The sequence below is a fragment of the Neurospora hispaniola genome (assembly GCF_033458365.1).
Source record: "Neurospora hispaniola strain FGSC 10403 chromosome Unknown B0T23scaffold_1, whole genome shotgun sequence".
Taxonomy (NCBI): domain Eukaryota; kingdom Fungi; phylum Ascomycota; class Sordariomycetes; order Sordariales; family Sordariaceae; genus Neurospora; species Neurospora hispaniola.
This window is the reverse complement of record NW_026944406.1, coordinates 1,133,287-1,205,375: the sequence shown is the minus strand read 5'-3', so window position 1 is coordinate 1,205,375 and position 72,089 is coordinate 1,133,287. Positions and strand designations below refer to the sequence as shown.

At 29.5% G+C, this 72,089-nt stretch overlaps 3 protein-coding genes and 2 pseudogenes across 5 annotated transcripts; 3 read left to right on the top strand and 2 right to left on the bottom strand.

Moving 5' to 3' along the window:
• Positions 1-12,255: 12,255 nt before the first annotated feature.
• On the bottom strand, positions 12,256-12,429 carry B0T23DRAFT_306374 (uncharacterized protein; the record flags this gene model as incomplete). The annotated part of the gene is made up of 1 exon (XM_062834374.1): positions 12,256-12,429. One exon carries the CDS (start codon positions 12,427-12,429, stop codon positions 12,256-12,258), a length of 174 nt encoding a protein of 57 aa, XP_062696612.1.
• Positions 12,430-45,635: 33,206 nt separating this feature from the next.
• Positions 45,636-45,929, top strand: B0T23DRAFT_309290 (uncharacterized protein; the record flags this gene model as incomplete). Its single annotated transcript, XM_062834511.1, has 1 exon — positions 45,636-45,929. A coding segment is annotated over one exon (294 nt), but the record flags the coding sequence as incomplete, so codon positions are not given.
• A 3,092-nt stretch (positions 45,930-49,021) lies between these two features.
• On the top strand, positions 49,022-49,312 carry B0T23DRAFT_301094 (uncharacterized protein; the record flags this gene model as incomplete). The annotated part of the gene is made up of 1 exon (XM_062834309.1): positions 49,022-49,312. A coding segment is annotated over one exon (291 nt), but the record flags the coding sequence as incomplete, so codon positions are not given.
• Positions 49,313-52,054: 2,742 nt separating this feature from the next.
• On the top strand, positions 52,055-52,141 carry B0T23DRAFT_t67 (annotated as a pseudogene). The gene has a single exon. The product of its transcript is annotated as a tRNA-OTHER (tRNA).
• A 19,585-nt stretch (positions 52,142-71,726) lies between these two features.
• B0T23DRAFT_t13 lies at positions 71,727-71,813 on the bottom strand (annotated as a pseudogene). Its single transcript has one exon. The product of its transcript is annotated as a tRNA-OTHER (tRNA).
• Between the last annotated feature and the right edge of the window lie 276 nt (positions 71,814-72,089).

Sequence of the window (72,089 nt, the reverse complement as noted above, 5' to 3'; positions counted from 1 at the left end):
GCCGGTATTATACTAGTATTTAATATAATTACTAATATTGAAAGTATAGCGCCGGAGGGTTCTATATAAATATAGACCAAATATCGGCTCGTATTAATAATTTTTCTAATTTCGGTTAATAGCAGTACTCGAACGTATTCTTAATAGATTTGTAACTATATTATACTATTAATATTTACCGACTTTATACCAACTTTATATAAACTGTATATATATATTACATTGAATAAAGTGGTTAGACTTTTATAGTAATATCCTAGCGTAAATCCCGCTAATATTTAATCCCAGAATTTAGTAATTAACGTTCGGGGAGTTCGGTATCTCGGTATAGACATCAGGTATAAGTATAGGTATAGGTATAAGTATAGGTATAAATATAAGTTAAGGAATTAAGGATTTAGGCAATAGAGGAAATATATATACCTATCTATAAATAACACCCTATTACTATACTAAATATTACTAGCAATAAACCTTAGAATACTAGGAATATTGTAATTTAGATTATATATTCTAAATAAAGTATAATGGAATAGATTAAATATTAAAGTAACGGATAATAGTAAATAAAATTTAGTAATAGGGTAGTAAATTCGCTATATATCCTTTAATTTACTAATAATACTAGGCCGGATATACGTATTATTAACGGAGTTTAGGATATTAAATTCAGATTCTTCGATTAACTTCATTTTTTACGTACTAGGTTAATTTTTATTTTAGTAGATTAAATTCTTAAATAGATTAGGGGCTTCCCTAATAATATAGTTAATTTAATCTATTAATTCGGTATTATTAGTAAACGAATTGAATAAAGTAAATTAAATAGTATAAATAATATACTTTTATTCGAAGATCTATTTTTTAACGTCTCTACTATTGGTCGTTTCTATTATTATTTTGAGGCGCTTATTAGTATTATTATTAGTATTTATTTAATTAATAATAGCTATTATTTTAATACCGGTTTTGTATATTAAATCTATAGTCTAAATCATGTGGCTCAATCTACCCTAGAATATAGTTAGGTACTTATACCTATACCTATATTGTACTTATACCTATGCCTATACTATACCTATGCCTGTGCCTATACCTATACCTAGCGGGCGCTAAGATTTTAATTTAGGGGTAACTATTATAGGGATTTAACTTATTTATAATACTTTTCTTCCGCTAATACATTTAATAAACTAGGCGGACTATATTGCTCGTAAAGGTCGGTATAATATATACCTAAATAGACGTTTAATTGGAAAGCCTTCTTAATATATTTCTTAGTTCGTTTAGGGAAGGTAATTACTTCTACCGCCGTTATAGCTATTATACCGCCTTCTTTATTTTCCGTTATAATATTTTTTATATCTTCTTTTCTATTTCCATTATTATTATTATTATTAAGACTATTTATAATTATAGTACTAGTAGTACTTAATATTAATAATCGGCGAGAAGATAGTTATAATAGTAATTAATTTAGCCGCGTACGAAATCTAAATATATTCCTTACCCTCGGGTTATTAATAGTAGCTTCTACTACAGTATAGCATAATTTAATATACTAATTCCTAGCAGCCAGAATATAATAGTCTATCTTATTATATTTTAAAAGGGTATTCCTAGTATTTATTAATATATAATTACTTTAAGCTATAGCAATTAATACCCTAGCGAAACCAAGGAGTAATTAAATATTTACTTCCTCATCCTCGTTATTTCCATAGTCTGGCTAGATTATAGACTTCCAAACTTCCTATATATACTGCTCAATATAATCTTTGCGAAGTTATATTATAAAAAGAGGGGGTACTATAATAGACTATTTTATATAGTCCGTTAAAATATAATTTAGAAGGTATAATATTAGCGATAGTAGTAAAGTCCAACCGGCTGGGAATAGCTAATATTAAATTGTACGGCTATATTTAATACGTACTTTTATTATTAAAAATATATTTAATAATATTTCGTATATCTCGGCTATAATACCTTTATATTTAGAATAGGTTGGATTAGGGGGGTGTATTAAAATAGTATTTAGTACTGGGGTTAAATCGAATAATATTAGTCGAATTAGACTAATCCCCTATTAAGTTCTATATATTACTTAATAGCCTTTTATACTTATATTAATATCGACCTTATATTATATTTATATATATTAGTAATAATACCGGTTAATTTCGGACTGGAAACTTTCTAAAATATTTTACTAATTAATAATGTAATTTAGGCTAATGAAATAGAACCGACAAAATTTATAGCTAGTTATACTAATTATTCCGGTATTCTAATTCTATTGAGGCATATTATTAGTATAATATATGGTAAATATTAATACTAGCGTTGGCCGGCCTTAGATTTATATTACTACTATACTCCGATCTAAAGGTATAAGATAGTCTAATACTTTTATAATATTGTTAAAATTCGAAGCGTATAGACTTAGGACGATTGGAAAGATATTAGTATTGCGAATTCGAATATTATATAGTAGATTAACAGGCGATTAATATACCCCTATTATTAACCGGTAGGTATTACAGTAAATGTTAAAACTATTAATAAATATTAATATAGGACAATTAAGAATATCGAGGCTAAAATTATTAATTTTATCCTAGTATTATTCGAATATTACACGGCCAAATTCTTTAATTTCGAATTAAATTCGAAATTAATATATAAATATAAGGGGAAATAGCTTTATTTTAGTAACTTTACTAAAATCCTATAATGATTCTACTTAGTATTTATTTAAATTAATTTAACTAATTATATTTAAGATACAATATATAAAATAATACTTACTTTTCTATTTAATATTAGGTTTAATCGTATATTTCTTAAACCTCCTTTTCTCCCTCTATTTCCCTATTTATATTAATAAATTGGGATTATCCAAAATATTGCTATTAAAATAATCAATAACAACAGGTACAAATTGATCTACCTATTTTTATAAAATCCAATATTCCTAATCGAAGCGTATAATTAACTTATATTATTCGAAATATATCTATCGGTTAAATTAGAAATAAATTAAGAGATTGGAGAATTCATTATCTAATAAAAGTAAATTAATATTAATATACTTATTAACAACTAAAGTAATTTCGCTAATATATTATTCGACTTAAGTAATATAATTCTTACCAACCGCTTTTATATAATTAATATATATTTAGTAGTTGGAATAGTTATTTAGTAAGCGGTAAACATATTTACTAGTCTTATTATAATAGTAAAAATAAATGAAATCCGATAGAAAAATTACTTTACCTATATTTTTAAAATTTAACCCCCTGCTAAAGTATATATATTCGCTAGAAGTTATTCAAATTAATAATAACTAATAGAATATATAAAATAATTCCGTTGGATTATTTACGAAGTACGCTATACCCTTATATATTATAATAGTAATATCCGAATTAAAGAAAATTTAGTAAAAGGAGTGTAGGTCTATAAAATATAGGGGTCCTAGGACTATTAATAGGTTTTAATCGCTATTATATTCGTATTACTATTATTATTTTTTTCAATTCGCCGATTCTATTTTTATTCTAGAAGTTTATAATAGGACTTTAGTTATATATATATTTAGTAATAGTAATCGTTATATTATACGATTTTTTAGTATCTCTAACTATTTTAGTAGGCTTTGAATATCGATTATAGGTCTACCGTCTTAACTATATAAAATACCCAGGATTTCCACCTATACCTTATACTATTTCTATAAGCGCTAATTAACAATAATATATAAACTAACAACTATTTAGAAGTCTAATAAATATTTATATTAATTATAATAATAATAGATTAATTCTAATATATTAGAAATTAGGCTACGGCTTATAGTACTTTAGGGAATTTCTAGTTCTTATTCGATTTATTCCACCTATTCATTTATAAAATCCTCCTCAAATACAATTATCTCTAGTTCTTTTTAATTAAATTCGCGCTTATTGTATTTAAAATTAAACCGTAACTATTCCTTATCGAAATTAGTAAGTAAAATATTATTTATATTAGCGTTTATTAGATTTTCGAATTAGCGCTATATATTTATAAAGTTTATACCTTCGAAAATATTATCTTAATTAATAATACCTTAGAAATTATTAATATTATATTAAATTAAAGAGGGGGAGATTAAATCCAATTTACTTTTACTATTAATTTTATTATTAATATTTTTCTAATTATTATTATTATTATTATTATATACCGCGCCCGTATTAAATATAACTGTATTATTATTACTATCGATTAGCGGAATAAAATTTAGTAATTTTAAACGCTTAGGTTAATTACTAATAAATTAATATAAGTAGATCCTAAGGAGGGGTATATATCTATTATAACCAATCCTAAATAGTAGTAGTTTATTAATAATATAATTTACTTATAAAGGAATATTATTATCGTTTTTACCTACTTTAATCCTCCGACGAAGTATAACGGAGTCGAGAAGATTGGAGGTATTATATAATTTTAAAATATACAATTGAATACGTAAATAAAAGAAATAATTAAAAATAGGCAATATAACTAAATCCGAAGATAATAGATAGGAGTTAGATATAAAGGGAAGAATTAGAATTAATACCGCAAATTAAATTATAAGACTATTTACAAATTTAATAAAAGTATATTTTAAAAACTATAATCCTATTTCACTTTATAGATTAGACAGGTCTCTACTCAATATAATATAAGGTATAAATTATAAATTATAATAAATAACTAATTGTATACTATTTATATAATGTATTAAAATCTAAATAAACCCTTTCCTATATTAAATAACCCCTATTAATCCCTTATTAAAATAGGGTACGTACATTATATTTACTAGATTCCGCTAACTATTCGGACAAACCCCTACAGTTAACCGCCTTCTAAACCCACACACAAACGCAAGGAAGTCAATACCAAACCTTCATTACTATATTTACTATCTATACCCGCTATTTTATTTAATTTTTTAAAACTATTAATTAATAGAGAAAGTACTATAATAGTATTATTATTAATAATACCCCGCTATTAAAATTATTTACCGGCCGATTATAGTAAATAAAATATAGTTACTTATATAGTACTCTACTATTAGTTTATTTACGCCGGTTAGAATTACTTAGAAGGTAGTTATTAAGTAAATAAATTAATAATTACCTATCGATTATTACTACTATACTCCGCTATTTTATTTTAATTATTTAGTAGATTAGAAGGTAATAGAACTATTATAGTTATATTCACTTACCTATTAAAATACTACGCAATCTAGAATTAAGTAATTAGGTAAATAACTATAAATATCGAGCCGTTATTTCTCCCTCTTAAACTTCCTCCTCTTTCAAACTTCTTTATTAATTCTCCCTTCTTTAATTTCAACCAACAAATAAAATACTACTATCTCTACCCTCGTTACACCACTAACAATATTAATAATAATATTTCGATTAATTTACAATTATTATAATACTATTAAATCCCTCTTTACTAATTATTATAAGTATTACCCTAATATAACTATATACGATTATAACTAATAATTATTTAAATAGAAGGCTCAAATTCTATAAAGAAGAAGCGGAAACCCGCCTCTTTAACGAAGAGGACTATTAATTTTAAGGGTTACTAAAATAATAATACCTATAACAACTTTTATAAAAATGAATATTACAACTACGAATATAAGTAAAATATAGAATAGCCTACTAATAGTACGCCTATATTATTTACCGATATAAACTATACCCAACCTACACAAACACTTAATTACGTACGAGCGCTTAATTATACCTAATAGTATTTAAATATTGCCGGTACCCGTAAATATACTTTTATATAAGTATAAATATAAGTAAGTTCCTATCTATATATATAGAATCTAATATATATAATATTAATACTTCTATTAGGGCTATCGTAATATTAATTTATTAATTAGCCTAAACCTACGTACTATAATTAAAAAGACTTTAAAAAAGATTTATATTAAATTGAATATAATTATATTAACCGATCCCTTAATTAAGGATTCCTAAGCAGCAATCCGTTAATTACCCTATTAACCTATTCCTACTCTAAATATAATATTATATAGCTATTATAAATAATAATATAAATATCTAGCTTAAAATACCGTACTTCGCCTAAATTTTTTATAAAATTTATTAAACTTCTTATCTAGCAATATAAATAGTAATATACCAAGTAATAGTAACTTTTAGAAATACTAAATTTAATTACTAAACTACCAGCCATTCCCCCCCTAATATTCTTAATAATAATCTTTTAATCGTAGTTAATTTCCCCCTCCGCCTCCTAATTATAATTATAATTGTGGCCAATTTCCCCCACCTCCTAAACGAAGCTAATTTCCCCCTCTACCTCCTAGCTAAAGCTAATTCCCTCCTCTACCTCTCAATCGTAGTTATAATTAAGGTTAATTTCCCCTTCCGCCTCCTAATTATAATTAATAAAATCAATAGGACTAGTAAAGTCGGTTAACCCCGCTGTAATAAAGTAAAAAGAAAATTATACCCCTTTAGAAAAGGAAATAACTATCATTTTTATAAATATATAATAACTAAAGTATAATTACTGGAAGCGAATTCAATATATAATAATTTATATTTATTAAAAAGATTAATAAATAAATTTATTAATAGGAAGAAAAGGCTCGCTAAGAAGCTAAACGTATTCGTTTAATTAAAGAAGTAGAGTAACGTCGCCTTTAAACCGAATAATATTACTAAAATATTAAACGTCTTTATTTAATTAATAAAGCTAAATAATACCGCTAAATTAAATAACACTACTAAATTAAAGAAGAGAAAGCTTAATTAAATTATAAAAATTATTTTAATAAATTATTCGAAGAAGTTAAAAATAAAGTGAAATAAAAGAGGTAGTACAAAGAAGTTAAGCGGAAGAAAGTTACTTAGGATAAAGGTAAACTAATTAATTTTAATAATAATAATAATAATAATAAATTAAACGAATTCTTTAATTTAAATAAGGAACGAAAAGTAGGAGAACGCTTAGTTAAAAAGATTTGTACTTTATAAGGGAGTAAGAATAAAAATAATAGGGCGCTACTCCTATTATTATTTTTTAATAAATTAAAATCTAGTACTACGCTTAGTATTTAGAAGCCGCTTACTATAGTTACCGGAAGCTAAATTATTAAGTATTTAGTAATAGGTATTAAAAGTATGTTTCTAATTACTACGGCCGGGGAATAAGAAGAAGATAATAATAATCTTAGTAATATTAATACTCCTAGTCTTTCTAATATATTTAATCCTTCTAATATATTTAATACCTTTAATAACGAAGAGTTTGGTCCTTTCAATATTCTTAATCCTTCTAATATATTTAGTACTTTTAATAATTAGGAATTTAACAATTTTATTCCTAATTCCTTCGATAATAAAGAATTTTATTCTAATATTTATAATCTATTTAATTTATTTAATTATAGTTATAGTAGCTATAATAGCCGATAATTAAAAACGTTTATTTATAATAATAGTAGTAGCAGTTTAAATATTAAGAATTGCCGAAGGTATAACGGTATTAGTCGGTTAGAAAATATATATCCTAAGTATTTTTATAAGCCGACTTAGGTTAATTTTTAGAATTTTTAAAAAATTAATATACCTTCCCGCTTACAATATAACCCTATTACCAATAATTACTATTATAGTCCCAACCGAAATTTACTATCTATTCCTTTATATATTAATATTCTTCGAAGTATTAATATACTAAAAGATAATCTAATTGTAATTAATAAAATTAATAAGGAAGTCCGATGGTTATTATTCTTATTCTATTATAATTAGTTCGTTAGTTCTATTGTTAAATGGGTTTGCAATTTCTAAATCGACCTTTAAAAGAGTAGGTTTAAAAACCTTTATTAATATATTTTAAATATTTATCAGACTTTAAAATCCCACTACCTTATTATTACTATATAATCCTTTTTTAACAATATTATTTTAAATAACTTATATATTTTAAAATACAATTTCAATAATCCAAAGTATAAGGCTTTATTTAAGTAACTTATTTCGAATTAAATTAATAAGTATACTTTCAATTAAGTTTATTCGTATATTACTAAATATATTAATTACGAAGCTACCTTTAATAATAAGGAATTTCTTACTTAGTTTTACTTTAAAATTGAATTTTAGGATATAGGTATAGTATAATTTAAAATTATTAAAGCCGAACGGACTATAAATAAAAATTATTAATCCGGCAAAGCCTAAATTACTAATAAAAACTATCGTCGGATAATACGCAAAAAATACGAGAGTCTACTTTTTTTACTAAAGTATAAAGGCGTTGAACGGGATTAATTTATCGATATACTTCTAGAATTCGTACTTAAAGTTATCTAACTAGTAAAGGCGTTTAATTTAGACTACTTCGAAGATACCCTTATAAATACTAACGAATTGCCTCCTTTATGGAGGACTAACAATTACCCTATAGTTAATAAATAGCGCCTTATATTAACGGAAGAAAATATATTCGGTCTAAACTATTCTGATAATAGAAATAATAGTTATAGCTACTATAAAAATAGGACTAGCTGTAGCTACCAAAGTAACTATATTGATCCTCGGTATAACTAAAGTAGATATAGGGATAATACTACTATTATAGAGTAAGGTAATTATTATAATAAAGGTAATTAATATTGTAGTAGTCCTTAATAAAATAGTTTTTAATAAGGTGGTTTTTAATAAAACTATTATAAAAGTAATTATTAAGAATATAGCGGTTAGTATGGCGGTTATTAATAAAATTACTATACTATAAGTAGAAATAGTTAGTAATATTATAGCGGTTATTACAACGGTCCTTAATAAAACTACTATACTATAGGTAGAAGTAGTCAATAGTATTATAGCGTTTACTAAGGCGGTCCTTAATATAATTATAGTAGTCCCTAACAAAACTACTAAATAGATAAAGGTAATTATTAGTATTATAGCGGTCAATATAGTAGTTAGTATAATAATTAATATAATAGTCAATATAGTGGTCCTTAGCAAGGTAGTTCTTAGTAAGGCGGTCCTTAGTAAGGTAGTCCTTAATAAGGTAATCCTTAGTAAAGTAGTCCTCAGTAAGGTAGTCCTCAGTAAGGTAGTCCTTAAGGTAGTTACTAGGGTAATTATTAATTAAATTACTAAGGTATAAGTAGGGGGGGCTAAAGTTAAAACGATTATAAGGCCTACGAAAATACACTAACCTAATCCGAATTCAATCGCCAGCGCCGAACTAATAGCTATTATAATATCCCTAAAGAATCCGTAGCACCCCCCGACCCGTAAAATAAATATTATTATCCGCCGCCGCCTAATAACCCTCTTCCTCCCTATAATCCTTCTAGTAATTATAGTAATAAATATAGCGGCTAATTATTTTCGAAAGTTACTAATATTATTCTGCCTATTCCTAAGCGTACTCGTATACCCCTTACTGGAATAGAGTCCGAAAATATATTTATTACTTCTTTAATATTCGAATCGGAAATACTAAATATTAGTATAAAATTTTTATACTTTTAAATTACCAATTAAGTATTTTGCTTTTAATTTTTAACTTTTAACTTCTAATTTTTAATATTATTAGGTTTATTTATATATTTATTATCCAATTAATAATATTAATATTACATTCGGAATTCTAATATTCAATACGGTATTCAAATATATATTCAATATCATATACCTTAAAATATCTAGAATTAGGGCAATTAATAACTCTTTCAATATTATAGTATTTACAATTATAATAATTAATAATACTTTTAATATTAAAGTATTTAGGTATATATTCAATAGCGGACCCGATAGTTATATAGATAGGTAGACCTATATTATTCTTTATTGTACTATTTAATTCTTTATTTTATTAGTAATATTAGTAATAATAGTAATAATAGTAATAATAGTAACGATAATAATAATAGTAACGATAGTAATAGTAACGATAGTAGTGGTAGTAGTAGTAGTAGTAGTAGTAGTAGTAGTAATAGTGGTAGTAGCCCGTATATATTAACTTTACTGGGCGTTAATGTAGTTCGTATGCGATACGTTAATTTAGTGATGTTCGTTTAATTAGTAAGAACCCTCCTATTGTAATTACATTTGATATTTATAATTATAAAACTTCGTATATCCTAACCGATTGAAATAGGTAAGAACCTTAGACTATGACTGCCTTTTGAACCTTTTTAACAATTTGGCGTCGCATGGCGCCCTATAGTAAACTATTAAGTAACGGTAACTTATTAACCAATAGTAAAAATGCAACTTACTGTCAGCTGACTGTAATGTGATGGTAATAAACCTCGATACCGGTATTCCATAGTAAGGGTATTGTAAATGACCCCCTATATACCCCTAGCTAAGTGTAATTAAGGAAAAATAAGATAAAAGGCTACCGATTATAAGGAAGTAACGGCGGGAAAACGGAAGGAGGGCGGTAATTAATTGGGGTAGGGTTGGTTACGTATATAATAAAAGTTTATAGCTTCGGTTATAACGGTGAGGTTATACCGAGAGGAAGGAAAATAGGACGGTACGGAGCCGATACAGCGCTATAGCGATAGCGAAGCGGAGGGTTTTCATCCGGCTGTCACAGCACGGTTTTTCCCACCGACTACGAGCGAAGCAGCACCGCATACCCACAGGGCGAACCAGTAAATAGTTAGAGTGTATAAGACTAATAATAATAATAATATTAATAATAATAGACCGTCTAAATAAAGTATTATAAACTATCCTTTATTATACTAATGCTATAATGTGTAATACGGTTAAAATATACTACGAAGGGTTATATTGTATTTATAATTTACCTTAAGAAGTAGTTTTAAATTGAAGTCCGTAGTTTATAGCCGATTTTATAAATAAATTTACGAAAATCCTTAATATTAAATAGAAGCTCGCTTCTTCGGGGCATAGTCAAATAATTAGCCAAATAGAAATTATAAATAAATATTTGGATTAAAGACTCTACCTATTTATTAACCACTTCTAAGACAATTAGTCGGAAGTTATATTAATAATAAACGTAATTTAAATAGGGATATTATATAATAGCCTAAGTAGTATATAACTTTACGAAATCCTACGAAGATTCTTAATACCTAATATTTTAAATTAGGAAGTAAGGATAAATTTAGTATAGTTGCTAATTTACGAGAAGTTTAACTGCGGAGAGGCCTAAGAATTAATTAAAAGGATATAAAGTTATATTATTAAAGTTAGGGAATTTATTATTGTATTTTAAAAGCGTATAATAGAATAAGTAAACCGATATTAACGGTTGCCTAATTTTAATATAGGGGATAAAATTTTTATTATTAAATGGAACGAATTATTCGACAAATCTAATTACAAATTAAACTTCCTTTTTATAAGCCGGTAATTCAAAATTAAAGAGAAATATAAATATTCCTTCCGATTTAAAATCCCTAAAGAATAGTACGGAACCGACGTTTTTTATATAGATTATCTAAGGAAGTACCTAAATAATCTGTTGCCTAAATAATATATAGAAGAACTAATAAGCGAATATATTAAGGATAATATTGAATAGGAAATAGAAGGTATATTATTATCCAGGATATATTAAAGTTAATTATAATATTGTACTAATCAAAAAGGATATAATCTAAACCCGAAGTATTATAATACGAGTAATTTTAAGAATTTATTATACTACTTTAAATCCTTCTATAACGAATATCCTAAATAGTTAGGACCCTTGAAGCGGTTAAATTAATAGTTATAAACGGCCGAAGCGGACAAATTTAATTTAAATTACGAAGATAATAATATTCTAATAAGGAAGGGGATGAGGCTAATAAAATAATATATAAGCGTAAGGAAATGAATTTCGAGGAAGAATAGCGGTTAGAGAATAGTAATATAAATGGTATTAGGAAGCTAATTATTTAATATACTGCGGTAGATAGTTAGTATAATTAGGAAAAGTTCGGGGGCCCGGAATTAATTAATTAATTAAAAACCTAAGGATACCCCCCTTCTATTTAGAAAGTAACTGTATTTGAATTAAAGTAATAGCGATTTTTTTAAACGATTTTAATTGGTAGAAGGGGATAGGGACCTACTTTGCATATATAATAGCTTTTTTTATAATTCTGGTACAATTCGGGACGAATCTTTTTATACCGGGGGGGTAATATTACGGTACTAGCGGATAGGCCTTAGTATGGGGTGTAGCCGTGCAGTCTACGGCTAGGTATATGACCGACCCGTTACCGGGCCGGCATATAGGCTCTAGGCCCGCGCACAGGCTCTGGGTTAAAACCCCAGACCCCGCGTGCACCTTTGTACGTTTCCCTCTTTTCTTCTTCATCTTGTAATTTTATAATAGACTTGGTAACAACGTGTTAGCTTGCCTCTCGTGACCACGTCGCTCGTGACAGTCCGGTTCTACTAGCCCGGTAGCTTTATTAGGCTTATAATAGGGTATTTTATCCGGCTTCTCCGGTTTATTAATTTTACCAGACTTATAATAGAATATCCTATATATTATAACTTCAGCTTCGTTATTCTAAATTCCTTTTAATTAGCCTTCTATACCTTTTATAGCCCTACTAAATTCGTAATCGGACTTTCAATATTATCCGAATTTCCCGGCCCTAATAACGAAATTAATAAGAGTTTTATACATCTTTTCAATATAATTTATTATCTCTATTTAAAGTTTTAAGGGATTTATAGGGGAAATAGTTTATTAGAATTAGGTTTGAATAGTAGGTTGTAATAGGTTGCTTAGGGGGGTCGAAATTAGATTAAATAATAAAATATTTGAAATACTCTTAAATAATAATTATTTTCAGAAATTAAAAGTTAAAAAAAAGTTTTCATCCTTGTAATATAATTATCCGTCTTCGTTTAAAATTTTAAAGAAGTAAGGCTATCATTATTTATTATATTATTTCGCGGATTATCGGTATAGCAATATTAAGAAAGGAAAGAGTAGTAGTTGGCGCTCGGTACGATTTTTAAAACGGCTAGTAGGCTAATAAAGAGGTATTTAATATTATATTTACAAGAGAACGTGATTTTTCTATTAGTTTACAAGATAGATAGTTTATAGCGTTTTAATTAGGGTAGGTTTAAAATTACTAAGTAAATTAAAAAGAGGTTATATATTAGGAAGGTAATGTTTTTTATATAATACCTAATAAGGAGGTTTGCGGTTAGCCCTTCGGTAATAAAGTCCTTTATAATACTATTAACTAATATAAATTTCTTAGGCCGAGCGAATTTAAAAATAGCAAGGCTATTTCGTTTTACGAAAGTACAATTTAGAAAAGTAAGGGTTAAGTAGTTATTATCTACGAATATAGTATATAGTATTTTGTACGGTCTAAGTAGGAGATAAGAAGAAAGGAGTATTAAATTTTAGGTAAGACTATTTAGTAAGTTAATAACTATTATTTTTAGTATTTCGGTATTATTCCAGGGTTTCTCCTATATAAAACTTTATTACCTTTATAAGCGATTATCTATAGAATTTGATTATTTTTTTTAATTATTAGCGTTTAGTACGTTATATTCATCTTTATTATTTTTGCCTCCTTTAGCGCTTATAGTGTAGAGGTTGGTATTATTATAATTTCACTAGCCGGGGGAGGGTCGGTTGGCCTTAGAATAAGAATTACACCTTCCGCGGCCGCCGCAGCTTCTACAGCCTTAATAATTATAGTTATTATAAAAACCGGTAAATTACGGGGGTTTACCGCTTTAATTAATACCGTTCTTATAATTATATATAATATAGTTATCCTAACTATACTTTTTATAAAGGCTTTTTCTTATTCGTTAGTCAATAACATTAGAAGAAATAGCCCGGGATATATAAATTATTTCGAAATTTATAGTATTGCTACTTTAATTAATAGTGCAATCGTTAGAACCGTTTCTTCCTCCGGCAGAATTATTATTATTATTATTATTCCTACCAGACTTATTAATCTACAATTAATTAACTTTAATATAATATTCGTTATCTTCTGAATAATATACTAAATCCCTATAGAGGGATAGCTATCCTTCGAAATCGTCGTCTCCCGGGTATTAGCGCTAATTAGAAACTACTATACGGAATTTAGTAGAGATCTTATTCCGGAGGTAATAAATCTTTATAGTTTTATTAAATTAGTAGTAGTCGGTTATTTTAACGAATTCTATTTCAAAATCAGTGAAATATCTATTACTCTTTTTAAATTCGTTAAAACGTTATACGGTATTGTATCTTAGGTCGATATTATTGTAATAGGAATTCAATAAATTCCCTATTAATTTACTATTTTTATTTACTAAGTGTATTAAATTCGAATAAAATAGTTATTAAATCCTTCCTAAGGGTAACAGCTATTTCGGGGCTTAATAGATAATTAGTATAGAGTATCTTAATATACTCGTTAAGGAAGCAGAAACAATTTAATTCTTATACTATAAGGATCCTATTTTTTTAAATAATATACGCCTTATTATATAGAATAGGGTTCTTCTAATTAGTTATAAATAGGTTTAAATTAGAGAATAGCGCCTTCCTAAAAATAGTTATAGTTTTAAGAGGAGCCCCGATAATACTAACTATATAAGTAACCCCCGGGTTATTTCCTAACGAACCTCCGCCTTCCGCGCCTAATCTTCCGCTAGTACAATCATTTTTATTTCTACTTATATTTTAATTAGTTATAGTAATATATAATTTTGTTAAGGTATTATCGAAGTTCGTTTTAAACTTTTTACTTTTAGTTCTTTCCGTATAGAGTAAGCTTTCGAACTCCGTAAGTTAGTTCGCAAGATTATTATTAAAAAAGTCGAATATTTAGACTATTTAAATAATTAGGGAAATGATAGAATAGAAGGTACTATTGTCTAGTAGGATGATAGCTTCAATAAAAAATCCTTTAAAAATTTGGAGGGGTTTGGATTTATCTTTTATAATAGTTTTAATAAAGTATTTAATAGTATAATTACGTAGTATACTTTCTAGTGCAATTAAATAAACGTTTTTATTTATTAGTAGGTTAAAACTTTCGGCTTCGTTGTCCTAAGGAGCGTTTAGGACGTTGGTATCCTCGTTTAATACTTTTAGAAGAGTACCTTCGTCGGTAATAATAATATTACTATCAAAAATTATAGGTTTTGTTAAATTCGGTGGGTTACAGGGTTTTTAGCGATTAATAGCATTATAGGATAGTATTAAAATATATATTTCCTCTTTATAGTAAAGTACGTTTATAGTATAATAGTAAGGTATAATTAATTATTACGGGGTAAGGTAATACTAAATATATAGGGTAGAATATAATTTATATAATTATATAAGGAAGAAGGGAAACTATAGAATTTATATGTAGCAGTTTATCCTATATAGGCGAGGATAAGCCGCATCCTTGGTATACGTGACCGGAGCCTCCGGTGGCGTATGGCCAATTAGGGGGGCCTGCGTGGGCCTAGTAGCCGCTGTAGCGGTAGTAAGGCTGAACGGGTTAGTTAATTAGAGAGCGTGTATTAACCGGCAATTATAGTTGTGGTGATGCCGCGACTAGATGATAGTCACAGGCTAGCCCTATGACAAATATATAAGAAGGTTAACACCTCTTATTTTATCCTTTTGGGGCCTTTATTAGTCTATAAATAATAAACTGTATTAAACTTCCAATTAATATTTAGAAGGAGGCAGAAGTAGGTTTAAAACTCACTTATCCAATTAGTTCCTCTATTATCAACAATAGACTCTAATTACCAATAGTAGCGAATAAAGTACTAAAGGAAGCGTTCTACACATCTTTCAATAATTATATCTTCTATAAATTCTAAAATAACCCCTTTATTTAAAGGGTCTTTGATAACCTAAAGGTCACGGAAGCCGTAAATTAGCGGTAGGTCCGTAGTAAAATCTATTTAAATATATTTATAGAACTAGTTAGAAGTATTTAGGGGATGGAAGTATCTGTATTTATATATTCTCTATTATTATAACGGCTATATATATCGTAATTCTTAAGGAAGTAATATATTTAAATTTAAAATAATAGCTAGTAAAAATCTCTTACAATAGCAGCAATGGTACCTTCTTATCCGGGGTAACCCACGACTTTAAAGTTATAGACCTACTAAATAAACTATATTTCTGATTTATTATAAGGGTTTTAAATTGAAATATTTACTTCTTTAATTATAAGCTATCTAGGGATCCAGAGTCTAGTTCTATATATAAGCATTCCTTAGGAGTTAATACTATATTCGGCTATTTATAATTAAAGGCCAATACTAATAGAGAACGACTAATCGCCTCTCTTCGCTATTAAATAAATATCTTAATAAATAATATTAGTAAGGATAATTTAATTCTAAATAATAATAATAATCTTATTCCCTGTACTATATAACTATAGTGCCTTTTTAGTATAGGGTCCTTCTCTAGTTCCCTAGAGGGGAAAACCGTACGGTATTAAGCGCCGCCGAATAAAAACCCCCAGCTACATTTCGGTCGTAGATTTTACGCCGCTCCTACTTTGCTTACAGCTATAACGGTTCTTACCTACCGCCACAGCGAACTGATTTCGTCTCTCCTACTATTGTATCATTCTAATATAAGAACAATAAGAATAATAGGAATAAGATCTAAATTTAGATCTAGAGCGCCGCTTCCCTTTACTATCCTTCTATCCTAATATCCACCGTTTTTTCCTCCGCCTTCTCCCTACTACCCTATCCTATTTTCCTATCCGTTACTCTACTTCCCCGCCTCTTTATTCCGTTTACAATTACCTCTACCCCAACTTTTTATTTCCTACCCTATAACTCTACCTCTATTTATAATAATATAAGGGCTTTTTCTTTCCTTTATATCATTTTCTTTATAATACCCCTTCCTAATTTTTATTTTCCTTTTTCCCTATCATAATTTTTATGTAAAATAACTTCCTTTAACCGTTATTACCCTAATTTAATTAATTTAACCTTTAATATAGAAGTTTCCTCCCTTAAACCGTCCTTTAACCCTATATTCCTAATATATTTAAAACCCGCGGCCCTTATCCGTTTCCTTTATAATTTTCTTAGCCTTATAGTCCTTTAGAATCGGTATAGTTTCTTCTCCGTCCTTTCAATCTATATATTAATCCGATTAGTATTGTTCGTAAAATTCCTTATTTATATTATATTTTGAATTTAGCTACCTACCTAAAGACCGACGATAAACCTACCTCTATTAATATTATTTATACGATTATTATTAGTAAAGTTTATTATATTTTAGCGTTTAGTAGGTTCTTTATCCTCCTATTCCTTTTTTTATTATTATTTAATTCCTATATTATAACTTTTTATATTTAAAATACAATTTATATTTATATTATTAATAAATATATATTAAATATCTCCACTAGTTTTTGCAACGTTTGTAATATTATTTAGACGGTAGTTATTATTATACTATTAGGTAGTTAGCCTAATTTTAATTAGAGATTCGAATCCTTCGTTTATATTATTAATAATTTTACCAATTATATATATATATATTTGGAATATAACGACCTCCCTATTAATATTTATATTTTTTTCCGCCCTTTATATTCTAATATTATTAATTTCCTATTAATAGGTTATCATAAATTGATTGTAAGGGATATTTATTATAGCTATACCCCCTCCCTCTTTAATAGTAATATTATAAATGCAATCTAAATTATTTCCAGCTCTAATAATAGTATTATTATTTTTATATATATTATATCCAGTAGTAATATTATTATTATTCTTATTTATATAGTTTCTAATATTAGTAGTAGTAGTTTTACTTTTAGTAATTTAATAATCGTTAATACCCCCAATTATTATACTTTGAATAAGGATTGGGTTTAATAGTATTATAAGGTTATTACGAATTAAATTTATATAATAGTATTATTTAAATAATTTTTTAAGTATAATTAAGCGTTTTATTAAATAGTATTTCGGTTTTTACTATATTTATAATTTAGGTAGTATCTATAATTAGTATAATTATCCCCTCCTTATCCCTATATTTTATTATTCTAATATTATTAATATTTTATTCCGTTTTTAGGAATATTTTGTAAATTCTTTATATTACTCTTCTTTTAATTTAATTATTAAACAGTATTCTTTTAACCTTTTTGATTTTAATATTTAAAAAAGAATTTTTTCGGTTTTAATTCCGTTATTTAAATATTTTTGGAATTTTTTCTTTATTAGTAGCCAATTTTTAGAATCCAATTGAAAGAGAATATTTATATTAAGGTAATTTGGAATTATATAAATAAAAATCTCCTTCTCGAATTTATATACGTAGATAAATATTAGGATATTCGGTATTTTCCTCCGGTAAAAGAAAATTTAAAGGCTAATAACTTCTATTCTAATTTAAATCAGGAAGGAATTCTTCGATTTAATTAATAAATATAATTTATTATTTTTATCCTCTAACGTCCGTTACCTCCCCTTCTTTTTCTTTATATTAATTATATATTATTAAATAACCTCTCTACTAAATTTAAAGGTAAGGTTGACGATAGTAAATTTATACCGCTAATTTAATTTAATTATTATTATTACTAAGTAGTAATTATAGTACAATATTTATTCTCAATTCGTTACATCCTCTAACTATTCCTTTTAATCGGCAGTTATCAATTCTGGGATTTGTAATAGTAGCAATTAAGTCCCTAGCTCCGAGGGGAGACCGGCTGCTATTATTAATAATTTTTCCATTAGTACCGACACTTCGGCCTACCGAACTTTAGCTATACTACTTTTTAATTTATCGGCGGGTAACCGATAATTTAATTCTAAAGTTTCTATAAATTTAAATTATTAAATATTTTAATATTAAATAAGTTTATAGCCTCCCCGCCGACTGAAGTAGTAACCATATATATATATTTATATAGAGCCTCGTTAAAAATAAATTATAAATCTCTTACTTTTAAATCCTCGCTATTAGAATAATCCTATTCGCGCTTTAATAAAGCGTTAGGTACTATAGCCTCTTTATTAAAATAGTAAATTAAATTAAAATTAAACCGAGAGAATTCTTTAATTTAGTAGGCTTACTATTTTAATAAGTGCTACTACTCTATAAAATACTCTAAATTCCTATAATTAATTTAAATAGTGAATTAATAATAGGAGTGAAGCTCTATAGATTATTAATTAAAGTAATAAAGAATAATAAATATTTTTTTATTATAAATAGGGTAGTTTCATTTAATAGAGATTAATTTTTAAGAGTAGAAAGTAATAATATATTTACGGTTATTAACCTTCTATATAAATATTCCCTCTAAGGCGAATCCATTATAATCGATCTCTACGAAAATTAATTTATTAGGGTTAAATTTTACGAAGATAGATATTCTAATAAATAAATCGTTTATTATATTAAAAATATACTATTACTCTTTTCTCTACATAAATCCTATTCCTTTACCTATAAGAATTTTTATTGAATTAATAATTTTAGAAAGATGTTTAATAAAAATCTAATAGTAATTTATAAAATTTAAGAAGCTCCGGATTCCCTTCTATAACCAGGGTACTTCCTATTCTTTAATTATACGAATTTTCTGAGGGTCGCTTCGATATTAATTCTTATATATATAATAAACCCCAAATATTTCACCCTCTTTACTATAAATTCGTATTTATTAGGGTTTAAGTATAAATTAACTTTATTTAACGTTTTAACAACCAACCGAATTTTATATATATAATCTAAACGGGAACTATTGAAATAATTAAGGATATTACTTATATATGTAAATACAAAATCGTTTAAATATTCCCTTAAAATAAAATTAATATATTTTTAAAAAGTAATTAGGGCGCTACTAAAATTAAAAGTAGTAACTATCTATTTAAAGAGTCCGAAGCGCGCAAAGAAAGCCGTCTTCTATTCTTTACCCTCTACTATCCTAATTTTATAGAACATTTATATAACGTCGATCTTTATTAATCATTTTATTCCCTTTAAATTACGAAGTATTTTTTTAATTAGGGGAAGGGGGTAATAGTTAAATTTAATAACAATATTAAACTTCCTATAATTATAGTAAAAATATAATTTACTTCTTAATTTCCTTATAAATAGTACTAGTACTACGGCTTTTAAATAGTAAAATCTAATAGGACTTTTATTAGATAAATTTCTTGATATTTTTTTAATACTAGGAATTCTTTATAGAATATATTATATAGCGAGCCTACTAGTATTAAGAGGTTATTCTTATATATATCCTTTTTAATTTTAATATAATAATTTATATTTAATTTATACGAATTCGATTTATTAACCTCCTATTTTATTAATAGCGGAATAGGGCCGTAGAATTCTGTAGGGATAATCTTCCTGAATTCTACCTTTATCTTTAATTTTTTTAATATTAGGGCCCTCTCTATATTTTATATTAAAACTACTATAAATAGGACTATATAATATTTTTTAAGGGTACGGACGAGGTTAATAAAATGTACGGCCCCTACTATTATAGTTATTTTCATTTCCGGTTCTTAAATATAAAGGGTATATTAATTAGTATAAAGGAGTTACTTATAGGTACTTCTATACTACAATTTCTTCTTATATAGGATAGAGAAAGATTTATTATAAAAAAGTTAAAATGTCCTTAAAATAATTAAATATTCTAATTAGGGTACTATATAAATATTAATTAATTAATCGTAACCGCCTACTTCTATAAAAAAGACAATTATTTTACTAATCTCTATTCCCTCTATAGCCTTAGAAACCCCTTTAATTTAATAAATTCTAATACTAATATAAAGAGGTATAGGTCTTATATAAGGGTTTTATTAATTATAGTATAATATTAGTAACCTTTATTTATTAACGTATATATAAAATCTTTATTTTAAATAATAATTAATATCTCTATTACTTTTACTTTTAATACTATTAAACTAACTACTATTCGAATTTTAATATCCTTAAAGGATAGGGATAAAAGAATATAAATAGTAATTATAAAGAGGAATTCCAAATCCCAACTATAAACCGGAATTAAATTTTGTCTTATTAGGAAGGAACCAACGTATTATTTCCACTTCCTTTAAATAGAAAAGTATAAATATTAATACTAATAATAATATACGTAATAAAAATAATTTATATCCGTACTCTATTAAAGTTAATAATCAGGATATATAAATATTAAACCTATATATAATTACTCCCTCCGTACTTTAAATAACGGCCTTATTCCTTCCGTTTATAATAATCCTCGTCTAAAACTTATTTAATATATTACTTACTTATATTATTAATTAGGCGGCGCTAATTTTAAGTAATTCTAATAGTAATTATAAGGACGTTTCTATTTATATTTCGGAGTATAGAATTAATCCTTACTAAATTAGTAATATTAATAAAAGTAATAGTAGCGTATAAAAATAGGGCGGAACTATAGTTATTAAAGTACAATTAATATTCCCTATTTTTTTACTAAATTTAGTAAAATATTTAACCGGGTTTAATTTATTTAAAATTCTATATAATAATATAAAAATACTATATATATTTATTATATTCTATAAATATAATAATAGAAACTAGCAACTACTCAATTTCTTTTAACTAAGAGCCCTTCAACCAAATAAAATAAAAATCGTTAATCTAAATAATACTACCGGTAATAGTAAATATTTATTTAAATTTAAATAGGAATTTACTTAAAAGTTCGCCTAATAATTAAATTATTTTATATAATTAAGTTTACGCTTTTTCTATCTCCTACTTACTATTAAAAGTATATATAAAATATTTAAAAAAGTAATAGGAATTATAAGTTCCATCTAGTCTACTAATAATCTAAAAGGCCTAAACTTATAAATATAACTTCTTATAAAGCGAATATAGGACTTTATACTATACTACTCTATTATTACTAGTAAAACCGTCTAAACTATAAAAATTATATTTAAAAATTAATTAATTTATAAAAAAATAGAATATACTAGTATCTCTATTTTAAATAAACTAATTAAATACCTTCTTCTTAGATTTTTTAATAATTAACAATTATATTAGTATAGTAATAAGTACTATAATTTAACTATTAAATAAAGTATAGTATATTTAATTGGAATTAGATTTAATAAGTTTGGCGTAAAGAATAATTATTTAACTAGTATTTTAAAATAACCTAATTAAATAGTTAATTGAAGGGGTAAAAAAGGGGGGAGCGAATATATTTATATATTTAAATACGGCTAGAGGAAGGCGAATATTAAATTAGTTAAAGTAAGCGTAAAAGGAGGGGAATTCTCCGGGGTTCTACTAAGGGTTCTACTAATTTATTTACGAATTAAATTACTAAGGGTTCGGCTATATATTCTACTAATTATTCTATTAATTATTTTACTAATTATTCTATTGATTATTCTACTATTTATTCTATTAAATTTAATTATTAAGATCTATCTATTAGGGGTTTCCGTCGGCTATTGTAAAAATTACAAACTTCTATAAAAAATTAATATTATCACAGGCATTACTGCCATGTTCCTATATATAAATAGGTGCTGCACTACAGTAGTACAGCCAGCTTGCAGCTGTCTGAGTGCAGTACAGCAAGTCACGTGCACACGTGCTGTGGTCTGTGTACCGGACCCACGCGTGCCCTATATAGTTCTCGTGCGCGCACAGGATTCTCTTCCTGTTCCTCGCACAACAATCAAAGTCTTAACTTAGTGCTTACTCGCGCCCCGTAATACTTTGTTGTGCCTAACTATTACGTTAACGCACAATAAGTGATCTCAGAAAGACCAAAAATAGTAAAAGACTACTACAGTAACCTAATCTCCGCGAAATTACATTTAACCGACTAGTATAATCGCCAACAATTAATTAAGGCGTATTCGACGTTAGTCGATACTAAGCAAAAACTCTAATCTAGTACTAAGACAATATTAGAATCATTTAAAATTGTAAGCGCAATTATTGATATTTCTTTCATTTATTATCCTTTCGCTATTATTAATTAGAACTACAATAAAATATCCAGTTCCAATAATTAATAGCAATCCCAATAGGATCAAATTAATTTACGTAAGGTATTCCTAATACTATTAAAGGGTTTCGACTTATTCTAATATATTTATAAAAAAGAGGCGACCGGCCTTTTAGTCCCTAAAGATTTTACTAAAAAGGCTAAGGCATCTAATAAAATTATAAAACTACTTTACTACTTCGATACTAAATTCAAGGACCTTAATAACGAGGTTAATACTATTACAAAGGTAAAAGATAATTTAACGGCCATATCCAAAAAGGAGGTAGAGAAATTTAAAATCCGTATCGCTATATTCGAGAACTTTAAAGCCCAATAAGCCATTTAGGTTAATTAATAACAATAAAAGTACAATATTATTATTAAAAAGAATATAGTCCTATAAAAAACATTACCTCGCTATAATCGGATAACAACTCCTTACGCGCTATTATTAGCCAGAAGGAATATAATATTACTACAGCAGAATAATAATATACCGATTTACTAACTACATTCTAATCCTAGAATAATACCTTCGAAGAAATAAATACTAACCTTAAGGAAGTATTCGCTGAAACTAGCCGGGTTAAAATTCTTTATAAAGAATTCGACTATACTAAATAGAAGCTTAGAAATACCTAAATCGAAACTCAATTCGGTTCAACTAAACTAATAAAGGCAACTACTAGGAACTCTAAATTCTTTATACGGGTAGACGACAGCAATAAATTAAATATTTATAATACTAAGGAGGATGTTTTTAAGGGAGGAATAGGAAATATAGGAGGTTTCGGCCGTACCGACGGCAACGGTATAGGAGGAGCTGCTACTAGCGGTACTAATACTGGTAGGTTCGGCGTTAGCGGTATAGGAGGAGGAGCCGGCGAACCTACTAGTTTGAAACCCGGAATAGGTAGTAGATATAAAGGATTCGGTAGAAATAGAGGTTTCGGTAGAAATAGAGGTTTCGGTCTTGGCGATCCCGGCGGCCCCGGAGGTCTAAATGGAAGTAGCGGCCTTAGTAGCTACTTTATAAGCCCTAAAGGACATTACCATTTTATTCCCTCGGTCGCTAATACCTACGTTTATTACCGTAACCTAATAAAAGACTCCGAATAGTTCACTAGTAAGGAGAAGGATATATTCAAGCGTTATAATTAATTCGTTATTTAATTTACGGCTATTCGCACCTACTAGAAAATTAATAGTTATAACTTTATAAACAAAAAGACCAAACTCCTACACACTATAAGTTACTTAAGTAGTAAAATTAGAATTACTATCGCTCCGAATATAAGAAGGATCTTAGACAACCCTTACTACTTAGCCGCTTAGGATTAGCCTATAGGATAAAGGTTCTTAAATCATTTGGCCTTTCGTTTCTAATAAAGTAATGTCGTTGCTATCTCTGAAAAAGCTATAGCCTAATTAAAGTAAAGAGCGGGCTCCAATAGCAAATTTACTAATTTTACCGATTTTAAAATATAATTTATTATATTAGCGGATAAATATAATTACAATATAACTACGAAGGTCCGTATATTTAAGGATAAAATTAATAAAGACCTCTATATTATAATATTTTACTAATATAATACTCTCGGTTGTAATGATTAAGAAGGATAGGTAAAATTTTACTACAATCTATCGAAATCCCTAAATAACGCCGCCTTCTACAATAACAGCGGTTAGGCTAATAATAGTAACGGTAATAGTAGTAACGGTAGTAATAGTAATAATAATAAGTAAAAGGACCCCGAAGCAATAGAAATCGATTATATTAAAATGAATAAAATCGACCCTAAGGTCGTTTAGGCTCGTTTTACGGCTAAATAATATATTAAATACAATAAACCTAACCACCAAATTCGTAAATACTACAATTAAATTAATTACAATAGTAAGCCTAAAATTACTAGTAATAACCCTAATACTAATAAGGGTAATAGAGCCCAAGGCGGAAAATCCAATAAATATAACATTAAGGCTATAGCGGAGTTTACGCCTCCCTCCAAGGATATAACTAATATAGCAACCCTTGAAGCTACTAATATTACCTAACAATAGGGAAATAGCGAACCTTCGGATTAAAATATATCCAAAGGCCTAATAGGAACTAAAATAGGGTTAGGAAAAAGGAGGTTACAATAAATATTCAATAGACTCTTACTTATTAAAAAGGCGAACCTTTATCTATAGAAAGCTTAAATATCTATAAATAGAATACTACCCTTTTATCTACTTACCTTTAATACCCCCAACGCAATAATAAAATTGATTGCGTATTACTAATCGACTTTAGTTATATAGGGAAGGCTTTTATTAATAGAACTTTCGTAGAAAAAATATACTTCGAAATATACCAATTCAATAAAGCAAGACCCTTATATTTAGCGGATAAAGGATTTAAAGAGTAGGTTGAGTATTACGTGGAGACGACCATACGGATCGGCTACCACAAGGAAACTATTAAATTTTTTATAATAGAATTAGCACAAAAATACCCCGTTATTCTAGGGTAACTATAACTATAATTCTACAACCTAGAGGTCAACTAGGTAACTAATAAGGTTATATAGAATAAAAATTACGTAGGAAATTATATTAATAAAATTAAAGTCGTTAAAGTACTAGTAATACTAGTACCCCCAATTCTAGAACTAATACTAAATACGCTTTTAAAGGAATAGAGAATAATTAAAATATTAAAACGAAGGGCAGTTATTAATTCTAAGAAACCTTAATTAGTAAATTGGGCAATAGTAAATTAAGTATCCATATACCCTACAAAGGCGCCGAAGGGAAATTAAGCCCTAATAATAGAAGCTCCCTTATAGCCGGCGGCGGCTAGAGAATTCGAAGAACCCTTTAGCCCCAATAGGAAACTAAATAAAATTAGAATAATAATAGAAATTAAAGGCGGCTATAGAATATAGACAATAATAAGGCTAGAACGGGTTAAATATATTTATTTATACTACTTCGAACTAATAAACTTAGAAATAAATACCCTTAATACAACTAATTTCCGATTAATCAACGCGGAAACCTTCACAATAATAATATAGCTGAGAGGCGTACGTATTAGTTCAATTACTTAAATAGAATTAGAAGAATTCTAAAAAGATAAAATATATATAATTATACCTACACTATCCGAAGACATTTGGAGGAATATTATATAAGGAAGAGGAGAGCTATATAAAAAGTATTTCGAAGACCCTAAAATCTACAACCTTATTAACATTTATAAAATCGAAGCTACAGGAAATTAACTTTCAATTATATCCCTTAGACTAAGGGAAACTATCCGTACTTTTATTAATAAAATATATAAATTAGAAAAAGGAATAGAGCCCCCGGAAGGAATAGAATTCCTAAAGCGAAAACTAGTACTACTTACAGAAATTAACCATATTTATAGCATTACGGAGGAAAATATACAAAAGTTTATAAATAAATCTATAAAATTGAAATATACCCCTAAAGAAATAAGAGAACGTTTTCCTAATAAATATAAGGACCTATCTAGGGTAGCTAACCCTATAAATACGGAAGTATTGCCAGAATACTGTTCTTACGATCATAAGATCGAACTAATCCTAGGTAACAAACTACCGTACTTAAAGGCGAAGCCTATATTACCTTAGGAATTTAGAATTATTAAGTAATAATTTAATAATAACCTTATAAAAGGATTTATACGGTTATCTACATCCGACGTTACTTCTCTAATACTACTTATATAGAAATTAGGGGGCGGTGTGAGAATCTGCATCGATTACCGGGGTATTAATAATATTTCTTTAAAAAATCGTTATTCCTTACTATTAATAAGAGAGACCCTAAATACTATTTGCAGGGTAAAATAATTTATAAAAGTAGACGTTATTATAGCGTTCAATAGGCTACGTATAATAGAAGGTTATAAATAGTTAACGACCTTCATTATATAGTTCGGTTTATATAAATTATTAATATACCCCTTCAACTTATTAGGAGCACCAACCTCTTTCCAAAACTTCATTAACAATATTTTATATAATATTTTAAATATATATACTACAACATACCTCGACGATGTCTTAATCTTCTCTAAAACGTACGAAGAGTATATTAAGTATGTTTAAGAAGTATTCCAGCGGTTAATAAATACTTACCTACGGAACCCCCAGAGCCGGATACTATTAGCTTACCGTCAGCCGACCGTAAGCTGCACCCGTTATTGTACAGTCTAGCTTACTATATATAAACCGTTTGTAGATTTGTACGGTAAGTTAACCTCTTACGGTAAATTGATTTCCTACAGTAAATTGATATCGCACTTTCCTAAATATTAAATAAGTGTAAAATTAGAGTCTGATAGAAAAATCGTAAAGGAAAGTCGCGAGTAAAGTGTATAAACGTATATTTATTTACGGATCTGCCTACTGCCTGTCGCCCACTTTGCCGCCTACCTATATACGGTCTACCACGCTGCCTAGCGCCCGACCCCGACCCCGACCCTGGCACCTGCACCTACACCTACACCTAGTATTTAGCATTTGCACTTAGTACTTAGTATTCCCGGCATTATACCCGGCCGGCGGCCGGCGTTGTATGCCGGTTAGGGGAACGATATATATAAATAATTAGAAGGATTCAATTTATAATTATACAATTGAATACTATATAATTAAATGCAATGCAATACCCCTAATCTGGAACTATATAGTAGTTAACTCCGAGTTGATTATTCAGGGGTTAATACATTAATTTAAATTATATAATGAATATAATGCGATGAATGCGATACGATAAATGTAATACCCTAATCTGGAACTTCAATTAGTTAATTCAATCATTTAAGAGTTAGTGTATTGACAGTTATACCACGAAATGCAATGCGATGCGATGATCCCCTGGTCTGAACTATAACCACGTTGATTATTAAGATAATAGTATATTTACGGGGGACTTCTAATGTATAGATCACTATTGGTCACTATGTACCACTTACGGGTATTACAGTTAAATAAGAATATAAAGGAATTAAACTATTAGTGGAGAGGGTATTATATATTAGACTAGTAATCGGTTTTATTATTAGATACTATAAAAGTGTTAATACTAGTTAGTATCTACTACCTCCAAATTGTGATTATAATTAATTATAAAATAAGTAAAATAAGTAAAGTAATATACTATAAAAGTCCAATTAATCTAATAAACTAATTACAACCCTTCTTAATATTAGTAAACTAAAGGTAAGAAGATAATAATTAACGTACTATAATTATATTTATATAATATCCCAATTTATATAGACTAACTAACGTTAATAGCTATAGTTATATTTATTAACCCTTAAGATATCTATAATATATACCCTATCTATAAGTATAGTTAGTAGATTAATAATTAGTAGTTTACCCTCTTTAATAAGTGGTAATTTAAGTGTAAGATCTATATAATTAGTAAGCTTTACTTTGGTTAGTATAAGGAAGATACAACGTTCGTTATACTGCTTCTATTTATAGGCGAAGATGTAATTGATACGGCCGATATTATTATTATTAGTAGTACTGGGGCCGGGGCCGGGGCCGAAGCCGGTATTGCGTTAGTATTTAATATAATTATTAATATTGAAGGTATAGCGCCGGAGGGTTCTATATAAATATAGACTAAATATTGGCTCGTATTAGTAATCTTTCCGATCTCGGTTGATAGTAGTATTCGAATATATTTTTAATAGATTTGTAATTATATTATATTGCTAACGTTTACTAACTTTATACTAACTTTATATAAGCTGTATATATATGTTATATTAAGTAAAGTAGTTAAATTCTTATAGTAATATCCTAGTATAAATTCCGTTAATACTTAATTCTAGAATTTAGTAGTTAGCGCTCGGGGAGTTCGGTATCTCGGTATAGATATTAAGTATAGGTATAGGTATAGGTATAAATATAAGTATAGATATAGGTTAAGGAATCGGGGATTTAGGTAATAGAGGAAATATATATACTTATTTACAAATAATACTCTATTACTATATTAGATATTACTAGCAATAAACTTTAAAATATTAGGAATACTATAATCTAGATTATATATTCTAAATAAGGTACAACGGAATAGATTAGATATTAAAGTAGCGGATAATAATAGATAAAATTTAGCGATAGGGTGGTAAATTCGCCGTATATCCTTTAATTTACTAATAATACTAGGCCGGATGTGCGTGTCGTTAGCGGAGTCTAGGATATTAAATTCGGATTCTTCAATTAACTTTATTTTTTGTGTATTAAATTGATTTTCGTTTTGGTGGATTAAGCTTTTAAATAGACTAGGGGTTTCCTTAACAATATAATTAATCTAATCCATTAATTCGGTATTATTGGTAAACGAATTAAATAAGGCAAATCGAATAGTATAGATAATATACTTTTATTCGAAGATCTATTTTTTAATATCTCTACCATTAATCGTTTCTATTATCTTTTTAAAGCGTCTATCGGTATTATTGTTAATATTTATTTAATTAATAACGGCTATTATTCTAATACCGGTTTTATATATTAAATTTATAGTCTAAATCATATAGTTTAATCTGCCTTAAAATATAATTGGGTATTTATACCTATACTTATATTATATTTGTGCCTGTACTTATATTGTGCCTGTGCCTGTGCCTGTGCCTGTGCCTAGCGGGCGCTAAGATTTTAATTTAGGGGTAATTATTATAGGGATTTAATTTATTTATAATATTTTTCTTTTATTAATATATTTAATAAATTAAACGGACTATATTATTTATAAAGGTTAGTATAATATATACCTAAATAAATATTTGGCTAGAGAACTTTTTTAATATACTTTTTAGTTCGCTTAGGGAAGGTAGTCACTTTTACCACCGCCGTAATTACTATACCGCCTTCTTCGTTTTCCATTATAATATTTTTTATATTTTCTTTTCTATTTCCATTATTATTATTATTATTAAGACTGCTTATAGTTGTAATATTAGTAGCACCTAATATTAATGATCGGCGAGAAGATAATTGCAATAGTAATTAGTTTGGCCGCGTACAAAATTTAAATATATTTTTTGCCTTTGGGTTATTAATAGTAGCTTCTATTACAGTATAGTATAGTTTAATATACCAATTCCTAACAGCCAGGATATAATAGTCTATTTTACTATATTTTAAAAGGGTATTCCTAATATTTATTAATATATAGTTACTTTAAACTATAGTAATTAATACCCTAGCAAAATTAAGGAGTAATCGAATATTTACTTCCTTATCCTTATTATCTCTACAGTCTAGCTGGATTATAGATTTCTAAACTTCCTATATATACTACTCAATATAGTCTTTATAAAATTATATTATAAAAAGAGGGGGTATTATAATAAACTATTTCGTATAATCCGTTAAAATATAATTTAAAAAGTATAATATTAGTAATAGTAGTGAAGTCCAACCGGTTAGAAATAGCTAATATCGAATTGTACGGTTATATTTAGTACGTGTTTTTATTATTAAAAATACGTTTAATAATATTTTATATATTTTAGTTATAATACTTTTATATTTAGAATAGACTGGATTAGGGAGGCGTGTTAAAATAGTATTTAGTATTGGGGTTAGATCGAATAATGTTAGTCGAATTAGATTAATCCCCTATTAGGTTTTATATATTACTTAGTAGCCTTTTGTACTTATATTAATATCGACCTTATATTGTATTTATATATATTGGTAATAATACCGGTTAATTTCGGACCGGAAACCTTCTAAAATATTTTATTAATTAATAATATAATTTAGGCTAATAAAATAGAACTAACAAAATTTATAATTAGCTATGCCAATTACTCTAGCATTCTAATTCTATTAAGGTATATTACTAGTATAATATATAGTAAATACTAATACTAGCGTTGGCCGGCCTTAGATTTATATTACTACTATACCCCGATCTAGAGGTATAAAATAACCTAGTACCTTTATAATATCGCTAAAATTCGAGGCGTACGGACCTAGGACGATTAGAAAGATATTGGCATTACAAATTCGAGTATTATATAGTAGACCAGCGGACGACTAATATACCCCCATTATTAACCGGTAGGTATTACAGTAAATGCTAAAACTATTAATGAATATTAATATAGGATAGTTAAGAACATTGAGGTTAGGATTATTAACTTTATCCCAATATTATTCGAATATTATACGGCCGAATTCTTTAATTTCGAATTAAGTTCGAAGTTAATATATAAATACAAAGGGAAATAGCTTTATTTTAGTAATTTTACTAAAATCTTATAATAATTCTATTTAATATCTATTTAAATTATTTTAATTAACCGTATCTAGGATATAATATATAAAATAATACCTACTTTTCTATTCAATATTAAGTTCAATCGTATATTTTTTAAACCTCCTTTTCTCCCTCTATTTCCCTATTTGTATTAATAGATTAGGATTATTTAAAATATCGCTATTAAAATAATTAATAATAATAGGTGCGAATTGATCTACCTATTCTTATAAAATCTAATATTCCTAATCGAAGCGTATAATTAACTTATATTATTCGAAATGTATTTATCGGTTAAATTGGAAATAGATTGAGAGATTGGGGAATTTATTATCTAATAAAAGTAAGTTAATATTAATATACTTATTAATAACTAAAGTAATTTTATTAGTATATTATTCGATTTAGGTAGTATAATTTTTATTAACCGCCTTTATATAATTAATATATATTCGGTAGTCGGAATGGTCATTTAGTAAGTAGTAAATATATTTACCGGTTTTACTATAATAGTAGAAGTAAATAAAGTCTAATAGAAAAATTGCTTTACTTATATCTTTGGAATTCGACCCCCTACTAAAGTATATATATTCGCTAGAGGTTATTCGAATTAATAATGATTAATAGAGTATATAGAATAGTTCCGTCGGATTATCTACGAAGTACGTTATACCCTTATATATTATAATAGCGGTATCCGAATTGAGGAAGGCCTAGTAAAGGGAGTGTAGGTCTATAAAATATAGGGGTCCTAGGACTGTCGATAGGTCTTGATCGCTACTATATTCGTATTACTATTATTATTTTTTTTAATTCGCCGATTCTATTTTTATTTTAGAAATTTATAATAGGACTTTAGCTATATATATATCTAGTAATAGTAGTCGTTATATTATACGATTTTTTAATGTCTCTAATTGTTTTAGTAGGCCTTAAATATTAATTATAGGTCTACCGTTTTAGCTATGTAAAATGCCTAGGATTTCCACCTATACCTTATATTATTTCTATAAGCGCCGATTAATAATAGTATATAAGCTAACGGTTATTTAGAAGTCCGACAAGTATTTATATCGATTATAGTAATAATAAATTAATTCTAATATATTAGAAATCAAGCTACGGCTTGTAGTACCTTAGGGAATTTCTAGTTCTTATTCGATTTATTCTACTTATTTATCTACAAAATCCTCCTCGAATATAACTATCTCTAGTTCTTTTTAATTAAATTCGCGCTTATTATATTTAAAATTAAATTATAATTATTCCTCATCGAAATTAGTAAGTAAAATATTATTTATATTAGCGTTCATTAAATTTTCGAATCGGCGCTATATATTTATAAAGTCTATATTTTCGAAAATATTATTTTAATTAATAATACTTTAGAGATTATTAGTATCGCGTTAAATTAAAGAGGGGAAGATCAAATCCAATTCACCTTTACTATTAACCTTATTATTAATATCCTCTTAATTATTATTATTATTATTATTATATACCGTACCCGTATTAGATATAACTATATTATTATTACTATTAATTAGCGGAATAAAATTTAATAATTTTAAATACCTAGGTTAATTGCTAATAGGTTAATATAAGTAAATTCTAAGGAGGGGCACATATCTATCGTAACTAATCCTAAATAGTAGTAGTCTATTAATAATACAATTTATTTATAAGGGAATATTATTATTATCTTTACTTATTTTAGTCCTCCGACGAAGTATAGCAGAATTAAAAAGATTAGAAGTATTATATAATTTTAAGATGTATAATTAAATATATAAATAAAAGAAATAATTAAAGATAAGTAATATAATTAGATTTAAAGATAACGGATAGGAGTTAAATATAAAAGGAAGAATTAGAATTAATACTATAAATTAAATTGTAAGATTGTTTGTAAATTTGATAGAAGTATATTCTAGAAATTATAACCCTATTTTACTTTATAAATTAAACGGGTCTTTACTTAATATAATATAAGGTATAAATTGTAAATTATAGTAAATAATTAGTTGTATACTATTTACGTAATATATTAAAATCTAGATAAACCCTTTCCTATATTGAATAACCTTTATTAATCCCCTGCTAAGATAGGGTATATATATTACATTTACTAGATTCCGTTAACTATTCGGATAAACCCCTATAGTCAACCGCCTTCCAAACTTATATATAAACGTAAGGAAATTAATACTAAACTTTTATTATTATATTTACTATTTATACCCGCTATTTTATTTAATCTTTTAAAACTATTAACTAATAGAGAAAATACTATAATAGTATCGTTATTAATAATACCCCGCTATCGAAATTATTTACCGGCCGATTATAGTAAGTAAAATATAATTACTTATATAGTACCCCGCCGTCGGTTTATTTATACCGGTTAGAATTACCTAGAGGGCAGTTATTAAGTAAATAAATTAACAATTACCCACTGATTATTATTACTATACTCTACTATTTCATTTCAATTATCTAATAGACTAAAAGGTAGTAGAACTATCGTAATTATATTCACCTGCCCGCTAAAATACCGTATAATCTAGAACTAAGTAACTAAGTAAATAATTATAAATATTGAACTATTATTTCTCCCTCTCAAACTTCCTCCTTTTTCAAATTTCTTTATCAATTCTCCCTTCCTTAACCTCAACCGATAAGTAAAGTACTACTATCTCTACCTTCACTATACTATTAATAGTATTAATAATAATATTTCAACTAGTCTACAACTACTATAGTACTATTAAATCCCTCTTTACTAATTATTATAAATATTACCTTAATATAACTATATACAATTGTAATTGATAATTATTTAAATAGAAGGCTTAGGTTTTATAAAGAAGAAGCGGAAATCCGCCTCTTTAGCGAAGAGGATTATTAATTTTAAGGGTTATTAAAATAATAATACCCGTAACGACTTTTATAAAGATGAATATTACAATTACGAGTATGAGTAAAACATAGAATAGCCTACTAGTAGTATACTTATATTGCTTACCGATATAAGCTATACCCAACCTATATAAGCACTTGATTACGTACGAGCGCCTAATTATACCTAGTAGCGTTTAGATATTACTAATATCCGTAAATATATTCTTATATAAATATAAGTATAAGTAAGTTCCTATTTATATATATAAAATCCAATATATATAATACTAATACTTCTATTAGGGCTATCGCAATATTAATTTACTAATTAGCCTAAATTCGCGTATTATAGTTAAAAAGACTTTAAAAAAGACTTATATTAAATCGAGTGTAATTATATCAACCGATCCCTTAATTAAAGATTCCTAAGCAGCAACCTATTAACTACCTTATTAACCTATTCCTACCCTAAATATAATATTATATAACCGTTATAAATAATAATATAAATATCCAACTTAAAATACTATATTTCGCCTAAACTTTTTATAAAATTTATTAAACTTTTTATTTAATAGTATAAATAGTAATATACCGAATAATAATAACCTTTAGAAATACTAAATTTAATTACTAAACTATTAATTATTCCCTTTCTAATATCCCTAATAATAACCTCTCGGTCGTAACTAATTTCCCCCTCCGTTTCCTAATTATAATTATAATTGTAGCTAATTTCCCCTACCTTTTAAACGAAGCTAATTTCCCCCTTTACTTCCTAGTTAAAACTAATTCCCTCTTCTACTTTTCGGTTATAATTATAATTAAAGTTAATTTCCCCCTCCGCTTCCTAATCGTAGTTAGTAAGATTAATAGGATTAGTAAGGTTGGCTAACCCTATTATAATAAGGTAAAAAGAAAATTGTACCCCCTTAGAAAAAGAAGTAACTATTATTTTTATAGATATATAATGATTAGAATATAATTACTGGAAGCGAATTCGGTATATAATAGTTTACGTTTATTGAAAAAATTAATAAGTAAATTTATTAATAGAAGGAAAAGGTTCGTTAAGAAATTAAGCGTATTTATTTAGTTAAGGAAGTAGAATAATATTATTTTTAAACTGAGTAATATTATTAAAATATTGAATATATCCATTTAGTTAACGAAATTGAATAACGCTATTAAATTAAATAATACCGCTAAATTAAAGAAGAGAAAGTTCAATTAAATTATAAAGATTATTTTAGTGAATTATTTGAAGAAGTTAAAAATAAGGTAAAATAAAAGAGGTAGTACGAAGAGGCTAAGTAGAAGAAAGTTACTTAGGATAAGGGCAAACTGATTGACTTTAATAATAATAATAATAATAATAAATTAAACGAATTCTCTAATTTAAATAAGGAATAAAAAGTAAAAAAATATTTAATTAAAAGGATTCGTACTTTATAAGGGAGTAAGAATAAAAATAATAGAGCGCTACTCCTATTATTATTCTTTAATAAACTGAAATTTAATATTATGCTTAGTATTTAAAAGCCGCCTACTACAACTACCGGAAGCCAAATTACTAGGTATTTAGCAATAGGCATTAAAAGTATATTTTTAATTGCTACGGCCGGGGAATAAGAAGAAGATAATGATAATTTTGGTAATATTAGTACTTTTAGTTTTTTTAATATATTTAATCCTTCTAGTATATTTAGTACTTTTAATAATAAAGAGCTTAATCCTTCTAATATTCTTAGTCCTTCTAGTATATTTAGCGCTTTTAATAATTAGGAATTTAGCGACTTTATTCCTAATCCCTTCAATAATAAAGAATTTTATTCTAATATTTATAGTCTATTTAATCTACTTAATCGTAGCTATAATAGCTATAATAGCCGATAGCTAAAAATGCCTATTTATAGTAGTAGCGGCGGTAGTTCAAGTACTAGGAATTGCCGAAGGTATAACGGTACTAGTCGGTTGGAAGATATGTATCCTAAGTATTTCTATAAGCCGACCCGGGTTAGTCTTTAGAGTTTTTAAGAGATTAATATACTTTCCCGCCTATAATATAACCCTATTACCGATAATTATTATTATAATTCCGACCGAAATTTACTATTTACTCTTTTATATACTAATATTCTTTAAAATATTAATATACTAAAGGATAATTTAACTATAATTAACAAAATTAATAAGGAAATCCGATAATTATTATTTTTATTCTACTACAATTAATTCGTTAATTCTATCGTTAAACGGGCTTACAATTTCCAAATCGACCTTCGAAAGAGTAGGTTCAAAAACCTTCATTAATACGCTTTAAATATTTATTAAACTTTAAAATCCTACTACCTTATTATTACTATACAGTCCTTTTTTAACAATATTATTTTAGACAACCCGTATATTTTAGAATACAATTTCAATAATCTAAAGTATAAGGCTTTATTTAAATAATTTATTTCGAGCTGGATTAATAAATATACTTTCGATTAAATTTATTTGTATATTATTAAATATATTAATTATAAGGCTACTTTTAGTAATAAGGAATTTTTTGCTTGGTTTTACCTTGAAATTGAACTTTGGAATATAAGTATAGTATAATTTAAGGTTATTAAAGCCGAACGGGCTATAAATGAAAATTATTAATTTAGTAAGGTTTGGATTATTAATAAAAACTATTATTGGATAATACGTAAAAAATACGAGAGTTTACCTTTTTTACTAAAGTATAAAGACATTGAACGGAATTAATTTATTAATATACTTTTAGAATTTGTATTTAAAGTTATTTAATTAATAAAGGTATTTAATTTAGATTACTTCGAGGATACTTTTATAAATACTAATAAATTACCTCCTTTATAGAAGACCGATAACTACCCTATAGCTAGTAAATAGCGCCTTATATTAGTGGAAGAAGACGTATTCGGTCTAAACTATCCCAATAATAGAGGTAGTAGCCGTAGTTATTATAAGGATAGGATTAGCCGTAGCTACTAAGGTAGCTATATTAATCTTCAATATAATTAAGGTAAATATAGGGATAATATTATTATTATAGAGTAAGGTAGTTATTATAATAAAGGTAATTAACGTTGTGGCGGTCTTTAATAAGGTGGTCCTTAATAAGGTGGTCCTCAATAAGACTACTATAGAGGTGGTTATTAAGAGTATAGCGGTTAATATAGCAGTTATTAATAAGACTACTATACTATAGGCAGAAATAATTAGTAATATTATAGCGGTTATTACGGCGGTCCTCAATAAGACTACTATACTATAGGTAGAAGTGGTTAGTAGTATTATAGCGCTTACTAAGGCGGTTCTTAGTATGGCTATAGTGGTCCCTAATAAGATTACTAGATAGGCAGAGGTGGTCATTAGCATTATAGCGGTCAATATAGTGGTCAGTATGGTAGTTAGTATAATAGTCAGTATAGTAGTCCTTAATAAGGTGGTCCTTAGTAAAACGGTCCTTAATAAGGTGGTCTTCAGCAAGGTAGTCCTCAGTAAGGTGGTTCTTAGTAAGGTGGTCCTTAGGGTAGTTACTAGGGTGGTTGTTAATTAGATTACTAAGGTATAGGCAGGGGGGGCTAGAATTAAAACGACTATAAGGTCCGTAAAAATATATTAACCCAATCCGAATTCGATCGTTAGTACTAAGTTAGTAGCTATTGCAATATCCCTAGGGAATCCGTAGCACCCCCCGACTTACAAAATAAATATTATTGTCCGCCGCCGTTTAATAACCCTCTTCTTCCCTATAATCCTTCCAATAATTATAGTAATAAACGTAGCGGTTAATTATTTTCGAAGGTCGCTAATATTATTCTATTTATTCCTAAGTATATTCGTATACCCTTTACCGGAATAGAGTCCGAAAATATATTTATTATTTTTTTAATATTCGAATTAGAAATACTAAATATTAGTATAAAGTCTTTATACTTTTAAATTATTAATTGAGTATTTTACTTTTAGCTTTTAACTTTTAACTTCTAACTTTTAGTATTATTAGGTTTATTTATATATTTATTATTTAATTAATAATATTAATATTATATTTAGAGTCCTAATATTTAGTATAGTATTTAAACATATATTTAATATTATATACCTTAGGGTATCTAGAATTAGGATAATTAACGACTCTTTTAATATTATAGTATTTACAATTATAATAATTAATAATACTTTTAGTATTAAAATATTTAAATATATATTTAATAGTAGACCTAATAGTTATATAGATAGGTAGACCTATATTATTCTTTATTGTACTATTTAGTTCTTTATTTTATTAGTAATATTAGTAATAATAGTAACGATAGTAATAATAATAACGATAGTAACGATAGTAACGATAGTGATAGTAACGATAGTAGTGGTGGTGGTGGTGGTGGTGGTAGTGGTAGTGGTGGTGGTGGTGGTGGTAGCCCGTGTGTATTGATTTTACTAGGCATTAACGTAGTTCGTACGTAGTGCGCTAACTTGGCGATATTTGTTCAATTAGTAAGAACCCTCCTGCTGCAATTGCGTTTGATATTTGCGATCGTAAGACTTCGTGTATCCTAACTAATTGAAATAGGTAAGAACTTTAGACTATAACTGCCTTTTGAACCTTTTTAACAACTTGGCGTCGTATAGCGCCCTACGGTAAACTGTCAAGCAACGGTAACTTGTTAACCAACGGTAAAAATGCAATTTACTGTCAGTTGACTGTAATGTGATGGTAATAAATTTCGATACCGGTATTCCATGGTAAGGGTATTGTAAATGACCCCCTATATACCCCTAGCTAAGTATAGGTCTATAGATCGATATTAATAAGTGTAAATTCTATACCTAGCGAACGAAATACTTCGGTCTAATTATTATACTAGGCAGTATTAAAATAGACCTAGATAAGGTGGAAGCCGTTACTCGCTAGGAAGCGCCAACCTCGAAGCGCCAACTATAATAGTTCCTAGGTTTCGCTAACTTCTATAGACGGTTTATAGCCTAATTCTCCTTTATAGTAAAACCACTATATAAATTTATAAAGAAAGGCGCAGACTAATAGTAGGAAGACAGGCATAAAGCGGCGTTCCAATCGTTAAAAGAAGCTTTTATAATAGCCCTAGTCCTTAAGATTTACGATTAGGAGAAGTCTACGGTAGTAGAAGTCGATGTATTTAATTAGTTATTTGGAGGAACTTTATTTTAAATATATAACGACGGTTAGTTTTACCTAGTCGTTTATTTTTCAATTAAATATTTAGCGGCCGAGTATAATTATAATATTTATAATAAGGAACTCCTTGTAGTAGTGAAAGTACTAGAAGAATGGCGACCGGAGTTTGAAGGCGCAGCCCGACTTTTCGAAATTATTACGGATTATAAGAATTTGAAAACGTTTGGTACTACGAAGAAGCTTACGCCCAGGTATATACGTTGGTTAGAGTTCCTATTACGATTTAATTTTATAATTAAATATAGGCCTGGCTCTATTAACGTACGACCGGACATATTGAATAGAAAGCCGGAACATATCCCTAAAGATACTTTAAATAATAGATTATAGGTTAGAGAGAAGTTATTAATTAACCTTAATCGTTTTAATGAATTATTTAATAAGGAAGATGAGTTCTATGTTAATATTATATTAGATATAGGGGAACTTCTTATTGTTTATACATTTAAGAGAGAGGAAGGGGACGATAAAGTTAATTCGATAATTTATATTAACGACTTAATATTTAAATTTTATAGTAATTTTATGATAATAGCCGAGATTATAGCGGTTATTAAAGAAGGTAAACGGTAGCCGAAGTATTTAAAGAAAGTTTTGCGCATCCCCTTCGTAGAGTGCTACTTTATTAATAATAAAGTAATATTTAGGGATCGAATTATAATACCCCCGGATAATAATAAGACTTAATTTAACCTAATTTATAGGACCTACGCCTTAGTACCTAGCGGCTACCTAGGGAGAGATAAAATGTTTAATTTAATAAATTATATATATTAATAGCCGGGCCTAACTACGGTAGTTAATATTTACTATAGAGGTTGCTTCTCGTACTTAAAGACTAAACTATTACGTTCAGTACTAGTAGGTTTCCTAAAACTATTACTATTACCCTATACTCTATAGCGAAATATCTTTGTAGATTATGTTATACTATTACTTAAGTTAATAAAGAATAGGAAGGGAATAGCCTATTAGTACGTAGTAGTAGTAGTAGATAGGCTAATTAAGATGAGGTATTTTATCCCCTGCGAAGGCTTATTGATTAAGGAATTAGTGGAGAAGTTTATCGACCGTATTTATACCCTATATAATCTACTAGATATTATTGTATCGGATAGGGGAGTATAATTCGTATCCGCGTTTTAGTAATAATTCTCAAACAAATTAGGGATTAAATTAAAACTCTCTACGCTATACTATAAAAAAATAAATAGCTAAATAGAAAGGATTAATGTAGAAATAGAGTAGTACCTTCGGATATTTATTAATTGGGCCTAAAATAATTAGGTTGATTGGTTAGTATTGGCCGAGTTTTAAGGTAATAACTTTCAATTAGTAACTACGGGAGTTTTACTATTTTTTACTAACTATAGATTTTATCCCCGGATGGGAATAGAGCCTTTAAGACTACTACTATTAAATATATTATTAGAGTAATAGTAATAAATATTTAAAGCGAATAAAGTTGTAGAACGCTTTAGGGTAGTGTAGGATAAGTTAATCGCATTATTACAATAAGCTTAGGACCGGTACGAAGCGGCAGTTAATACGAAGAGGATAGATGCCCCTAAATATAAATTAGGCGATATAATTATATTTAATATAGAGAACTATACTATGGGCCGGCTAATGGTAAAATTATTACTAAGGTTCGAAGGCCCCTTCTGGGTAATGAAAATAAACTCTTACTCCTTAGAATTATTATTACTAATGAATATAAAGGTTACTTATATAATTAATATATTTAGGGTTAAGTTTTATATAGAGGGACTACCGGGATAATTAGATTTAATTACGGATGTAAAAGTTAATAAGGGTATAGTAATTATTAGAACTAACGACTTCGTAGAGGAAAGGTACTAGGAATTCGAAACCCTTTTAGATTATTAAAAGGTCGGAAATAATTAATATTATTAAATTAAATAGATTTATTACCCCCCGACTAATAATTAGCAACAAATTTAGACGGTTATAATAAATTGGTTTAGGAACTATATAATAACCGCCCTGAATTAGGTCTCCCTTACTTAATTTTTAGGAAAGGATTTAAAATATAGTAGAAGTCTAAAAACCTTATTAGTCTTAATAAACTATAACCAAAATTAGGGCTCCTATTACCGGTATTAGTATAACCCTCGGATAAATAAATTAGACGGAATTTAAGGTTAAATAAAAAGTGAACGGAGAATTAAATAAAAAGAAAGGAGTTTAATTCGATTTATTCTATATACTCTAATCGAATACTTTATAGTATACCCTTTTATAGAATAATTATTAATAATATTAAGAAATAGTACGTTTTACGGTAGTTTTACATCTCCTATTCCCCGGAATAGCCCTATACAATTAATATTAGAAGATTAGAAAATAAGAAGAATCTAAGAGCGTTAGTAGTATAATAATTAAATATTTAAAGAAGAAATAAAATATAAATAGGGAATTAAACGTACGAACTCTCCAAATTTATATTAATAGTAGTTATAAGCGTCCCTATAAACTATTATACTATAGACGTCCCTATAGTACCCCTAATAGGGTTAGTAATAGTAAGAATTATTAAAGTTCTTTATATATAATAATTAGAGCGTTCTAAGTTAGTTCCCGGTATATAGATAGATTATTAGGGGTAATAATAGTTCTTATAGTAGAAAGGTCGGATTTAGTAATATTTTAATTAGTATTTTACCTTTAAATAAAAGTTGAAGCACCGACGGGCGCTAAGTAACTTTCTATTTTAGTAAGAAATTTTCCCGATATTTGATTGGATATAGCTACGGGAAGGTTGGGAAGGCCTACTTTATTAATAACGACGGATTTTCTAGAGAGGAGCTTTATTTTGGAAGGGGGTAGTATTATAAGTATTACTGCTATGTTCTTATATATAAATGGGTGCTGCACTACAGTGGTGCAGCCAGCTTACAGCTGTCTAAGTGTAGTACAGCAAGTCACGTACACACGTACTGTGGTCTGTGTACCGGACCTACGCGTGCCCTATATAGTTCTCGTGCGCGCACAGGATTCTCTTCCTATTCCTCGTACAACAATCAAAGTCTTAGCTTAGTGCTTGCTCGCGCCCCGTGACAAATATGGAAGTCGAATTTAATATTGTAGTTCTTATATACTAAGTATAAATATAAAGTAAATTATATATTAAAAAGGTTCAACAAAGAAAGAAAAAATCTATATATATAAATAGAAGGGCGGACTACACTTTTATACTAGTGGGCGCACACGGTAGTTAGGGGTCGCAACGATCGTATATATTTAAGGGCTCCCAGACTACAGCTCCTGGGCAGCAGCCCCATAATACACTAAATCTATTATTTATAAACTTAATTAAACTCAATAAAGCCTAAAGGTAAAAAGAAGGTTAAGGAGAGGGGTAATAGTTAATTTATATATATCAAAAATATTATTCAAATTTATAAAGCCTTAAAATAAGGTTCTAAAAAAAGGAGGGTTACTACGGCAACAATAGTAACGAGGCTGCTACAAGAGTTAGGTAGAGTAGTCAAATTAGTACTCTATACTAATTAAGAGTATTAGGAATAAGATTATAATATTTTGAATCATTAAAATCACTATAAAAGTAGCCAATTTTCAATATTATTTAAGTTTTAGTAATAAAGTTACATAATTCGTTGTAGGGGGTAATTAGTTGTAGGGTTACAATTACTAGTACTTTTATCCGTATAAAATATATTAGTTCTATTTTACTCGCTTTGAATTTTATACTACTTATTTTTATTTATTTTAAATATATCTCCTATATTATTTATAGAATCCGGTAATTCTCTTTTATAATACGTACTATTATAATTGTATTAATATTATTTATGAAGCTAATTGTAATTATATTTAAAATTATAGTTAATTTTTAATATAGTAGATTAATAAAGAGAGTAAATAAGATCGGGGAGAGGGGGGAGCCTTAGAGTATATTTATAGTAATAGTATAAAAGCGGGATATTTTATTATTAAAAAAGAGGGAATTTCTTTTATTAGCGATAAGTTAGTTATTTATTTAATAATTTACATTAGGAATTATATTTCCTATAGGGTATATAGCAATTAATAAATAATAATCTTATTCCCTGTACTATATAACTATAGTGCCTTATTAGCATGGGGTCCTTCTCTAATTCCCTGGAGGGGAAAACCGTACAGCGTTAAGCGCCGCCGGGTGAAAACCCCTAACTACATTTTGGTCGTAGATTTTATACCGCTCCTACTTTATTTATAGTTATAACGGTTCTTACTTACTCTTATAATGAATTAATTTTATCTCTCCTCTTATTATATTATTCTAATATTAGGATAATAAGAATAATAGGAATAGGATCCAAATTTAGAGCGTTGCTTCCCTTTATTATCCCTCTATATCAATATTTACCGTTCCTTCCTTTATCCTCTCCCCGTTTCCCTATCCTATTTTTCTATCCGTTTTTCTATTTCCTTACCTCCTTATCCCGTTTATAATTACCTCCGCCCCAACCTTTTATTTCCTACTCCGCAATTCTACCCCTATTTATAATAATATAAGGACCCTTTCCTTATTTTATATAATCTTCCCCGTAGTACCCCTTCCTAATTCCCTTCCTCCTTTTTCCCTATTACGATTTTATTTAAAATAATTTCCTTTAATTATTATTACCCTAACCTAATCCATTTAATTTCCAACGTAGAAATTTCCTATTCTAAATTATCCTTTAACCCTATATCCCTAACGTACTTAGAGCCCGTACCCCTCGCTCGTATCCTCTATAGTCTTTTTAACTTCGTAGTTCCTTGGGATTAGTATAATTTCCTCCCCTATCCCTTTAATTTATATACTAACCTAATTAATACTATTTATAAAATTCCTTACTTATATATTGGTGGGTCCCGGGCATTCACTGGGCTGGGCACAGCCCAGTCCCCACTCTGTGCCCTGCCCAGACCGCACCACATCTAGCCTTCCAGACTTTGCCAGTCTCCCTCTCTCTCTCCCCTCTTCTCCATAGCACACACTCAATCAATCGTATCCAACCGCTTGATCTCGTTGGTGATCTTATAGGTTATGAGCCCTCTCAAACCTTCCTTGTGATCGTATCTACAAGCGTATCGCCAGCTTCGTCTTCATCAAGGCATTTACTCCGCGGGCACCCGGGTCGTCTTATACGGGCACCCAACCTTATACGGGCACCCTGCGGGTTAGAGTTTAACGTGTAGATTTTTTTCTTTCAACCCTTTAATACTATCAGATAGTAACCGTACAACTACATTTCCATACAAATAGTGCCCAGCCTAGTCAACCAGTAGAACCCCCATTCACTTACACTTACATTCAATACCTAGCCAGATCTTAATTTTGAACCTTCTTTTTGCTCCCTCTTTATAACTAGACTAATTATAAATACCAAAACGGGCTAGAATCAACTGTACGTATATAAATATTAGTCGCATTAATTATTAGAAGTATTACTAACCTTCTTAAAGACCGTGCCAGAACTATATAAAGATTATAATAGTATCGATCTAAAAACTAACTATAGTTATACCTATCGACCTCACTTATATTGAAGATAGCGATAGCGATAGCAATGCTACTAATCCAACTAACAACAACAAAGAAGAGTAGGAAGGCTTCTCCAATAACAATAGCAAACCCAAAAATAAACTCTTTAATTATAGAAATAGGATTATTAATCTACCCTCTAGTACTATACCTCCTACAGCTACAATTAAGGCTCTTTATAAAGCTATTAACGAATAGGCGAAGCCTCACGGGTTTGCAATCAACCGCACACAAGGCCGTAGTAAACTTAGAATTACTATTAAAGACTATATATAATATTATATTATCTATAATTATTATAGTAAACCCCGGGAATCTACAGTAATTACTCGAAAGACAACCTTACGCAAATATAGGTATAAATAGAAACATTTGTAAATAAGGATATTAAAGGCGATAATCTTTAATACTTTCGCTTACATTCTAACCTAGACTTCCAAATCCATAATTACGGCCAATCCTAGCACCCATCTACGTACCCCTAGCACTATAAAATAAAGCTAGAAATATTTAAAAAGATTGACGATACTTCTAAATTTAATACTATACGAATTCGAGAGATTACTACTATAGTACAAGAAGATTTTCCTAAATCCGTACATATACAAGCCAATATATACAATGTATATATAAAAATTCGCCGCCGCGACCTTCATAGCTATACCCCTACTAGTACTTTAATTAAGTCTTTTAATAATAATAATATTAAATATATTAAAAAGATAGATCTAAATAATAATAAACAGTTGCTAGGCTTTATTTTTACCTTCCCAATTTAGATAAATATAACTAAAATATTCCCTAAGGTTATAATAATTAATAATACATATAATACTAACCGGTTTTATTACCCTTTTTACTAAATTTTAAATATCTTATTTATTAGTTCTATATTTAATTATATCTTTAGTACTATTAATAATAAGAAAGAGGAGGCCTTTAATTTTTTTATTAAAGCTACTAAAGAGTTAGGATTATACTATAATCTACCTTCGCTAATTGTTATCATTACTAATAAATATTAAGAAATAAAGTAGGTATTGGATAGAGTATTCCCTAATACCCAATAATAATTCTATTTATTTCATATTACTAAGAACATTCTTTTTAATACTAAAAAGAAGTGGAAGAAGCAAAAGGATAATAATAACAATAATTCTAAGGATAAGGAAGGTAAAAATAAATATGAAAATCTAGTTTTATTTAATATAGTAGATCAAGGGATTTATTTATTTGTACAATCTATTAACTCTAACCCTCAACCTATTACTAAAATTACTAACGACCCTTATAGTATTGTAGCTATATTCAAGTTTATAATGTATACTAGTACTAACTTAAAACTCTAAGCAGCTTAGAAGAGGATAAAAAAGCAATTTGATGATCAAATATTGATTTTTTAATATATCTAGAAGAATTAGCTATCTATTAAGGATCAATAGGCATACTATTATATTAAGAAGTATAGGAACTTCGGTATTAGAGTTATATCGCTAATTGAATTAAGTAACCTAAGCATTAAGAACTACCTTCTTAATAGTAATAGTAATATTGATAAGCTTATTACAGCTATTATAGAAATAGTTACCAATTAATATTAGACTTTTAAAGAGAAGATTATAAGATAGTAAACCTGTTGGTGGGTCCCTGGCATTCACTGGGCACAGCGGCATTCACTGGGCATAACCCAGTCCCCACTCTGTGCCCTGCCCAGACCGCACCATATCTAGCCTTCCAGACTCCGCCAGTCTCCCTCTCTTTCTCTCTTCTTCTCCATAGCACACACTCAATCAATCGTATCCAACCGCTTGATCTCGTTGGTGATCCCACAAAACCCGCTACCAATAATAGTATATCAATTATACGTGTTTAGGAAAGCTACTACTATAGATTAGTTACATTGCCTTTGAATTGATTAATTGTAAATACCACTAAGTAGAAAAGTATATACTAACCGATTAACGTAGAGACCCGCCTACTCTTAAACCTTATAATAAGGATTATAGTATTATTATCTAATATAAACTACTATACCGCTATATTATATTTAATAGGGTAATTATAAAGAAAGTATTAAAGCTTACCTATATATACCTTCGCTGATATTATAAGGAGCTACTTATATATTGAATCTATTTATTTATATATCCATATATAATTACTAACTAATATAATTTAATACTGTAAAATACCTCAAATTTCTACTTGCGTCTTCGAAACCCCTATATTACACTTACAAAGAGAGGCCGCCCCAAATATTCTATTAAATTTATCCCTAACGAATATACCCTTCCTACAAGAGTAAAGTAAAAAATTCCAAAGAGTAAGAAAGGAGGTAAGAAGGTTAACTATATTAAATAGAGTAATTTTAATAACCTCCTTTATTTATAACCGAATGTACACTACTATAAATCTTATTAGGAGAATAATAATATTAACGAACTAGCCCCTAATTCTACTAAGGCTACTAAATACAAGCGTATACAAGAGCCGGTCAACTCTAATACTTCTAACTATAGTACTAAATCGGATATATTATCTAAAAGTAATTTAGAGCTAGAGCTAGTACTAGATTGTATTTAAATAGCTATACTAAATATAGAGTTAGAATTAGAGTTAGAATTAGAGCTAATAATATTCCCGCTTCTAGAGCTCCTACTTCTTAAACTCCCACCCTTTAAACTCTCTCTAATAATCGATTTTAGTCCCTCTTTAGAATTGGAGTTACAATTTGAATTCTTACCTTCTCCAGAGCCAACCCCCTCTCCAAAACGTACACTAAAGCCCGCGCTAGAACTAGAGCCGTAGTTATCTCTAGATCAATAATAATCGTCTCTAGAAATACTTTCAAAAGAGCTAGAGCTAGAGCTAGAGTTAGAGCCCGTACTAGACTCTATTAAGGTAGCTATACTAATAACGAACTCCCTAATTAAGCGAATAGTTAAATGCAAGAGAGAGAGAGCTCAATTGGGCTTACTAGTACTTAAAAAGACGAAGTAGGTAAAGGTAATGAGGAAATAGTAGGGTAATATAACTATCCAAAGTATATAGATAAATACTATAAACTTTATTACCTATATTCAAGACATTACACACCACAGAAATCTCCATATAAAACCGTGTTACTAAATATTATTATTATTTTTTTCACGTAACTATAACACTCTGGAATCTATTTTGTAAATGCTATTTTACGTGAAATAAATGGTAAATTCGGGTGCCCGTGTAAGGTTGGGTGCCCGTGTAAGACGACCCGGGTGCCCGCGGAGTAAATGCCTTCATCAAGGCGCTGCAGTACCGGGTCAATAAGCCATCGCGACCTTCGTTTATTTGACGATTCGCCAGCTCGCCCGCAAGCCAGCCTCGCTATATGAAGATTCTCGCCAATACTTATTATTCAGCGACCCCTCTATTAAATTAATTATCGGTTCTATTAAATCTATTATCGAATTAAGTAATTCTATCAAATCAACTAGTAGTTAGTCTAGCGACTCCCACCCCTCTTCTCTTTCAAATACACAATCTTAGCTTAATAATCACTAATATATTGAACCCTCCTATACCAATCACGACCGCTAGTTCGTCGCTAGTTCCCCTTCTCGGTAATCAGAATATCGCTAACTAGTATTAGGGATTTACAGCCGAATTTAATTACTTTTTTTTCGCTAAATATATCTTCGAAATAGTACTAGAACTTAATAAGGCAACGGATCCCGAGAAGCACAATACTTAGTAGACCAGACGTACTAACGTTAATAAGATTCTACTTTCTATTTTTAAGACCCCCGCCGTTATTAAAATTTTAATTATTAATAAATAGGATAAAACTAGTAGAAACCCTAAGGTTACGTATAATTTCATTTAGTTTTATATTATCCGTATTACTAACGAAGTTCGTAGCGAAGTCCTTACTAAGTATTTGGCTATTAAGCGTATTAATTTTGATACTATAGTTTCTTTCCTTATCCGTTATATTTTGCTCTATAAGTATATTAAAGACGTTAAGTTTAAGATTAATGAGGATTTTAAGGTTATTTTTCTTTATAATGTTGTAAAGATTGTTTACCCTATTAATGCTAGATATTGGGTAATTACTTTAGAGGTTAACGAAATAGATATCGGTATTTTCTTAGTTAAATTCGGTAATATTGGCAATGTCGAGTCCTGTACTAATATTAACGTTAATATTTAGAAGTTAGTTAATAATAATGCTAGTAAGAATAATAATATGGGTTCGATTGATAAGAAGAAGGACGATAAGAGAATCGATTATACTAGTTATACTAGAAAGATCTATACTAATTAAAAGTACGTCTCTTATAATTACTATATTAATAAATAGGCCGACGTCTATTGGGTTTGTTTCCTTAAGAAGGCGCTTAATATTCAGAGGCCTAAGAAGGAGATATTGGCTAAGAAGATAACCGTCGCTACTAACGCTAGTACTAATATTCTCGCTAATAATGTTTCGATTAATCTAACTACTCCCGCCACTATTACTAATTCTATTTTATTATATAGAGGTAGAATATTTATAGGTTTAAGCGGTTTGGGCGGTGGCAATATAGATTTTTATTAGAGCCCCTAACCGATATTATTGAGCGTATTGACCGTAATTAGAATAATTAATTAATCGATTCTTTTCAATATTAACTTCAATTTTAATATGCCTATAGTAATCTTATTGAAGGATAATAGGCTCGAAAGTAATTTCAATAATTAAATAATATTCGAAATCTGGTTATTTATGATTATAATTATTTAAATAATATCTTTAACTACTTTGAATGGTTTATAGATATATAATTATTCCCCTATCTAGTAATTTATACGGTTGGTAATGGAACTTCGATTTATACTTATTATATTAGTACCGAGAAGTGGCTAGAAGAGGCGACGAGAAGAGAATGGGTAGCGAGATGGCACGTGAAGGTCGCCGAAGCAATAAGGAAGAGGAAACGCCTAAACGCCGTAGAGGCACGTGTACGATTCGACGGAACTACACTACGGTACTATATATAGCCCAGTACGGACGAGAATCCCGCGCTACATTATCTATGAGTAACCCTCCGCACACCCACCCCATTCCCTACATACACCCAAAAATCCCCAAGGCAGCTGGCATGTAAATAACCGTGTTTTGGGTGTAATCTTACTCGTATTGCAGGTTACCTTAGGGACCTTAATTAAATTTCTGGCTCTCTATACGCAATTAAGGCCTTCTATAGATAATTTAAAACAAAGGGGGAATAATTTGAGCGAGATTAAATATAGTAGGGATAGTAATAAGTATTAGTATACGACGTTATTGGTATGCGACGTATAAATAGCTGGCGGTGATGGGTGTAATTAACTGTATGAAAAAGCGTGAAAGAAATAATTGTCATGGCTGAGCCAGACTGGTTGCCAAGACTGCCAAGACTGCTCCCGCAGTCCGTGCTCTTATTTGCGCCCTCTGGTTGGGTATATCCCTATTACATCTAGGCTCGTTGTTTGATTGGCTGCATCCCTCCTTGGGACCCGCTTCCTTCCTATATTTAACTGTGCCAGCCAGAGGTAGTACTTCTCTTCTTCTCTTTTACTCCCCATAGTTAATTATTTATTATATTCGTTAGATTAGTAGTGCTAGCTACTTGCCTAGTTTACGTGCCGTGATATTTAATTAATTATCCCTTTTCTAATTGGCTCTAGCGAGCTCTATTGCTATTAATTAATTAGCGATTATAATCTCTCTCTCTTTCTTTAATCGTTCGCTGAGAGTAAAGTTAGTGTATTAATATTTATCCAATTAACGGAACCCAATTTCTATATATAATTGAATAGGGCGCTTACTACTTTACTAGTAGGGTTCTATACCCTAATACTCTAAGGCGAAATACGTAAGGTATTATATAGATTATGTTATTAGCGTACTAGAAGGTTTATAATTAAAAGTAAAGGATTATATGTAACCCTAGGGTTCGCTACGCCAATAGAACTGTCCCGAACCCGGATTTTCTTTTTTCTAACCCTATATTATCGGTACTATTCAATTAGTACTACTCTTCTTATCTTATTACTATTTTAATTCTTTTAATACTATTTCGATTATTATAACTACTCAACTAGCCGCTTAGTAGTTAATTAAACTTTTAACCTTATTACTAATAATTTAAATCCCTTATATTAAATATTATTAATCCCGCTGCCTAATTCAATTTACTTTTCCTATTTCTATAATTTTAGCGCTTTATTTTAAAAGCTATTACTATTTATTAGATTTTTTATAATCCTTTTCGTATTTCTAGATTGAAAATTGCGTTTTTACAATTTCCTTATTTTTAATCCTTGTGTTTTTTAGAATTTATTAACTAATTAAGAAAAACCATTCGTCTTTACTCTTTAAAGCGCGTATATAAAGAAGTTAAAAGAATATTATAAATATTATTATTGATACCGCGCTTCTAGTTAATACTCCTATTGTCCCGGATCCGGCTTTTTTACCTCGTCTCTCAAAATTAAATATTAAATTAGATCTCTATTATCTATTTAATTAATATTCCTATTATCCCAGATTAGTTTTATTTTGTCTTCTGAAATTAAACGTTAAATTAGATCTTTCCTACTAATCTAGTTTATCTCTAAATCTCTTATAATTCTATTACTTTCCTTCTGCTTTAGGAAGTTAATAATAATAAATAAAAGTATTTTCTACGTTATTTCCCATTATTTCATCTCTCGACTTTCAACCTTATTAGTACTAATAATCTATTTTAATATCCTTCTTCGATTGAATTATAGTTCTAAATTCGCTAATTATATTATAATACTTCGCGTTTGTATTTTTAATTTTAAAATTATACGTTTAGATTAAATAATAGATATTCGATATAGGATAGGTTGAAATTTTGTAATATTAAGTCTCGGGGGGATAGCTCAGTTGGGAAGATCTGAGCTTGGCCCCCTTTCGGTTTCATCCGAAAGGTCGTGGGTTCGAATCCCGCTCCCCCCCCTTTCATCCGGTTTTTCGCCGCCGGATCGGATGAAAGATCTTCCCCGCTATCGCTCCACTAAACACTCTTAGAAGAAGAAGAATATTTACAACGAAATCAAATATAGGGGCCCACCCTAATCTAAAACCCTAGGTACACATAACTAGGCACGTATTAAAAATCTTATTCTAATTAAAAATACGCCGGCCTCCCTGTTCCGCTAATAGGGTTTAGGAATTGGAACCCTACTTCCGAAATCTATTCTAGAGTTACGGTTCCGCTCGGATAGAACCCGTCTAGTCCTACGATATTGGATTAATTAACGTCATCTTACCAAAAATCCTAGTTAATTAAAAATAAGACGAAGATTTCAACTAAAGAAAGTAAAACCCTACTTCCCTACCCCTACCTTAAAAATAAGATAAAAGAAGAATACCCGCTTCCGGAATAAAGAAAAAACGTTACCGAAGTATTAGGTAGGGAAGTGGGGCTTTAAGGAACTAACTAATTAGAAGCCGCGAAGTCTACCGGGATTAAAGAGATAATATACCGAGAGAAGAAACGAAAGAAGTAATTAAGGTTCCCCGGGCCCCCTACGGTGAGGTGGGACGAAGGGTTCGGGTTAGGGTTAGGGTTGGATATAGAGAAGCTGAGGGTTTTCATCCGGATTTCAACAACACAGTTTTTCCCTTAGACTACGAACGAAGCAGCACCGCATACCCCCCTAGGTAGACTAGTATAGCTAGTTAGCGTGTATAAGACCAATATATATAATATTAAGTCTCTATAAGTACCTTAATGGCTATTAACTACTAGTATAAGGGATGGATTATATGGAGAATTACGACGTTGTACAATACTTTTTCTTTTTATTCGATATCGAAATAGTTCCGCTATTATAAAACCGGCATTATCTTTTCTTCGATTAATTATATTAAATGGAGGATTTATACCAAATATATAGGATTGAAATTGAAGTTTATTAAAATCTTGGTATTGAGAGCCTTACTGGTTTTCATATGGATATATACAATTCTGGTGGTTCTAGTCGACTCTAGGTCTAAATCTTTCTTCCGCCGGGGGGGTAATGTTATAGTTGAGCCAGATTGGTTGCTAAGATTGCTAAGACTATTCCCGCAGTCTGTACTCTTATCTACGCCCTTTAGTTGGGTGTATCCTTATTATATCTAGGCTCGTTGTCTGATTAGCTGTATTCCTCCTTAGGACCCGCTTCCTTCCTGTATTTAACCGTGCCAGCCAGAGGCAGCACTTCTCTTCTTCTCTTTTATTTCCCATAGTTAATTATTTATTAGATTCGTTAGATTAGCAGTGCCAGCCACTTGCCTAGTCTACGTGCCGTGACAATAATTCGAAAACGAGATTTACAATGTCAGGTGTTATTAGCTGTATGGTCCTACAATTTTTGGGTTTTGGGTGTATGTAGGGAATAGGGTGGGTGTGCGGAGGGTTACTCTTTAATAATCTAACTATTTCTATTAACTACCCTATTTACATTCCCCTACCAAAATTACTTTTTATTATAATCTAGAACGCGCTTAAAAGATTATTGCCCTACAATTAACAAGCTGCCTTCAAAACCTACCCAAAATTATCGAATAAACGCCGTAATACTATTAATACTATTACTATTTATTAATATTAATGAATATTATTAATCCTCATTACTCCGCCATTTCATCTAGTCCTTTAGCGCAAATAATATAAAGACCGTTTTAAACACCCGCAGCGATAAAGCAATATAGAATCAAATAGAATCTACTACCCCATATTGATACACTATTCACTACCTTACCGGCTACCTCAGAAATCAATCGTACTAAATTATTTCTAGCTTATTTCCTCCTCCTCCTCTTCCTCCTCCTCCTCCTTCTTCTTCTTCTTCTTCTTCCTTATTATAATACACAAACTCGCTAAATTAGAACATTATACGTTGAACCTATCGCGCACAACTTCACAACCTCAGAAAACTAGCGTATACCAGTATAGTATTACGTATAATATTACTATTGTTCTTATATCCTCTCTTTAACTACTATAATCAATCAAAATTTACTAGGCTCTCAACCCGCCGTTAATGTAAGTTAAATCAATCATTATATCTATTACCTTTAATTAATAATAAAATAGATAATAATTAGCCGGAATAATAGACTATTTTCAAACGATAAAGGTAATTTAGATAATTGCAATAATAAATTTAATAACCAACGCCCTAAAGCGCCTACTATAAGCCCGGTAATTATATTAGTAGTATAGTAATGTATTATTACTAATTATTTATAAATCCCTTTAGGGCAAAATTAAGTAAGTAAATTATAAATAGTATATATATATTAAAATTATCATTTAATATCACCCTCTTTACTTTAACAATACTATACTTCGTCGTTTAATACTACTTTCAACTATCGAATTATAATAATAAAATAATTAGGGTAATATTCTAAATTAATTATAATTTTATCTACCGATCTCCTTTAGAAGGATAGTTAATAAATAAATTGTAATGTGATATTATATAGCCGTTATAATATCTAATAATATAAATAGGGTTTCTATAGCGTATTTAGTCTCTAACCCTTTCGTAGTCCTATACCTTCCTAACCCTTTCGTAGTCCTATGCTTTATTAATATTTTCCCGGCTAAGGTATGCTTCCTCTCAACCCTTTCGAAGCTAAGGTTAAGGTTATCCTCCTCCCCGACCTTTTCCCGGTTAAGGTATACCTCCTTAATAACCTTTTCCCGGTTAAGGTATACCTCCTTAATAACCTTTTCCCGGTCAAAGTGTTATACTTCCTTAAGGATAATAATAATATTATTTATAAAAGAAAGAATCGAACAGTCTTCTACAAGATGACCAGAGTATAGCTACTATTGATATTTCTCTAAATATAGGATTCGATAATCTACTCGCTAAAATTCAACGGCTAGAGTAATAAAATAAGAACAAGAATTAAGATAAAGGTAAATATTGAAATAAGAGTAAGTATTGAAATAAAGGTAAATAAAAAGAGGTCCCAACCTCCCAACCGGCTGCGAATAACCTAATTATATTTACTATCATTATTAGTAGTAAAATATTTATACCTACCGGAATACTATTTAAAACCGTTACTAATTTATAAATTCTTCGTATTAGTATTCGTTTACTTATATTTACCGGAATTACTACTAATTTAATTTCCGATCGTACTAGTAGAAATTCTAATCGGGGCTAGACTAATTACACCGAATATACTAGAGATAATAACTATTGAGCTTTTAAATTTAAAGCTACTTTTGGTACTAACTTTATTAATAAAACTCATTCCCAGCGTAGCACCCAATCCCAGTCTAGCATCCAATCCCAATATAACGCCCAATCTCAATATAGCATCCAACCATAATATAGCACTCAATCTCAATCCGGTAATAGCATATATAGTAGTGGTGGTAATAGTGCGCTGTATAGTCCGCAAAACTAGTTTTCCCAACCCGGCTAGCCTTACTATAGCAATATCCAGTATAATGGATATAGTAATATATATAATTTATATAACAATTTATACGATAACCTATATAGCAATCCTTATAGTAATTAATATAGCGGTCAATATAGCGGTCCTCAACGTAGTAGCTTCTAGGGCGGTCCCTAATATAATACTCCTCTATATAGCGATTCTCAACGCAGTTCCGCACTACCTCAAATACCTAATAATAATCGTTAATTAAGAAATTATAAGCAAGGTTCTAACTAAGGTCCTAACTAAACTTCCGGTTCTAATAAATTCAATTAATTAATCCTTCATGACCTAAACGAATACCCTCTAGAAGATAAATACCCTAAGTACTTCTTTATACCCTTCTGTATTAGTATAATAGAATTAATAAGAATAAATACGCCTACCTATATAAATTATAATCCTATTAATAACGACGTTAATGAATTTAAAGTAATTATTATATAGTCTATTCCCTAGGAAGAAACTAAAGAGGTAATCAATAAAATCCATTAGTAAATACACTGATATATATTCGTCTACTATTCTAATTAATTTATCAATTAAATAATTATATAAGCCGTACTGAATATTAATACCCGTTCGTCTAAGTTTAAATATTTTCGTATTTATACTAAAGGAACGTTTAAAACCTAGAAGAGCCGTTTTTTATAGGATAAATTCTATACCTACTTTATTACTATATCCAGGAATTATAATTAGTTATTAGAATTCGATTATAATAATTCTAAAGATTATAAAATTTCCGAACAATGAATAGATCCTTAAATTAATACCTACTTTTTTTAAAAAGTCTTTTTATATCTTACGCCTTATATTAATTATTCGGCCACTTTTACTAATAAGGAGGATTTGCTATATTTTTACCTTAAGAATATTATAATCGACTTAGGTATTATAGTTTGCAAGGTTATCCAAACCGAAAAAATATTAAATTTTAGTCGTAGTCCGGGTACTAGCTTGGCAAAAAAAAGGACGAGAATATTAGAAATAAATATAAAACGATATTTATTAGCTTTAAATTTTATAAAAGATTTATTAATATAGATGGATATTTTTTCGTAGAACTTCCTCTTAAACTTACTTAGCTACGGGGTCCTAGGGAAGCACATATCGTGAAACGACCGTCATTCGACGGCATCTGCCTCACTACCGTCAATCTACCATTAGTGTCAGACTACCGTCGTTGGGCGCCATATACCGTTGTCAGGAAAACTACCATTGGAGGTTATACAACCCAAGAAGGGAGGAACAGACAAGAACACAGTCAAAGGCAATTACGATCATAGTGGTCTTTCCCATATCATAATCGCAAGTCAAACTAGCGCTATATAATAGTAGGTCGCCGACCCGTATTTACACTAGAGGAGAAGGTACGCCAACACTCTTACTATTAATTAAGACATCGCTAAATAAATTTAGCAGTCGGCGGCGCTCAATACCCCTATAAATATAGTATTTAATGGATAATTAGGGGAAGATAGTGAGTGCGTCGTATTTCGCGACACACTAGCACAATAAATAATTAAATACGACAACAATACCAACAAAAAATAGTAATAATAACAATAATAATAAAATATAAAAATAAATAGGTATAATAATAAGAAATATTAAACGAACTACCTATTTACAATTAATTATACTTTTTTTCTATAGTATTATTAAATACTATATAATTGAATTAAACGAATACTATAATATTAAATCGCGTACTATTAATTATAATACTACTATTAAATATAATATTATTATTAATTGGATATAGGTATTATATAAGATTAAAATAAGTAATTAAAGAGAATATAGTACTTAAAGGTATAAATACTTTATAACTTCATTTAAAATAATAGCCGACTAGAGGATCGTAGCCGGCGAAGAAAACGTAGTAATAAATATATACATACGCCTAGGCATAGGAGGCGTAATATCGAAGGCAGATTGGGATATAGTTTAATTATAATAACTACTATAATAGTAACCCTTACGTCTATACCGTAAATAAACTAGGCTATTATCATCTTCCTTATTATCTTCCTTATCGTCTTACTTTAAGTAATAGCCACTACTACTACTACTACTACTATAGGTACTATAAGTACCAACGGGATATTAACGCTCATATTGAAATAAAGTATAAGTAGGGGTATATTCGCAGTACCTGCTACTTTCGCCTTAATTATAATCGCCTCTATAGCTACTATAACTGCTATAACCTCTATTATCCCTAATATTACAATTACTTCTATTATTATAGCCGCCGCTATGGTCGTTACAGCTACTATAATTATTACAGCCACCACCTCTATTATTACAACCACCTCTATCCCGGTTATCGCAGCTACTACCTTTATTATTACGGCCACCTCTATCCCGGTTATTACAGCCACTACCTCTATTATTACAACTACCTCTATTCCGGTTATCACAACTACTACCTCTATTATTATAACCGCCACTATAATTATTACAGCCTCTATCAAAACGGCCGCCGTATAAATTATATTTAGGACTCTAATTATTAGAACCTGGACTAATATTACGATAGGTACTACTACTACTACTACTATAGTTACTACTTAGAATCCTAAGAGTGCCGGGGGGTTTAAAACTCTATTCAAGTAGTAAACGTCGCTATCTACCAATATTAGGGTAAAGGACGTTAAAGGGTACGGACGGTTCCTCTATAACAATACTCCTATTAAACTAATCTATCCTAAGTATATTAGCTAGTTTAATCTATTTAGCTACGAATTCTAATAGTATTTTAATAAATTATTTCCGGTCGACTTCTTTATACCGCTCGTTAAAAGGTAGGGCTGCAAAGGTTTGGCACATAATTTTACGAATATTTTTATTAGTCTCTCTCTCCCCGGACCTAGGCCGACCCTTATTTATAATATACTTAGATTTAATAATATCTAGTATTATAAGGTTCATATCTTACAATTCCGTTTTAATATAATAAAATAGAAGACTAGTCTAGTCGCCGAAGGTAGCCTCGTAATTGATATATTTTATAATATAAATATAGATTTGATTAAAAGTCCTTCTATTAATCCAACTTTCGATTAACTTTAGGTAGTACGTTCGATATTCGTTATTATTGTTTAGGTTATATTCTAAAAGAAATAAATTGTTAGAAATAATGTTTTGAAAAAAGGATATTAAGGTGTGGTTGAGAAAGTTGGACTTTTCCGTACAATGGGTTTTAAATATATATTTTCGAAGGGTTTTAAAATGCTTTGAACGGGTATTAATTCCATCGACTATATTAATAACGAGAGTATTAGAAAACTAGTTGTAATAGTATAAGAATAAGGCCTATTGAAGTTCTTTGTTTAATTCGTTAATAATAATGGTATTATCTTACGGTAGTTTAACTCCCTATATACGTTCAATGCTTCGTATAGGATTATTATCCTCGTTAATATTAGTAGGGTGAATATAATTGCTATTTACTATATTAAAATCTAGCCTAATAGGCACGCCTTCTTCCTACAGCTTCCATAGGCTAGTACAATTCGGTTTATAGAAGAATTCAGGGTAGGATTACTATAACGGACGATTATCGTCCCTCTTTCCCTTTTTCCGCTTGCGAATGCTTAAATTAGGAATTTTAATATTAGTAGTAATATTAGGAATAGTATTAGGAGCGATACTAAAGTTAGAGGTAGTACTAATACTCCTATTATTAGGAGTGGAAAATATAGGACCGGAATTAGGACCTCTACTACTAGGAACGATACTAGAGCTAGAAGTAGTATTAACACCCCTACTATTGGGAGTAGAAAATACAGGACCGGAACTAGGACCTTTACCACCAGGGGCGGTACCAAAAGTAGCACCGCCAAGGCGACGAAGAGGAACGCTAATATCACCGAATATATTATTATTATCCTCCTTATTATCGTTATTGGCATTGAAATCGTTGTATTCATTATCGTTTTACTAGGGTGGCTATTGAAAAGCCTCTTCGAAGTTGAATTCTTCGAAGTTGAAATTAGAATAGGCATCGGATACGCTACAGCCGAATATAGTAAACGTATTAATAATTAATACAATTTAACTGCCGAATAGAGGGATAGGTAGTCTATTAGCCTTTACCTAAGCTTAGGCTTGGGTTTTTACCTATTATACTTAACAAAATTCTTCGGCTTTCTATTGGTATACTATTTCTACTTTATACACTTCCTCTACTTTACGAGTATTTACTTTACGAGCTTCCTTTACTTTACGAACCTCTTCTACCTTTCGGGTCTATTAATCGATTTACTCCAATATAGGACCCCTCTATAATGGAGAAAAATCGCTCGTATTAGTAAAGTTTCTACTACGAAGAAAATGTTCGAAATCCTTCTAGTTAGTAGGAGTGGGAGTAATAATAGAAATAGCCGGTTAGAACGTCTAAGTAGGAATAGCAAATTAGGTTTAAAGAAGCTATTGTTGTATATACTATAATTATTATTATACCTATTATTATATTTATTATTATATTTATCATTATATTTATTATTATATTAATTATATTTGCGCCTGGACTTATTACTGGATTTCTTGCTCAACCTACTATTAAAGGACTTATAAATCTACTACTATATAACTAAGGGAAAGTTGCTAATGAGGCGAAAAGATTTGAGGTGGCTGTAATATAAGTATCGAATACCGAGAAGTAGGGCAATAGCTAGGTAGAATATAATTATAAAATGGGGTAGGCGAGAAATATTAGGCGGGTATTAAATTCCGAGCCGGTATTAAATGCCGGGTTGCAAAAAGATTAGGCGAAAATACTTGGGGGGTAACCGGGTATTTAGGAGGAGGATATCTAGGAATAGGAAGGTATTTAGGAGGAGGGTACCTAAGAGTAGGAGGATATCTAAAAGTAGAAGGATACTAAACATTAGGTATAGGTATATTACTACCCTATATACTACTATACCTTTATTAATATTAATAGGTAGGTGATATTATATTTGTTACCGGGTTAGAACTAATACTAATACTAATACTAGTATTAGTACTAATGCTAGTGTGCTGGCTATCCTTTTAGAGGATGTCGGTGGATGCGGCCGATTCTATATATTTGGTTATATATTTAAAACGGCTGCCCTTTTGCTACTCTTTATACGGCGAAGTAATATTACAGCGCTAAAGCAAGGTTAGAATATATGTAAAGAGAAAGAAAAAACAACGGATTAATTTATTGGATCTTAGTATATAGGAAATTATATACTAGGGGTATCTTAGCCGGTAAAAGAACGCGACGAGCCTCTAGTTAATAGTATACTAAGTAAAGTAGGTTTGGGTTTAATAGGTGTATTAGTAGGCGAGCTCGGTTGACTATTAGTAAAATCCGGCTTATTCTTATTATCTTTAAAACCCCGTATATCGAAACTAATAATTCTCTTACCCTTATCGGTTGGGGCGGCTATATCCTTAAGAGGGCGACTACAAGGATGACTATTCTTAGGCTTCTTACTAAGCATCGTCTATATTTATATTAATTAAATAAATTTGAAAATTTAGTAATAATAATAATAATATTTATAGTATTTATAGTCGAATATTATTGTGAAAATCCGGAGATAATTTAGGTTATTTAATTTAGCTATAATTAATTAGAAAATAATAAATTGAGCGTATATAGAAGAAAATAGCCGTGGGCGATAAATTTTCTTTTACAATTTATAATTATTAGTTATAAGAAGAAAAGAGAGAGTTATTGCGAATTAGTAGAGTTTAACTAAAATTTTTTATATATATAGGGTATAGTCTATTGGATTTTGCCGCCTTCTATTTTATTAGGTAGGTGCGCGTAAATAGTTTTTATTCTATTAGGCATTTTAAAGATTGGATAAAATCGTAGGGAGTTATTTGTAGTAGCTAGTGAATATGGTAATAGTATTGTAGATGAAAGTTGATGGAAGTTTAAAGTAGGCTATTAAAGTAGTTCGGTTAGCTAGATTTTAGTAGGGGTTGTAGCTAATTATATTAAATAGTATAGCGAGTTACTACCCCTGATAGCCCGGGTATTCGGCAGTTCTACCCCGGTACTTGGGTATATAAATTTATTTATAGTATAAATTAGGAATAAAATAAATATTATAGAAGTAGTATATAATTAGGAGGGCCATTACTCCGGGTAGTAAAATAATAAAGAAGATAATAAGTATATAATTAGTATACTAGTTAGATGGCTAGCGGTAATAAGATAGTAGAGTTTATAAAAGATAGAGAGATAGGGAGTCTTCGAAACTTTATAGAGGGGAGAGTTTAAATATAAATAAGCTATTTAAATTTAATTTTACTATAGAATTAATACTTTAATATATATGTAGTATTAGTTATATAGCTATATAACGTAGGTACCTATAAATAAGTATTTACCTATAAATAAGATTAAAACTACCTATTGTGTATGTATATATACGGGATGGGGCGATATCGAGAGTTGTTTATTAATTCAATTTCGAAATAAAATGAATCTACGAAATTACCCTTATTGAACCTGTTTGTACTATATACTATTAGTAAATATTTTAAAGAGTACGTACCAATACCTACCGATATAATTTATTGTCTCAAATTATATTTATATTATAGAACCGCTAGTAGAATCTATAGGGTCTCGGCTATTCTAAAATGATCATTATAATCTTATAGTAAACTGAGAGCCTTATGCTTTTTTAATCCTTAATTTTAACTCTTCCTTTTATAATTAACTTTACCCCTTACAATTTTACTTAATTCACCTTCTTTAACTATATAACCATCGATACAATACCTTACTAGGCTAAAATCAAAGAGTTTTTATCCTTGTAGGTAGACTTTATAGTTAGTAGGCAAGTAAATTATAAAATCCGGGCTAGATATAGCAAACGAGTGCCAGTCCCTAATATCTATTCTTATTCTAAACGATAATAATAGGCTTGTTAATTAAAATTAGTAACTACCCCGCGCCAATTAAAATCACTAATAGTTTAAAATCCCAGTTTTAAATTTAATTTTAGTAATAATAATAATAGTAATAATAATACGATAATGTCAGACCCCGCCCCGCCTCTTAATGAAAATTAGGAAGATATTAATAAAGATGACTAAGGTAAGTAATTACCTTAAAACTAAAATAAATCTAAATATCAACTTATATTATAGAAATAGGACTTATGAATTAAAATAATGTACTTATAAATCTAGATTTAATAGATATACGCCGTAAACTGGCCGAATTCGAAAACGATAACGCCCTTCCGGCTATATTTAATAACGACTAATTACAATTTGATATTAAATATGTAGAGCGAGAATACGATTGAGAAATGTAATAACTAGATACGGTTGTATTCAATAAAGATTTTATCGATAAATAGGTAGTAGACTAGCTTATAGAGCCGGAAGCTGTAGTACTACTACTAATAACCGAATGTAGTTAAATTTTCGATACCTCAAATTTTATTTAATATTACTATAATAAGTAAGAATATATATCGGATTTTAGTATAGTACTGGGTCTATATGCCTATGTCTATCGTATATCGCTTAGGGATTATAAGATTTGGTTGCAGATATTGAGTGTATTGCGAGGTTGCGATGGCTAGCCTATTCTAGCTATTCAAATATTACTAAGATAATTGGCTACCATCAAAGACTGAGTGGCATACCGCCTCCCTTTATTAGATATACGGATAGTATAGGTACTATTGTAAATAGATAGAATAAAGACCGAGTTTATATATTAAAAGAAGTAAGTAGAGCAGGCTAGGTAATAAGTATAATAACCCGAATTAATAGGACTACTAAAATCGCCGTAATTAATTGGTTTTAACAAAGACCAACCTAGTACTATTATAGCACCGCTATATTTTATAAACCCTAAATCACTATTTCAAACCTTCCTAAATTCTAATACGGCCAGCGTAATATATAAAAGTATAGCCCATTTGGTAAATAACCTAAATAAGTTATTCTATTCCCCTTATTAGTTATTATCCATTCGGATTACCTCTAGCGAATATATATATTTTATTAATAATTCTAACAACAATAGAAAAACTATCTTCCCGTCGAATTTTATTTATTTCTACTATTATAAAGACCATACTGCTTATAATATTAGGAATATTAATAATTATGCTACTAACGAAGATAGCCATATTAATCATACTAATATACGATACTATTATCATTTACCTAATAATCATCTAGATTATTGCATATATATTAGCCGGGTCAAGGGTGTGGGCAAAAATTTTACTAATAATTTTAAGGAATATTTAGAGGAAGTCACCCTTATAATTAATAAGTATATCCCTATTAACTAAATCGAAGAGGAATTTCCTAGTTTTGGTTTATACTTCTAGTTAAACTATAGTATAAAATTTAAAAAGTAGGAGTTAGTACTGCGTTTTAATATCGAAGACTAGATTCTTTAGGAATGGGCCGATTAATTTGCACCTATTAACGTTAATTATTTTAATAGTAATAATTTGAATAATCCTAGCCCGGTAGTCGATCTGCTTATAAGGGGTCGTGCTGTACGAAATCAGAAAACCTTCCCGAAATATACAATAGAACTAAACTTCGAATTTCAAAAAAATTCTTTCTTAGTACGTTATATATTAAACAACATTATTAATAGTAAACCGAATTCTTTTCAAATAAATAATAATAGCCCAGACAATAAAAATATAAAGATTTACCCCCTTACATTTACCCTACCCATTCGAGCGGAATTCGAGATTAAGACCTTTAGTAAGGAATTTTTCGAAGAAGAGCTGGATAAAACCTATATAAGGTATGGTAACGATATTTTAAGCTATCTAGTGCTTACTTTTATCGATGGTTTTAGTATTTATTATAATGTCTATAGATCTGTTATAGGGATATATTAATCGCCAGCCGGCTTATCCTTCAATACCCGTACCCGAAATGCTAATATTTTCCCTATTGTCCTTAGCCCGCATGTATCCAATTTTAATAATGTAGTTAAGGCTCTGGGTTATATTATACTATTAGACCGTAGTATTATAATAGAGGTTTAGGGACGGCCGACTTTAGTATCTATATTCACCCTCTATTATATTAGTAATATGCCTCAATAAAATCAGAATTCTAGTGTAGTAGGTATAGCTGGCTACAAATTCTGCAGGTTCTGTTTCATCGGACTAGAGTACGTAATTAACTAATAAAATATATTTACTAGAACTATTAGTATAGAAATAAATTAATATTATTACTAATATTTATAAATATGGTATAAGGTGGATTTCAACCTTTAGAGAATGGGCGATAAAAATATATATTGTACGTAATAGGGAATTAGTAAATTCAGGCTAGTTTTATTCGATTTGACCCCTATATTTAATATTATATTATTTCAACTACCCAATCTAGCACATTCGGAGTATAAGGGTAAGTACTTCTAATCTAATACTTTCACCCCCCAACTCTTCCCCTTCTATTATAATTACTGACTGTTTATTGAATCTAGGGATTATTACAGCCACCTACGAAATGTTATTAGATGTGTTCCTTACGCCGAAAGCCAAGATTGAATATAGCCGTATCCTCTGTGGCTGGCCATTTCTACCTAGCTGGAGTGCCTTACCTTCGCCTTTGTTGTATATTTTAAATTATAACCTTATATACTATATGTAGTAGTTAGTTATTATACTACCACTATTTGAGGCATAGCTTCGTAAAGACTATATTAATCCATACGTATGGGAGGTATGGAAGGTAATTCATTAACTAGACCGCGAAAAAGAGGATGACGATGATTTAAATAGTAAGGAGGCTGCTATAGATGCCAAATTAGTTGGGTGCTTTATTAGAACACTAGCTATAATAACTCAGAGTAACTCTATTTTAATAAACACTAAAAATACCAAATAAGTATATAAAAATGTCGATATTGAGACCAAGCATGCCAGAGATTGGTATATACTACTTTGCTAAGTAGCCTTAGTAATTATAATAAAGAACCCTAGAATTAACGCCTTCTAGAATCGTGTTCGTATAAATTCTGGTCCTTCCTAGGAATTATCGATTTAACGATCCTCTCGAAGGTTATTAGTAAACGGTAGTCCTAGTACTAGTAGTCTAGATAATAATGCCTAAATAACTAAAAATGCCGACCTAGACGATAGAGAGGGTGGAATTATCGTTGTAATTATTCCTGTAAATCTTTTAAAGAAAGTAAAAGAGTATGTACGTAAAGTGTTTCGACCCAACGTACATTTAGGCGTTTATTACGGCTAAATATATAACGAATACGGCCCCCCTGGATTATTGAATATATTAGCGGAAGAAAAGTATTATAAGTAAATTTAAATATTTACCCCTAAATCTAAATCTTAGCGCTATTAGGTACCCGACTAGACTATAATAGGGCAGTTTCTAGTACGTAACCTACATTGAGAATTGAAATAATGTATAAAAGCCGTGCTAATAATAATCGAGGACGAGATTTGAATATATACTAATATTAACAATAACGATATAAACGATTTAAGGCTACGGCCCAGACTACCAACGGCAGGGATATTAAGAAATAGATTTTTGAATAAGAGCGCATTATTTATACTATTCGGTTTACCCTATTCAATTTATTTATTATATTTAACCCTACCCTAATAAAGTAAATCCAAGATATTACCAGGGACGCCCCTAATTTATTCGATAGTCTATTCTACTACGAAGATAAATAATATATTAGTATCGGAGGCAATTAGAAGAAGGATAAATAGGAATTCGATATTCTTAATGTAGTAATTAAAATATATATTCAACCGTCGGTAATTGGCAAAATTAGTAACCCGGTAATATACTGGAAGCGCTACCTTATTACTAGTCTTACTTAATATTTACCTCTATCCTTTCGTTAAATATCGGACAATTTCCGACGTATTCTTTTAGAGGTATGCGAAATAGACTACGACGTGCGGATCCTGCGGTTTGTGCTTGGTACCTTATAATATAGTATAGATGTATTGTTTATAGATAGGTATATTATATCCTATCTATCTTCCTATATCCGTACCTTATTCCTATCTATATCTATATTACATCTACCTTATATCTATATCCTATCCTCCCTATATCCCTATCCTATATTTATCCTGCCCTTTTGGCTAATACTAATATATATTAGGTAGGGGAGCTATCTATTAAAAGGTATCCCCCTTATCTTATACCTGGCTACGCTATAATACTATATATTTACAACCCAAATATAATGTATCTATAAATTTAGTATCGTTAATAATTCAATATCATAAATTACCAATAATATTACCGAAACCCCTTAAGAGCCTACTAAATACCGTCCGAATTAAGAAATACCGCTGCCTTTTTTATATTCTTCGTACTTATTTTGGTACAGAGTATGCAAACTATAACAAATAGCTAATAATTTAATATAATATTAACTATAGCTATTAGGCCTTGTAATTAATAATACTTCGAAGCGCTATAGCTATAGTATTGGCGACTATATTAAATACCGTAACTACGGCGCTATAGGCCGTATCGACCATATCTTTATTTATAAATAAAAGTAGTATAATGAACGCTGTATTTTTCTTATATTAACTAAAATAATAATTACAAACCGGATTATTTAAAGCCTTACCCTCCAAAAGGTCGAGGAAACAGGAGAGATATTAATTATCGGTTTGCCGGCCGTTAAGATAGATACAATCTATATTATAGATGTTTCTAAGATTAGTGAGCGTAATGAGCTAGGTTATTACCCTAAATAGGTATTAGTAAACTGGGATATTATCTAGTTATAGCATTTAGTAATACTTCTAATAGTAAGGGTTTAATAATTATTATATAAATTATTATATTAATTTTTTCTAGTATTTAGATTCGCTATAGATGTATAATAAGGTATTTATTCTACTATTTACTTCCCTTCCCGTTTTTTAGTCTATATGGTTATTACCGTATAGAGGCAACGGGCAAGTTTGTCGCTGTATTTAACCAGGTTTATCCCGTGTCTTAACTGTTTATATATTCCCGCTTGTTTAAATTATATCAATATAATTAATTATAGTTCAATAGTAATCCCTAAGGATACTATCGTATTAATCGTATTCCTATACTATATAGTACTATATTATATTTAATTATATTATATTAATCGTATTAATTGTAATTGTATTACATTGCTCATTAGCATTATAAATTCATTCGCCTCGTATCTATAATTTTCTATCCCTATATTACCCTATATAAGTATAATAATTAAATTTAGTACAATCCCGGTGGCCGGTACAATATAGTATAGTGCCGGGGCGGGATCGGGGCCAGTACAGTGCTAAGCTGGACCGTACGCGTAGGTGGGCGACGGGTGGACGGCAAGTAGGTAGTTCCGTAGATAAATGTATGTATGTACGTTGATTGCGACTTTCTGATGCTCTTTTTTTGTGTCCGCAGTAGACCTATATATAAGTAATAGGGATTCTTTTCCTTGATAGGGATTTATTTTTTGGCCTGTAGTTAGAGTTGACTTCCTGGGAAGGTATAGATACTTCTACCGTTGTTTGAAAATCTACTGTTCTGCGCTATTAACTGTTAGTTTACGGTAACCTCCTGGACAATAGCAACTTTTGTAGTTGCGGTCGATTGACTGTTATTCCGCGGCATATCCGGGTCGGGGTTCCACAGCTAAGTATTATTCCCTAAGTTATTCGAAGTAATATTAATCTTAAAATCCTCGAACGGTCTACTATTAAATAGCTACCCCTAAGGCGTGATAGAGTAGGCTAACCTATTTTCTAAAATCTATAGCGGCGTATACTATTATATATTCCCGAGGATGGTTAATCTAGTGGTTAATTTAGTAATTAAGTTGGTAGTTAGGGTAGTAGTAGTTATTAAAGAAATAGTGGTTGTATAGGTAGTAGCTAAGGTAGTAGTCCTCATCGTATTTCCGGTCTAGGTTCTACAACTGATAATCCTTACGATTGTAGTAGTCTATACGAACGCCCCTGTAATAAACGCTATAATAATCGCCGTAGTAGAGAGACTAGTAGAAGCTGTAGTTAGTTATATTTTATACTTACTGAGGGCGAATCTTCTAGTTAGCGTTAAATTCTAGTGCTAAAGCGCTAATACCCGGTTAATTATAATTATGATAACGATATTTATAATGATAATCTGCTTAACCGCCGCTGTCGCTAGGGTAAAAATCGCTGTACGCATTCCCTAATCAATATTCCTATATCCCGTTATAAGCGCGGTAATTGTATAGATAATACTGCCGACGTTACACCTTTATATCCCTAAGCGTAACTGCAAACTTACTCTATTATTGGCTATATTAGATTCGGCTACTTTCGAAGAGGGTATAGGTTCCTTACGCCTTTAATTTCAATATTCAACGTTTAACGTTCAGCGTCCTTCTTATTATATATAATAGTTAATAATAGTTATTTAGCGATATCGCTGTATATAATATTGTAGTAAGTATCGTAGTAAGCATCGTAGTAAGCATCGCAGCAAGCATCGCAGCAAGTATTGTAATAAGCATTGTATTAAGTATTGTAGTACTTAATAGTACAATATACTCGTCAGGTCCTCAAAATCGACCGTCTGACTAGTGGGCGAGCTACTAGTCAGGACCAGCGACTCGTACGACCAGCAACTAGTACCGGATTCTTGTATCGGGACGGTATATGGTGTTCATGTACTGTACATGCAGTTCAGGGGAGTAAAATGCACCTAGACTATATAAATATACAATTAAAACTACTAACTGGATTAACGTAGGCGACTTTGGCACTAAGGGTTTTTCTTGGCCCGTGCAAGTCGCTCCCGCGGTACGAGTTGCTGGTTGTGTACGAGTCGCTGGTCCTGATTAGTGGCTCGCCCACTAGTTAGACGGTCGATTTTAAAGACCTAACGAGTAATCTAGGATTATTACATTCAGTGTTGGAGTTAGCTTTAACTAATTGTGCTATTTATGCTTAAGTCGGAGCGACGATATCCTGTGTCCTAATAGGTTGACTCTAGGTAATTGAAGTCGGAGGAGCGATACTATTCTATATCTTAGAGAGTTTAATTAATCTTTATTCAAAGTTTTCCTCTATCTTTATCGTTGTTGTATTGAATTGATTAATATGATCGGTGCTAGTCTACGCGATTGTATTATACCAGTTATGACCCCACAGCTGGCCACCCCCCTCAACTGGCTACATCCACATACATTACTAATAGTTAGATAACATCGAAAATTGGCCATTTTTACAGCGATTTCAACTATTTGAGATATTTATTAACTAATCTTAATACTCATAAATAATCTAGAGTATTGACTCAACAACTCTCTCAATAAGTTGCAATAATAACGACGTCGTCGTTACCGTAGCAACCCTTCTTCGCTTAGGACCCTTATTTAAAGCATCACAAACTTTAATAATCTCTTCTACCCTTGCAAATTTATTATTACCCCCTTCTTTAACCTTCCTTTTACCCTTAAACTTTCATAACTCTAACTAGGTCTATAAATATTAAATTTAATAATCTTTAGCGGCGAACTTAACATTCTTAATATTAAGGGTTTTAGTTACCTTCGTAAATATAGTCCTAATATTACAATCGATAGAAGAGAAGTTGTAAATACTACCCAATATATTTTTAGACTTCTAGGGGGTAGGAAAAATAATATTATCCTTTAAAATAAGTTCGATTAGTGGTATTCTAGGTGGTAATAATTAGACTAGTAAAGCATTATTATTAAGTATAGCATCTAGGTTATTAAGGATAATTAATCTATTTATTAACTATATTCTAATTTTCTTAAACCCTAATATAAAGTTTTTAATACTTACTTTTAATTATAAGGTTTCCTAATAGTAACAGAGGAACCGTTATTTATTTACTAGCGCTAATACTAGAAAAGAGGTATAATCTTTAGTTAAGTCTCTAAAATACAATTTAACAGCGGTAAATATAAATAAATCGAATAGTTAGGTCTTATAAGAAATATATATATATATTGTCTTATATGCTAACTAGTTATACTAGTCTACTTAAGGGGTATGCGGTACTGCTTCGTTCGTAGTCTAAGGGAAAAACCGTGTTGTTGAAATCCGGATGAAAACCCTCAGCTTCTCCATATCCAATCCTAACCCTAACCCGAACCCTTCGTCCTACCTTACCGTAGGAGGCCCGGGGAGCCTTAGCTACTTCAATTTTATCTTCTTTCGGTATATCTCTTTTAGTCCCGGGGATTTTTATTACTTCTAATTAGTCCTTTTAAACCCTACTTTCCTACCTAACGCTTCAATAGCGTTCTTCGTTCCGGAAGCGGGTATTCTTCTTTCATCCTATCTTTAAGGTAGGGGTAAAGAAGTGGGGTTTTACTTTTCTTAATCGGAGTCTTCGAATTTTTTTTTATCGGGATTGGTGAGATAATATGATTAGTTAATTGTCGTATTACCGGACTATAGTAATTTCCCCTGCTCGTGCATGCACCTGCTCGTGCATGCACCTGCTCGTGCATAACACCCTCTAAATGCTTACAGATTACTGGCCGCAATTATTTAGTATGGGAAATTGCATAACTACTATTTACATATGAGACTGCCCGCTAAATTGGTGCGTATGCAATCATTGGCGCCCTTTCTTTAGAACTTTTTAGGGCTTAATAGCTATACTGACTCCCTAACGTCCCCGCAAATTTCTACCCTAGGGCGACCAGAAGTCTTGGCATCGAGCCTACTCGTGCATATATCCCTCTAAATGCATGCAAAGTGCCGTCCCGGATTAGATGCACGAACAGGGGAAATTACTGTAGTTCCATCCGAACGGAACCGTAGTTCTGGAATGGATTTCGGAGGTAGGGTTCTAATTCTTAAAACTCTATTAGCGGAGCGGGGGAGGCCGGCACATCTTCGATTGGAATGAGATTTTTGATACGTACTTAGTTACGTATACCTAGGGTTTTGGACCAGGCTAGACCCCCATATTTGATTTCGCTATAAAATACTCTTCTTCTTCTAAGAATACTTAGTAGAGCGATAGCGGGGAAGATCTTTCATCCGATCCGGCCGAAAAAACCGGATAAAAGAGGGGGGGAGAGCGGGATTCGAACCTACGACCTTTCGGATGAAACCGAAAGGGGGCTAAGCTCAGATCTTCCCAACTGAGCTATCCCCCCTTATAAGAAATATAGGGAAGTAAAAAGAATAATTAAACATTATATTAAAATACTTTAATAATAAAATCCTTAAATAAATAATTTAAATACTTATTAGGATTAAGAAACGCCAATCATTATTAACCAACTTCGTTTCTGATAAATAAACTTCCTTTAACTACTATAGAACAATCTCTAAATTACTCTATCTAATTAATATATTATCGAATTTCTAATTCTTAAGCTCATCATCCATATTATTAAGAAACCACTACCCTTAAGAATTAAAACCAAAAA